The sequence below is a fragment of the Oncorhynchus masou genome, chromosome 16, assembly GCF_036934945.1.
Source record: "Oncorhynchus masou masou isolate Uvic2021 chromosome 16, UVic_Omas_1.1, whole genome shotgun sequence".
Taxonomy (NCBI): domain Eukaryota; kingdom Metazoa; phylum Chordata; class Actinopteri; order Salmoniformes; family Salmonidae; genus Oncorhynchus; species Oncorhynchus masou.
The window spans coordinates 16722920-16784098 of record NC_088227.1 but is presented as its reverse complement, the minus strand read 5'-3'; the positions used below and the strand labels follow the sequence as shown (position 1 = coordinate 16784098).

The 61179-nt window shown below is 42.7% G+C and overlaps 1 protein-coding gene and 2 pseudogenes across 3 annotated transcripts; 2 read left to right on the top strand and 1 right to left on the bottom strand.

Annotated features, from left to right (window-relative positions):
* Positions 1 to 4113: 4113 nt before the first annotated feature.
* On the bottom strand, positions 4114 to 4815 carry LOC135557273 (gap junction Cx32.2 protein-like; annotated as a pseudogene).
* Positions 4816 to 10663: 5848 nt separating this feature from the next.
* On the top strand, positions 10664 to 11446 carry LOC135557271 (gap junction Cx32.2 protein-like; annotated as a pseudogene).
* A 1004-nt stretch (positions 11447 to 12450) lies between these two features.
* On the top strand, positions 12451 to 17737 carry LOC135557564 (gap junction alpha-1 protein-like). Of its 3 annotated transcripts, none has more exons than XM_064990951.1 (3): positions 12451 to 12595; positions 14735 to 14775; positions 14931 to 17737. In XM_064990951.1, exon 3 carries the CDS (start codon positions 14944 to 14946, stop codon positions 16093 to 16095), a length of 1152 nt encoding a protein of 383 aa, XP_064847023.1. In that variant the 5' UTR covers positions 12451 to 12595; positions 14735 to 14775; positions 14931 to 14943; the 3' UTR covers positions 16096 to 17737. The 3 variants fall into 3 exon arrangements, with proteins under 3 accessions (XP_064847023.1, XP_064847022.1, XP_064847024.1); XM_064990952.1 differs by lacking the exon at positions 12451 to 12595 and adding an exon at positions 13506 to 13918; XM_064990950.1 differs by lacking the exon at positions 14735 to 14775 and having other exon boundaries at positions 12452 to 12595.
* Positions 17738 to 61179: the final 43442 nt, after the last annotated feature.

The window sequence follows — 61179 nt, the reverse complement described above, 5'->3', positions numbered from 1 at the left end:
TAACATTAAACACTTAGAAATATTACATTTTCAACAACTTCAATATTTTACATTTGAGAAACCTGGACGAACGTTTAATTCTAACGTGAGACTGTGAAAGCTAGTTGCATAAAGCACAATGAACTCCAGATTAATATTTTACACCTGACATGTTGCATGGGTAAATCTACTCAAACTCTGAATTACAAAATCATTCATAATTGTTAACAAAAAGAACGAGCGATACAAAGACAGGGCACATAGTGTTGAACTTGAGGGTGCTACTAGGATATAAGACTATGATGCAAATAAGCTACTGGGTCATACCACGATACAGGAATAGATCTCAATAAATACTGGGAATAAATTAAAACTGTGATAGGATCTGAGGCTCTGAATGCACACTTTAAATAAACCCGCCGGCCTGTACATGAGGCTGCCTCTCAACAAACCTCCCGCTCAAGCTCAGTAGCTTAATGTGACGCACACAAATATGTATGGTCATATTGTTGATGTTTTACTTAGTTTGTTATTTTATTTTTTGCTCCTCTCTATCGTGTACCTGGGCCCCTAGTCCCGTGTCGCAGGCATCCGGGGGAAAAAAGCAGTTTTGTAGTTTGAATGCACGTTTGAATCATTAGTTTAAATGCACGTCTCCCTGATAATCTTCTGCTCTAACAGCAGTTTGATGTGAGCCTTGACCTTCTTCTACTGACTTGGTGGAAAACATCTGTACCTCTGACATACAGGAACATCATCCATGTGAGGAATCTCATGTTCTATCAGATCAGTGTATCTTACATCTCCATCCATCCCCTTTAGCAAAAACATCCGAGTACTTTATGCAGTAAACCCCTGGCCTGTTCTTCCTGTGATGGACTCAATTTGTGAAACTGTAGTTCACCTGTTGTGAAATGGATGGTTTATCTGGTTTTGAACACAACTGAATATGTTCTATGAATACAGTAGACCTACTCTCATCAGGAATATCTGTAAACATAACCTCTGTTTCTGAACTGCTAAACACCACCTCTGCTGACCAGGTGGAAGCTAAATGCATACCTGGTTCCAGATACACATTCTCTACCCCCACATTCATAACTGGCATTATTAACTGGCCTGTTTCTTGAGCTATAAAGGCACTGGTGATTAAGATACCCGCTGGTAAGTCATCTTCCTCTAGTGTCAAAGGTTCTAATAATACTGGTGCCCCTGGGCTCAGCCCAACCTGGCAGCCAGTGGCTGAGACCAACTTCATAGTGGGATTAAAATGTGTGCAGGGGAGAGAAGATTTACAAACGTGTTGTCCTGTTTGTCCTAGGCTCAACATACCTCTAAGGCCTGCCTAAATGTGGCTTTACACTGGTATCTGGCAGTACTTTGGACCATGATGCTGCTTGAGAATGCTGAAATAATTTTGAATTACATTCATTCCCACTAGTCCTGGAACCTCCCATTTTCTCTCCCTGGTATCTGGGTCCATGGAGTCCTTGACCACTAGAATTCTATAAGGACCAACGCTGGAGTCGAGAAGCAGGTACGGGAGGACAACATTTAATTAGGAACAGACATGGAACAAGACAGGAACAGGATCAGCACATGGATATACAAAGACAGACGACAATCAATGCAGCAGAGGGGAACAGAGCTGGGGAACTGACAAATATAGGGGAGGTAATAAACAGGTGATTGAGTCCAGGTGAATCCAATAAATCGCTGATGCTCGTGACGAGGGAAGCAGGTGTGCGTAATGATGGTGGCAGGAGTGCGTAATGCCAGGGAGCCCGGCGCCCTCGTGCACCCGGGGGGGAGGGGGAAGAGTGGGAGCAGGCATGACAGAATTCCCTGTTTCGGCCTCCCGAATTGGGTAGCAGTATAAGGCATTGTATTGCAGTGTTTGAGGCGTCACTACAGACCCGGGTTTGATGTTGCAGCCGGCCGCGACCGGGAGACCTATAATGCGGAGCACAATTGGCCCCACTTCGTCCGGTTTAGGGGAGGGGTTGGCCGCCTGGGATGTCCTTGTCCCATTCACCTCTCCAGAGTCCATACGGGACAAGACTGTATCTACCAATTGGGGATATCACGAAATTGGGGAGAAAATATATAAATAAAATATATTTTTGTTTTGAAAGGGTTTTACCCATTACCACTACATCCAACTCTAGGTTGACTACATAAGGGATGTCTAGACCCTTTTCTGCTTCAGCACAAGCCAACCACTATCTGACAGCAGACCAACACCGTCAGCTTCAAGGTGTAGGTTTCTTTAAAGAAACTCTCTGTGACCATGCACCCCATGGAACCTGTATCAATCAAACAGTTTGTATCTTAAACTGTGTCGGTTTTCCACAGTCGAGCTGGCATGGTTTGACTCCTGCCCCCTTGCTAGGTTGGGGTTCACATTCTGGTCTGTCTGATTCATAACCAATGTGGCTTCACAATCAACTGGATCCTGCACCTCATGATGTGATTTAGGATTTTCCCTGAGAAGTTCCCTTATCAACCCAGTGAAGGGCTGTACATCTAGGGAAGATGGGTTAGGACTTGGTCTAATCATTTTCTTTAAGTCTCTACATAGTGCTTTATCTTTAACATTTTCAGGAAATACATTTCTGAGTGTATTATCCTCATCTGCAAAGGTCTTGGGATCACAGCCAGCTAACCTCCAACCTACTCTCTGGGTTTGAACAAACACTAGAAGGTCTGTATTTTATCTCTTGTTTATTTAACTAGGCAAGCCAGTTAAGAACAAATTCTTATTTCACAAAGACGGCCTACCGGGGAACAGTGTGTTAACAGCCTTGTTCAGGGGCAGAATGACATATTTTTTACCTTGTCAGCTCAGGGATTCGATCCAGCAACCTTTTAGTTACTGGCCCAATGCTCTAACCACTAGGCTACCTGTCACCCTTCCAAAAAAAAAGAAAGAAATCCACCGACTGGGTAGCTGTGATATAACGCAAACACCTTTTACATCCTCAACCCACTCATGAGTTATTACATTGCTGGAGGGTGGCCCACTAAAGATCTTCCAACATTTGATTTTGTACGGTAGATCCCTTTTACCTTTGCTGTGGCGTCAGTTGCTGCCAGGGCCGTAGCTACATATGAGGACACCGATGTCTGGATCTCTGCAATCCCCCTCCAGCAAAAATCAATCGCGGTCTCAACTTGCTGTTGAGAGTTAAAACAGTAGAACACCGGTGCAATGTCTAAACTTGGTAGTGCATCAACAGTTTTCCCATTGTTATACGTCACTCCCTGAGAGTCAGTCAATTAGCCCATGTTAACATATACTTGATCGGTAGATTGGGCTCTGAATGCACACTTTCAATAGCCCCGCTGCCCTGGATATCTCGACCTCCTCTCAACAAACCTGCTGCTCACTCCCTCCGAGAACCATATCTCTCTGTTGCGTGCAGGCTCAAGTTTGGCATCATGCGCAGCCATCTTAGTACATGCGAGGGTACCTGTAACCCCTCCCCTTGTGCACTGCCACACATGGGTCCAGAGAAGTTGGTAGATGTATTTGTTGAGAAGGCACATTTTTATTATAAAATGCACAGCACTATTTCATGATTCACATAGCAATCAATAAACGCACAACAACAAAAAATGAATTCAGTCACATTTTAATAATTTAGCAGACGGTCTTATCCAAAGCAAATTAAAGGAGCATTTAGGGTTAAGTGCCTTGCTCAAATGCACAAAGGCAGATTTTTCACCTAGTCGACTAAGGGATTCAAACCAGTGACCTTTCAGTTACTTGCCCAACGCTATTAACCACTAGGCTACCTGCCGCTGTTCACCCAGATGTCGGTAGCCTATGCATCGAATCTCCTCTAACATTTCTAGACATATGAGATATTTAAGTCACAACTCAGCAATTTCTCATTATTCATTACAACATCCCAGTGTTGCCTGCATACGCATAAAAGGGTGTAACACAAATGGAACATAAAAATCTATGCAATACATTCAATCAGTGTTACACAACCGAGTCAGAGATCACTGTTATAGTTGTGAGGTCTACACTGCATGGCTTTCATCAGCATGGATATCTAAACATGAGAAAGCAAATTACGAAGACAGACAGTGATTCAACCGGACATCTAGCAAAATGCATCTTTATCAAACTGTGTTTGTCATACGCTCCTGCCTAACCTTTGACCCAATCAGCTGGAACATCTCGGCCACATTGAGGAGCAAAGAGACACAAGCCATCACCTGCAGGAAGATGATAAAGATAGTCTTCTCAGTGGACCGTGACATGAAGCATTCTACACGGTCTCCCTTACATGGGTATCCACTGTATTTAATCTTACTGGGCGACACAAAGCCATACAGGGAACACTGACCCACTATGAATCCAACCTTAAATAGAATCTTTATTAAAAAACACATGGGACATGTTACTGACAAGCAAGGTCCCCTTTATGTGAACTTTCCCCTTGTCGTTAGTGTAATTCGTGGTGACTTCACACTTCATTTATTTCCTTTTGATTGTTGGTATCTTAGTTTGTCTCCATGCGGATGCCGTGTCTGACATGAGCCAGGTAAACCCGAGTGGTGGTGGAGATGAAGACGATCTGAAGGACCCAGAAGCAGATGTGGGAGATGGGGAAAGCCCGGTCTTAGCACAAACACTTACAGCCCGATGAAAGTGTTTTGAAGACCATATAGGATTGTTCATTTCCCCATACTTTGTCGATCCCTGCCACCCGTACCAGCAGTCTAAACACAAACAGGACAGTCAGTCAAACTTTCCAGACAACCGTAAGAGTGGGATTGTACTTTGTCCAACAGGGAGGCAAGAAAGGACCAGTCCTCCATGATTGACATTTGGCTAAATGGTCAAAAGGAAGATACAAAACACATGAAAACGTGATAATAATTGTGTTATTACAAATGTAGATAAAGTAGTCAGCCGATGTTCTATGTAACATGTTTTGCTGCCGCGTAAACTAAAGGATACAGTACCTGCTGAATACAACTGTTAAACCAAAGCAGCTTTCTCACCTCAGAGGTGAGCACCGTCTCCTCACACCAGTAATTTTCTACTGAACTCTCTAGATGTATTGGATTCCCTCCTCTTACAGTTTGACATCTGTTTGTATCATTATGATGTCAACACCGTCCACCCCCATACTCACTGACACCTTGCACGACTTTCATTCCTCTTTACAAATGTTTAAACCAAGGAAGGCGGAACTCATGCTCTTCCTCAGAACTGCCTTTTCAACTAAATATGTCATCATTGGCCAGTCAACACCCAATGTGTCACGCCCTGGTCAAAATATATCATGTTTATCTTCATTTATTGGGTCAGGCCAGGGTGTGACATGGGTTATTTGTGGTGTGTTTCGTCTTGGGGTTTTGTGGGGTGTATAGCATAGTCTATGGCTGCCTGAGGCGGTTCTCAATCAGTCAGGTGATTATCGTTGTCTCTGATTGGGAACCATATTTAGGCAGCCATATTCTTTGAGTGTTTCGTGGGTGATTGTTCCTGTCTCTGTGTTTAGTTTCACTAGATAGGCTGTATAGTTTTTTCACGTTTCCGTCTGTTGTTTTTGTACATTCCAGTATTTTCATGTCAAGTCATTTTCCATCATTAAACATGAGTAATCACCACGCTGCATTTTGGTCCACTCCTCCTTCAACAGAAGAACGGCGTTACACAATGTCTCATCCCTGTGAAGTAATCAAATGTCTGTAAATCCAAAAGGCCAAGGTGGATTCATGGATGTTATCAAACATGATCCATGGTATTTGGTTCTTACCTACTGTAGAGAGTAGGCAACTGTACTTTTCAAAGATGCCTAACATCAACAGATGCGTTTGCTCATGGAGGATCTCAGCTCTGTACAGTCATTTCAAGTACTGACACAAACATTCAGATAAGACAAACATCCGGTAAGAATCATTAACTTTCTGCAGACAGCACAGTCAGAGAGGGTTGAATGACTCCACAGAGTGTGTTTGGATCTCACATGTTTAGATCTTCTTTGTGCTGAAGTTAACATGAGGTGAGGGTGGAGCATCCTCCACTTTCCAAGGTGTCCATTGTTGCATGGGTCAAATCCATAAGTGAAGTCTGATTGGTGTAAAAGTGTGTCAAGGTGTGGGTGTAGCTGGTGCATTGGAAGTCAGGCGTAGGAGAGCAGAGATGAGTGGACAAGGCACTTTACTGAGGCAATATATTAATAGAACGCAACCGCGTCACAAAAACAAAAGCCCTCAGAACAGGTGAGGCATCACTGAGTACAAAAATAACAAGGCACAAAGTACAGGCTGTCAAAAAGCAAGACAAAACAAATGGGAAACGAAAGGTGGGTGAGCCGCCGAAAGCCTCCTGAACAAGAAGAGGGACCGACAACAGCAGAAGTCATACCGGCCCCGGGGACGACCCGGAGGGCGAGGTGCAGGGCGATCCGGACGGAGACGGTGGAACTCCCGCAGCATTGAAGGGTCCAACACGTCCTCCACCGGAACCCAGCATCTCTCCTCCGGACCGTACCCCTCCCAGTCCATGAGGTACTGAAGGCCCCTCGCCCGAAGCCTCGAATCCAGTATGGAACGAACGGAGTACGCTGGGGCCCCCTCAATGTCCAGAGGGCTGTAACTCACCTCGTTCAGTCTCCTCAGGACTTTAAATGGCCCCACAAACCGCGGACCCAGCTTCCAGCAGGGCAGGCGGAGGGGCAGGTTTCAGGTCGAGAGCCAGACCCAGTGCCCCAGTGCGAAACCGGGGCCTAACTTCGGTGACGGTCTGTGCTGTCACTGAAGGATCGTGGTGTTACCCTGTGAGTGAGGAAGATCTGTAAGGAAATCCACCAACTGGTGCGACCAAGGCCGTTGTGGAACGGATAAGGGGTGTAGCTTGGGCAGGTAACTAGGAGCCTTACACTGGGTGCACACCGAGCAGGGGGAAACAGAAACCCTCACGTCCTTAGCCAAAGTGGGCCACCAGTACTTCCCACTCAGACAGCGCAACGTCCGACCGATGCCTGGATGACCAGAGGAGGGTGACGTGTGGGCCCAATAGATCAGCCAGTCACGGACAGCGGACGGAACGTACAGATGCCCAGCGGGACACTGGAGGGGAGTGGGCTCTGTAGGTAACGCCTGCTCAATGTCCGTGTCCAGCTCCCACACTACCGGCGCCACCAGGCAGGAGGCCGGGATTATGGGGGTGGGATCCATGGGCCGCCCCTCTGTGTCATACAGCCGGGACAGTGAGTCTGCCTTCACGTTCTGGGGACCTGGTCTGTAAGAAAGGTGAAAACAAAATGGGTGAAAAACATGGCCCACAGATTGCAGTGGTCAGTCCAGATGAGAAAAGGGTGTTTAGCCCCCTCAAGTCAATGTCTCCACACCTTTAAAGCTTTGACAGCCAACAGCTCCCGGTCCCCCACGTCATAGTTTCGCTCCGCCGGGCTGAGCTTGCTCGAGAAGAAGGCACAGGGGCGGAGCTTCGGTGGTGTACACGATCCGCTGAGAGAGCACGGCTCCTATCCCAGCCTCGGACTCGTTCACCTCCACTATGAATGCAAAAGAGGGATCCGGATGTGCCAGCACGGGAGCCGAGGTAAACAGAGCCCTCAGGTGACCATTTCCATCCCTGAGGTGGAAATGCGGTACCCTAGGAAGGAGACAGACTGTTGGAAGAACAGGCATTTCTCAGCCTTGACATACAGGTCATGCTCCAACAGTTGATCCAGCACCCTGCGTACCAGGGACACATGCTAGGCGCGTGTAGCGGAGTATATCAGAATGTCATCGATATACACCACTACACCCTGCCCGTGCTGGTCCCTGAAAATCTTGTCTACAAAGGCTTGGAAGACTGATGGAGCCTTCTTCAACCCGTATGGCATGACGAGGTACTCATAGTGCCCTGAGGTGGTACTGAACGCCGTCTTCCTCCCGTCTCCCTCCCGGATATGCACCAGGTTGTAAGCGCTCCTGAGATCTAGTTTGGTGAAGAAGCGCACCCCATGCATTGACTCAATCGCAGTGGAGATAAGAGGTAGCGGGTAACTGTACCTCACCGTGATCTGATTTAGGCCTCGATAGTCAATACACGGGCGCAGACCTCCCTCCTTCTTCACAAAAAACGAAACTCGAGGAGGCTAGTGAAGTGGGGGCCCGAATGTACCCCTGATGCAGGGATTCGGAGACATATGTTTCCATAACCACCATCTCCGCTTGTGACAGGGGATACACGTGACTCCTGGGAAGTGCAGCGTCTACCAGGAGATTTATTGCACAATACCCCCGTCGATGGGGTGATAATTGAGTCGCCTTCTTTTTTGAGAAGGCGAGAGCCAAATCGGCTTATTCGGGGGGAATGCGCACGGTGGAGACCTGGTCTGGACTTTCCACCGTAGTAGCACCAACGGAGACCCCTAAACCATCCCCGAGCACGCTTGCGACCACCCCGTGAGAGCCCCCCGTTGCCATGAAACAGTGGGGTCATGACAAGCTAACCAGGGTAGGCCTAGCACCACGGGAAAGGAGAGTCAATGAGGAGAGTCAATGAGAAAGAGGCTGATTCTTTCCGAGTGACCCCCCCGCGTCACCATGCCCAGAGGAGCAGTGGCCTCCCTAATCAACCCTGACCCTAATGGTCGACTGTCTAAGGCGTGAACTGGGAAGGGCATATCTACAGGAACAATGGGGATCCCTAAACTATGGGCAAATGATCTGTCTATAAAATTCCCTGCAGCGCCTGAATCAACGAGCGCCTTATGCTGGGAATGCGGGGAGAACTCAGGAAAAGTAACAAACAAAAACATGTGTGCAACAGAGGGCTCTGGGTGAGAATGGTGCCTTCTCACCTGGGGTGACTCCAGAGTGCCCTGTCTGCTGCCTCGACCCCCAGAGGAACCAACCCGACACAGACCGGCAGTGTGACCTCTTCGGCCACAGATGGTGCACGAGACAGTACCCCCTCCGGTCTCCCTGAGCGCAGCACCTCCCAGCTCCATGGGCATCGGAGCGGTGGTGCTGGGGGATGGAACCGACAGACCCCTGTCTGAACGTCCGCAGGTAGCCAGCAGGTTATCCAGCCGAATGGACAGGTCCACTAGCTGGTCGAAGATGAGGGTGGTGTCCCTGCAGGCCAACTCCCGACGGACGTCCTTGCGCAAACTGCAGCGATAGTGGTCGATCAGGGACCTGTCGTTCCATCCCGCGCCGTAGGCCAGGGTCCGAAAGTCCATAGCGAACTCCGGTGCGCTCCTCGTCTCCTGCCCCAGATGACAAAGACGTTCACCCTCGGACGGGTGGTCGAAGACAGCCCGGAAGTGGCGGGTGAAATCCTCAAAATAGTCCAACGCCATATCTCCTTCTCCCCACACGGCGTTGGCCCACTCCAGGGCCTTCCCCGAGAGGCATGAGACGAGGGCGGACACTTTCTCACGGCCCGAAGGATCCGAGTGGATGGTTGCCAGGTAAAGGTCCAGCTTTAACAGGAAACCCTGGCAGCGTGCAGCCGTTCCATCCATATTCCCTGGGAAGAGGGAGACAAATCCCACTGGACCGGGGTGTGGAGGGGGTGAGTAGTGGAGACCCCAGTGGTGCTGGGGAGGGCGCTGGGGGGACTCTCTGTCTCTCCCAGTGGTCCATCGTCTCAACAACGCGGTCGATGGCGGCGCCGATGCGGTGAATAATCGCTGTGTGCTCCCGGACGTGCTCCTCGACCCCTATACCAGAAGCACCTGCTCCTGCTGACTCCATCTTAAGGGTGTGTAATTCTGTCACGGTGTGGGTGTAGCTGGTGCATTGGAAGTCAGGCGCAGGAGAGCAGAGATGAGTGGACAAGGCACTTTACTGAGGCAATATATGAATAGAACGCAACCGTGTCACAAAAACAAATGCCCTCAGAACAGGTGAGGCATCACTAAGTACAAAAATAACAAGGTACAAAGTACAGGCTTTCAAAAGCACAGGTTTAAAATAGAACCCGGCGCAAACCAGCCGGAAGAGTGCCAACCTGACAATAAACAATTACACACACAGACATGGGGGGAACAGAGGGTTAAATACACGACATGTAATGAGGGAATAAATACCAGGTGTGTGGGAAAACAAGACAAAACAAAAGGAAAATTAAAGGTGGATTGGCTATGGCTAGAAGACCGGTGACGTCGACCACCGAACGCCGCCCGAACAAGGAGAGGGACCGACTTCGGCGGAAGTTGTGACAAAGTGTGACAACAAGCATGCAGTGTGACTGTGAGTCAGGCTGACCAAACCCATCAGGTTTATAAGAATGGACTACCCTTTCAGTCTTTCAATATCCTAATCCATGGGCACAAACATTATTCCTCGCCTCCGGCTTGTTGATGAAAATGTATTTCTGACCTGAGCAACAAAACTGGTAGGTAAATCAGTTTTGTACAAACTGAGGATAATACAGTATCTCATGTAAATGTAGATATCAATATAAATATACAGTAAACTATCATAGATTTTGATTAGAAATTATTTTAATTTAATTTTAAAATAGTCCTATGAAACTAATGTACTTCTCCAGTCGGGTTGACAGCTCACTAGTCTACTATCAAAGTTGAAGTATAATCTTAGTAGGATTTCACTATTTCTCTATGAAGGGATTCCTGAATAAAATGTAATTAGACTACTCCTTTTCTTGTTCCATAGATACCAATATGCCGCAATGGGGGACTGGTCATATCTTTTAAATTACTGGACAAGGTGCAGTCCCACTCAACAGTGATTGGGAAAATATGGATAAGTGTCCTGTTTAGCTTCAGGATCCTGGTTCTGGGTGCTGGAGCCGACAGCGTGTGGGGCGACGAACAGTCTGATTACTACTGCAACCACGAAGAACCTGGTTATGAAAATGTCTGCTACGACTGGATCTTCCCCATATCACACATCCGTTTCTGGGTCATGCAGATCATCTTCATCTCCACTCCAACTCTTCTGTACCTGGGCCATGCCATGCATGTCATCAGCCAGGAGAACAAGCTGAGAGCCATACTGCACAGCCAAGAAGATAATGGCACGTTGAAGAAGCCCAAATACACAGATGACAGGGGGGAAATCAAAATCAAGGGAATACTGCTGCGTAGCTACATGACCCAATTGCTCTTTAAGATAGTGTTAGAGCTCGCTTTTATTGCGGGACAGTACTACTTATACGGGTTTGTCATGAAATCCTTCTTCCAATGTCAACAAGAGCCCTGTTCCAAACTGGATGCTGAATGCTTCATGTGCCGTCCTACAGAGAAGACCATTTTCATAATATTCATGCTTGTTGTGGTTTTATTTGATTTTCACCAGAGTAAAATGTTGAGCCAAGAAACAGTGCCCACTGCATATCAACTCATCTGAGAACACAACCACCCTCTACAATCCAGAATCAGCATGGCACGGTAACATGGATGGACATAAAGACCACTCACTCATTACTACACAGAGTCCAGAGCGAAGCTGAACTGTTGGAGGAAGAGAAAAACACTTGTTCGGCTTCCAATAGATTTCACTTGATGGCGTTCTGCTCTGTGAAGTGGCATACTGTAATGAGTGGCCTACAAGAAATATAAAACGTGTAAAGTTACATTCCAGTGAATTGAGTATGTGTTTGTGTTTATTGCAGTTAATTTCTATGCTGACAGTGTGATGACAAATGTTTGGCAAGCTATGTATACTGTAAACGGGAATGAGAAAAACACCACACAGCCACTCATTCCCAGAGCATACACTAGATGGCAGCATAAACTTGGTGATTGAGATGACGTGAACAGCACTGCTGATCTGCAGTACAGGCTATATGTTATAGTCTTATCTATAGGTCTAGATCTTTGTATATAAGCAAACGCAACACAAGTTACCTTTCATGACACTTTCGGTCCGTCATTTTTATTGAACCTTTATTTAACAAGGCAAGTCAGTTAAGAACAAATTATTATTTACAATTAAGGCCTACCAAAAGGCCTCCTGCCAGAATGGGGGGGCTGGGATTAGAAATACATTAAATATAAATATAGGACAAAACGCAAGAGAGACAACACAACACTACGTAAAGGGAGACCTAGGACAACAACATATCATGGCTTAAGAAATTATGAAAAACAAGATTATCAAACATGTTTTGATCTACATGCGATTAATATGAATTATTTTAACCCATTAAAACATAGCCTATTCCACAACTAGGCTACTCGTTTACAGGTTTGCCCACAGGATCTAATATAGAACGCTTTAGTATAGGCTGTAACCTTGATCTTGGTAAACTCATACTGGTCTGAAAAAGGTGCTCTTAATCTTTGTTTAAAAAAAAGGTTCATTTTTCTATTGCACAATTACATTTCAGTAGAAGAAAAGTACAGAAACCGAGCGTAGGGATGTCTAAGTCTTGACGTAGGGGTCAGGTGACTGACTCCAAACTTTTCTCTCCATCGTTTATTTTTTTTCTCTCTCCCCCAGCCCGTATGTGGACTGTTATAAGCAAGGAAAGTTTGACAAGTCAGTCTCAGATTCTCCGTGGTCCCAAACTTGGATTTCAAGATAGCGGTGACTGTTTTCAAGAAGTGACGGAGAAAGTCCCTAAGGGCTCTCTTCTGACTTCTCAGTAACTTTCCAGGTAAGCTTTGCGCTATATCAACTGCTATTATTGACATGAAGAGGTAAAAATTCGTATCTATATATATTTTTGTCACTGTCAGAAGTTATGCGGATAAACTAATTTGCGCTCAGAATCCAGACACACTGTGCCAATTCAGACGCATTGTAATTTCTATAGGTTATCTGCTATAGTATGGTCCATAATATATCCTTTGTAAAACATTTCATTTTTTCTGTGTTTAACAATGAAAAGTTTAAATGTTTCTTTTGCTCTTTTATTTTTGCCAATTTCGTCTGTTTAGTGCTTTTAAGATAAACGAGTAACCCGAAGCAAATTACTCAAAGCAGCATGGAATGATTTTTTTTTTACAAGCTTTATAGAGGACTTTAGCTGAGCAACTTATAAACTGTAAAATGGGGATTAATTTGTTTTAAAACCAGCTACATCGTAACCAAGCATATTGACATGCTTCATTGATATTTCCCCCTTGGCCTTATAGAATATCCTCGTGAAGTGTGATCAAGTTGGGCGACTCAGATCTTTAAAGATCTTCCTTGCATCTCGAGAGCACAGTTCCAATCTAAGGGAATCTTGAAGTTGAACTGATGTGCTTACAACCTTACACATTTCTTTACTCGCCCAACTTCTCGTTACATTGCCATAATAACATCAATTCAAGATCAGAGATCTCAGGGGGATGATGGCATCAGTGGGTTTCTTACTGTAGACCAGCAATGTCTACATTGACCTGTTTTTTATTATTATTCAAGTTTCCAAATGGTACTGTGATATTAAATAGGCCTATAAACGACTCAGTGAAACATTTTTTTAATGTTTCTTTTTATTTTTTATCATATTACCATCATTGTTGAGTAAGAAGCAGTCATTGGTTATTTTCCACTATACTGTAGGCATCCTGCACAGTATGCAGTACAGTATTAGCTAAGTGAAGCCATGCTGTTGGTACACCCTTCAACAGACGGCTTCTCCTCATCCATGGTTGTTTATTGTGCAGTCATTCCAAGGGACTTCATTCGTTTACTGACATCTTTCAGAATCTTTATCGGATGGTATTCATGTTATCGAACTTGATTCCCATCTGACGTGCAGTGTCATTAGTATCATTAAGAATTGGGTCTTTGTAGCCGAGCTAGGCAGGTCACTCATATGCATACAATGAACTGGGGCCCTGTGCTCTAGACTCCGAGGCTCAGAGAGAGCGTGTGCCAGACACTCCCCAGCAGAAGAGCTGTTGGTCCCCAGTCTTAGGCTTGCACTGAGAGCAGAGAGCTACAGTATCGTGCCTTAGTCCACTGTCCACTTCCTGCATAGGCGGCACAGGTAGAGTTTCTACCAGATTTTGGGAATGATATCTACTGAGGATGATAGTTAATGAGGATAAAAAATGACACATCTATTATGAAGATCGTGTAGTTATTTTCTCCGCTGACTAGTAAATGCATGCGGAACAGTAACTGTGTCTAAAACTGCCATACAATTCTTTGAGACTGGGGGGTATTTGCATAGCAATCCTTAGATTACATAGTACCGCACAATTTAACATGGACAAAATGCTGACATACACGCTATTTGACATCTTTTAATTTGGCCGGCGTCTCTTATTTCGACGTTGTTTCATGTTTATTACAGTTGTTAACAAACGATGGTTTGCTGAGAAACAGGTCCCCAGCGCATGTTTTCATACCCTGCGGATGAAGGGGAAACAAATGTCTGCGCTTGTGTTTCACCAATCTGGGCCCTATCATCTACGATTACACTGTTCACTTACTCAGTATTTTAAGAAGTTCCATCAACACTGGTAGGACCACACAATGTGATTCTCCTCTCATTACCTCCAATAGGAAGACAATAGCCTTTAAATTGGCTTTCTGGATTGACGATTCATTAAGCATATTGAAAGGTGGTCATTGACATTGGTCTTGTTCAGGTCTTTTCCGGCAATTGGATTTGTTCTGTGCGTCACTACAGCCATCGCAAGACTCCTAGTTGTTACACATTTTCCTGAAACATTGAGATTTATTTGACACATTGACTCTGTACCGGTACCCCCTGTATATAGCCCCGCTGTTGTTATTTACTGCTGCTTTTTAATTATTTGTTTTTCTTATCTCTTACTTTAAAAACTTTTTTTTTTAGGTATTTTCTTAAAACTGCATCATTGGTTCAGGGCTTGTAAAGTAAGTATTTCACTGTATTAGGCGCATGTGACAAACACAATTTGATTTGATTTGATCCGATTCACAAATGTAACTTGCTATATAACCTTGTTTACTGTATATAGGAATTTGTTTGAACACTTACAATATATTCATTATTTTCTGTCTAATTGCAGCTAAAACTCCATCATGGGTGACTGGAGTGCTTTGGGGAGGCTACTGGACAAGGTTCAGGCTTACTCCACGGCTGGAGGGAAGGTGTGGCTCTCTGTCCTCTTCATCTTCAGGATCCTGGTGCTGGGAACCGCTGTGGAGTCTGCCTGGGGGGACGAGCAGTCCGCCTTCAAGTGCAACACCCAGCAACCTGGTTGTGAGAATGTGTGTTACGACAAATCCTTTCCTATATCACATGTACGGTTCTGGGTGCTACAGATTATCTTTGTCTCGACGCCGACTCTTCTCTACCTTGCCCATGTGTTCTACCTGTTGCGAATAGAGCAGAAGATTAACCGCAAAGAGGAAGGGCTGAAAACCATCCAGAACGACGGAGGCGACGTGGACGTACCTCTGAAGAAGATTGAGTTAAAAAAGCTCAAGCATGGGCTGGAGGAGCATGGGAAGGTTAAGATGAAGGGAGCCCTCTTGAGAACCTACATCGTCAGCATTTTCTTTAAGTCCATCTTTGAGGTGGGCTTCCTGGTCATACAGTGGTACATTTACGGCTTCAGCTTGGCCGCTGTCTACACCTGTGAGAGGTCCCCCTGCCCCCACAGAGTAGACTGTTTCCTCTCCAGACCCACTGAGAAAACCGTCTTCATCATCTTCATGCTGGTGGTCTCTCTGGTCTCCCTGGTTCTGAATGTCATTGAGCTCTTCTACGTGACGTTCAAGAGGATCAAAGACCGCGTGAAGGGGAAACAACCGCCCGTCCACTACCCTGGCACTGGGACATTAAGCCCCACTCCCAAGGATCTGTCCACCACTAAGTATGCCTACTATAATGGCTGTTCCTCTCCCACTGCCCCCTTGTCACCCATGTCACCCCCGGGGTACAAGCTGGCCACTGGGGAGAGAACCAACTCTGTTCGCAACTACAACAAGCAAGCCAACGAGCAAAACTGGGCCAACTACAGCACAGAGCAGAACCGCCTGGGCCATAATGGCAGCACCATCTCCAACTCCCATGCACAAGCCTTTGACTTCCCTGACGACACCCAGGAGAGTAAGAAACTGACCCCAGGGCACGAGCTGCAGCCGTTGGCCCTGATGGACCCCAGGCCCTGCAGTCGAGCCAGCAGTCGCATGAGCAGTCGGCCAAGGCCAGACGATCTAGATGTCTAGCCCCTCCCCAGCCCCCCCTGTCGGTGGCCTTGGTGCCAGAGAACAGAGAGTACAAGGGGGGCGGGGCGGGGCAGGGCAGGGCATAGCCCATTCACTGTCCTAACTAGAGAGTCAATAAAGAGACATTAAAATACTTACACTGTTGGAGGTACTATACATTTATTGATGACTTTGAAACTAGTGGAGCTAACAAGCTGTAACAACAAAAACATCTAGCGGGCATGTGACCCTATTCCGATAACTGTGCCCACGTTTCACTTTAGAAGAATATGCCTTGGCGATGTATTAGTTATCACGTTTTTACCTGTAGGTTTCATTATATGGCCTCACACAGTTACATTCCATTTAGAAAGATTGCACTTCAATATAATAGCAATGTGTCTTTTTCCATGCTTTGCAAGTAGTTTGAAAACATTTGGCTTGTATGTCTCCGTCACACTCATCTTCTGTATGACTTCCAAGTCGGTCTTGTGAAACAGGATTGTAAGAAGGATGCTCAGTTTCATGAATTAATATTTATTTATTAGTAACAGTACATCCACCACTAGATAAAATGTACTACTATCCAAGGTCATATCCATATAAATGATATAAAGTCACTACACCCACCTGCATATTTATTGATAATAATAAAAAATGATTAATAGAAAACAATTTTCTCAACAAATAAGAGGTTGCTTTTATTATCGTGGACTGTCATTTCCTGATAAACTTTGAATTTATGTGGTGTCGGTTGTTTTATTTGATACTTGTTGTTTTGGGTTTTGTGGGTAAGTGGTTGCTTTTAGACTGTGGACTCAAGTTGTTGTAAGAGAAATACAGAGCAACAGTTTCTTATTGCTACATTTGGGTCTCGAAGCATCTTTGAAAGAAAGCCTTTATTTTTGTTCTCATTTTAAAGTGTACATCTGCTTTTTCTTTTCTTTCCTGTAGGATGGTAGAGGAGGGCAGTAGAATGATTATTTGTCTTTTACCTTTAAAAAAAAACTCAATGTAATCATTGCTGCTTGAGAGATAGATTTTTAGTACTGTAATTCAAGCTAACTGTTTCACCAAATGTGAGTTTTTAGAAGACTGCTTATAGAGCTAGACTAATATTTAGTCAAATATATTAAAAGGTATATGCCAATGTAGCTCCACAACTACCAAACACTTGTAGATGGGATTTCAATTGGACATTTTCATGTTTTCTGTGTTTTTTTCTTCTCTCCCAATTCTGCATCATGGTATTTCGGTACGTCAACAGAGAGTTTCATGGGTTATTCAGCTACGATGAAGTTTGCACTGAGATCTTGACTACGGTGTAATATGAGGCAAAAAAAGGGGCAAGTGTTTTCTGATATGTAAGTTACTAATTCATGTTACTACACCAGGCAGAAATCACTACAGTACATACATTCAGACAGGGCTTGTTTTTTGTGACCGCTGGTTTCAATGATCTCAAAAGGCTAAAGCAAAGGGCCTCCATTCAGAATACAAGACACACTTTGGTGTACATTTGTTTAATAATGGGGTCAGATAATGTCATTCCATGGAAATCCACTGTTGTACAGTGTGTAAGTGCATGAGAGCAAGAAACAAAAAACTAATTATATCTGTGAAAGGCAATTTTAACCAATAAAGATTTTTTCTTTCTTTACAAGTCTGTCATCATATGCACCTCATTCTGCCTTTCTTCTTCTTGATTCAGTCTACGTCTATAGTCCAGACTCATTGGGCCACCAGAACCTAAGTGCCTTAAAAATAGGTATTAAATAGATATCATGGTTAAAAGATACATTTGTCATGTGTTGAGACAACAGTAGCCTTTCTTCTATCATAGGTAACAACCCCCCCCCCCCAAATGATCATATATGATCCCCTGCGCGTGGATATTAAGAGAATGATAAGTACTATATAGTATGTAGAGAAAATGCCTTGGAGACTTTGAAAACTTCATAATATGCAAAGACTCAGCACTTTTTTTCTGTTATCCAAGTTTCCTATTTAACCTTTCCACAAAGCTAAATAAAACCACATGTTTGGATCCAGTCTGTAGACCACATGTGGCTGGAGCCGAATAGAAAAGCTCGACTTTGATCCAATGCTAATTAATCTACATTTTTAATTTAACAATGACTTTCTATCAGGACTTTTAAACAAGATTTCACTGTAAGACACAAAAACAGTTGAAACACACAATTTAAAAGAAAAATATTTATTACATAACGTATTTACATAACAGTAGATACCAATTAAGAACTGTTGCCAGAGTTTGAAAAGTAACAGAGCAGCAGTTTACTCAATTAAGATAAAGATAATCTTAAATGTGTTTCAACCATCTGTATTCTCTGTTTAAAAGCAAATGCATTACTGTTGAGTACTAAATGGCAGAAATAGTTCAAACGAAAAACCAAATTAGCAAAACTAAACCACAGCATTTTCACATTTCAAACAGTAGTCCGAGCACATTTGAAAGCATTCAGAAAGGTGATGGAAAGCTATAGTACGACAACCTCTGACGCTCTGGTGCAGATGCTAACCACATGCACACTTGATAAATGTCAAATAAAGTCCTGGGATTGTAACTGCACAACATTTGACTGTGTTTATGTATGTTTCATTGCTTCTTTTTAGACAACAAGGATTCAAATGAGAACAGCTTTACAGCGCTTTACAGCGCTTTAAGCTTTATTTTCTTCACAGACTACTGTAAACCTCAATGTCTGAGTTACATTTCCACCGCCTGTTCAACCGTTCAGACCACAAGGCCAGGGCGGTGCTACCAATACATACTTGTAGTAAAGCTAGTAGAAACAGCTGGTGCCTGGTGTAGACCTCACGTGATATTTCACGTCACAAAATCAGCTTTAAAAAGTTATTTGTTCCTTTTATCATGTCAGTAGGGTGGAAATGAGTTTTATTAGGCATCTTTGACAGATTAGCCATTCCCTTGTCCTCTAAAGGAAAGACAGCTTGCAAAACTACAGATGAATGGGTAGCACAACACATCAAAAGTGAGATAAACTATCTACTGTACTGTATATGGTAGATATAGCCAGGTCTATAATTATTGGCAACCTTTGATAAAAATGTCCAAAAAAACCTATATGAAATATATAATACAAATACTGAGCTATGTTGCATATTGCAAGCAAAATATTCCCATAACATCAAAGATCCACCACCATTTTCTACCCTGGGTATGAGGTACTTTCTGCATATGCTTCTGTTTTTCTATGCCAAATCCACCACTTAGATCGGAACCTGTGCTATGATCAGATGACATGAAAATAGAGCTCTTTGGCCACGCACACCAGTGGCGTTAAAAAACAGAAGCATATGTAGAAAAGTACCCCATACCTACGGTACAATACAGTGATGCATTTTTGACGTTATGGGGATATTTTGCTTCCACTGGACCTGGGGCCCTTGTTAAGGTCAAGGGCATCATGAACTCTACCCAGTGCTAGGACAACCTGGTTGCCTCTGCCTTAGTCTGTGCCTTAGTGCCTTAGTCTGTGTCATTAAAGGGGGGCATAACTAAAGCAGTGTTTGCGAGATAAGGACGTATCCCAAAGGGGCCTGTGGCAGGGTCTTTTTACAAAATCATCTGTAGAGTTTGAATGGTTTGAGCTACAAACTATTAAAAGCTATCTATGAAAAGCTGAGAATCCCACGAATACACGTACTGTATGTTTTCCTCTGTTTCCAAGCTACACAAGAGTCATTAGAAGATAAATGATTCTTCTACATCAAAGATCGTCATAGGAAATCCCTATAATACTGTATTAATCTCACATAGTTGTTGTCACAAACTCCAAACTCCACACAGTTGTCATTGACTAGTTGTATATTAATTTACCCACTGATCAAACCATTTCTGTACTTACAGCATACATAGAAAATCCTTTTTATCAGGTTTTTGCTTTGGCGGATATAATTTTATTGTTTATGTCAAGTTGTTTCATATTCTACTTGTAGCCCTGGTTGTCCTGAAAATAAAATGGGAAAACACTTAATTGTGAGGCTAAATAGAAGAGCTGGACATGCAGATAAATGAAAGTCAGATAAATGAAAATACCATTTTTGCTGGGATCTCGGGACTGATACTGTAGGGTTATGGTTTTAAGATCCCTTGCAACGCATTATCCAATCTCATAAAACATTTTCGAAAAAGGCAAAGGAGAGGGTTCTGGAGTATAGAAAACGGGGTGCCAATAATTGTGACCCCTTTCTTTTTTAAGATGTTGCATTATTTGTTCAACAAAATCTCTTTCTCTGAGCAATTGTATTAGTGTAAAATAATTGAAAAAAAATGTTGTATACAATACAGCTCATTATTTGTATAAATATTTTTGCTCATCTTTATCAATGGTGCCAATAATTATGGACCCGACTAGACAGTATAGCATTCATTTTTTAGCTGACCTATGTTTGTTTTTTGTTTTTTTACATGCCTTCAGTTTCCCATCTCTTGTTAGGACAAAGCTGTGGACACAACACAGACTTGACCCTATTTACTTTACAGTCACCATTATTGGGTCAGCTAACAAACTTCGACATGCAGCTCTTTCAAAATCACAGCGTGGAAACATCCCACCTGCTGCTGACTGGCGGTTGCAGGGATTATAGGTGAAACAGAACATCATGTTTCATCCCTTCAAGCAGGTCTTTCATCAGACTCAAACCGAGCACGGAGAGCATAAACCCAGGCTGGATAAAACCCAACCATTCCACATGTATGTGAGAAAATGTGGGAGATATCATAGTCACTATATGTGCTACCTGTGTACTGTAATCGCAGATCTTCTTTAATTGGTCGATCCACAGTGAGTGATGTTTCCTGAGCTGTCTACAAACTCCTAACTGTTTATATAAGCATAAGGAAAGGAAAACAATAGGATGCTTCCAATTTTAAATGGCAAGAGTAGCAGATCTCAAATGGTCTCAGCTTTCTTTGTGGTTACAAATTGGATTCATACCCAATACATTTTCTTCAAATCTTTCCTCTGCCGGACAGAGGCCCCCAAACAGAGCACTGTGGTTTTATTAAACACGGGAAAGCTGCTCCAAACATGTCTAATGAACACGAGGAAATGCACTGAGACAAAGTAGGTTTGTGCTCATGCACGTTTACTGTCAGTTAGACAAGCACACAACACCATGCCCATTCTATTGGGGATCTGCCCTGGAAGTGTCCACCATAAGTGGAGCCATAGCAGGATGTATGTGCTGAAATGTGGTGTCCCAGAGCATAGGAGCATGTGCCCCCAGGGTTTCCTCTCACGGAAAAGGACACAAAAAGTTAAACAGTTCTGTATCTGAACTATGTGTTTTTATTAGTTCATTTTTTTATGAATTGACTTAAATAGAAGAGTTGAATAATTGTTGAAAAGTTACCAGACACTGAAAGCTAAAAGCACACACACACACACACACACACACAGAGAGGGAGAGAGAGCAACACATTCATATTTTTATTATGCCTTTATTTCAAGGCACATAAACCACAGATTGCAGAAAGCTAAGCTGTGTCCCAGACATTTTTGCTTTTGAAGTCTGTGAGCAGCATATGAGGTATATGGTTAATGAGCTTCCTTGTCCCACACAACTTGAGCCTAAGGCAGAGAGAGATGCAGACAAGAAGCACTGAGCACAAAAACAGGGTCTCTCAGGTAGCTGGAATCAAATCAAAATCAAATCTAATCTAATTTTATTTGTCACATGCTTAGTATACAAGAAGTGTGGACTATCTGTGAAATGCTTACAGGCCCTTCCAAGCAATGCATAGAGAAGAAAAGAAAAGTAATAACATGAGAAATAAATACACAATGAGTAACGATAACTTAGTTATATACACAGGGTACCAGTACCAAGTCGATGTGCAGGGGTACAAGGTAATTGAGATAGACATGTACATATAAGTAGGGGTAAAATTACTAGACAACAGGATAGATAATAAACAGTAACAGCAGCTTATGTGAAAAAGTCAAAAGTGTCACGCCTGCTCCCGCTCCCTGGCGCTCGAGGGCGCCAGGAGGCCCATCATTACGCATACTTGTCACCATCGCATCAGCGCTTCATGGGACTCACCTGGACTCTATTACTTTATTGATTGCCTCCCCTATATCTGTCACTTCCTCAGTTTCTTCCCGTGTCTGCATTAATGTTGTTTTGTTTCCCCTGTCCAGACACTGTCCGTGTTCTGTTTCATGTCCTTTGTTTATAAAATGTTCAGTCCCTGTACTTGCTTCTCATCTCCTAGCGTCTGTCCTTACACAAAAGTGTGCAAAAAGGGTCAATGCAGATGGTCCAGGTAGCTATTTGGTTAACTGTTTCGCAGTCTTATGGTTTGGGTGTAGAAGCTGGTCAGGGTCCTGTTGGTTACAGACTTAGTGCATCGGTACCGCTCGCAGTGTGGTAGCTGAGAGAACAGTCTATAATTTGGGTGGCTGTTGTCTTTGACAGTTTTTAAGGCCTTCCTCTGACACCGCCTGGTATAGAGGTCCAGGATGGCAAGAAGCTTGGCTCCAGTGACGTACTGGGCCGTTCGCACTACCCTCTGTAGCGCCTTGCAGTCGGAGGCCAAGCAGTTGCCATACCAAGTGGTGATGCAGCCAGCCAGGATCCTCTCAATGGTGCAGCTGTAGAACATTTTGAGGATCTGAGGGTCCATTCCAAATCTGTTCAGCCTCCTGAGGGGGAAGCAATATTGTTGTGCCTTCACAACTGTGTTGGTGTGTGTGGACCATGTTCATTCCTTAGTGATGTAGAACCCGAGGAACTTGAAACTCTCTACCCACTCCACTGCAGCCCTGTTGATGTGGATGGGGCATGCTCCGCTATCCTGTTCCTGTAGTCCACGATCAGCTTTCTCTTGCTGACGTTGAGGGAGAAGGGTGTTGTCCTGGCACCACGCTGCCTGGTCACTGACATATTGCCTTTAGTCTGTCTCATCGTCGTCGGTGATCAGGTCTACCACCGTTGTGTTATCGGCAAACTTAACGATGGTGTTGGAGTCGTGCACGGCCACGCAGTCGTGGGTGAACAGGGAGTACAGGAGGGGACAAAGTGTTGAGGGTCAGTGTGGCAGATGTGTTGTTGCCTACCCTTACCACCTGGGGGTGGCCCGTCAGGAAGGGTGAGAGCAAGCCTTGTATGAATCATTGATCACGAAAAGCGCCGCCTCTGGACGTGCGTGTTCCTGTTTGCTTATGGCCCTATGCAGCTCATTAAGTGCAGTCTTAGTGCCAGCATCAGTTTGTGATAGACAGCTATGGAAAATATAGAGGAAAACTCTCTTGGTAAATAGTATGGTCTGCATCGTATCATGAGGTATTCTAACTCAGGCAAGCAAAAACTTGAGACTTAACATTATAGATCGCGCACCAGCTTTTTTTTAACAGAGAGACCCACCTCTCCCCACTCCATCTTACCAAAGGCTACTGACCCGTAATGTTCACCTAAAAGGTTTTCTGGCACTGAGAACATTTCAGGTCTGCTGAGCGCAAACTTCTGTGCAACTTCCAGCGTGCGTTATCATTTTTTATTTTGTGTTTTAACTGTGGCCAAGAAGGCTACTGTGGCTATTTGATCATAATGTAGGCCTACCATGTGTGGTGTTCAATGCAAGTCGAATTACTTGAGATTTATTTTTTAAAACATGCAGGTCTTGACATGAACTTGTTTATCCACTTGTCCTTCCGACAATGAGGTGACTGAACATTTTGTTGTGTTGTTTGATGCAAGAAATCACTTTACAAAATACAATTCATTATTATTCCAATACCATTATTACAGAAAATCGGACAAATTATGCTACCCTCTGCCTATTTGCTACTTAGCTTATTCAAACCTGTCTCAAAATACACCACTGCCCTTTTAAGAAAAAAAATCATCTCTACCTGACTCGCTTTAAAAAGATGGCTAGAAATGTACGTTTTGTGGTTTTGTAGGAAGCAATCATTCCCACATTGCTGACTACAAATTCGCTATAACTGGGCTTATAACTCACTAACTAGCAAAGGATATGAACAAATGTGCACATGTGGCTACATGTAGCTCTCCTTTGATCTCAACACAAATGCATCTAATCACAACAGGTCATGCTGTAAAACAGTCCAGGTCAAAGTGAATGGCACAAATCCATATATGGCAATGGTCTATTTGCATATCCGGCTCTGATTGGTTCGAGGGCACCGGTCTGTGTAGACTAAAGGCCGAGTAGTGCCTGTCAATGCAATAGAATCCTATTCCGATGAGCTCGGCCTTCTACAAAATCTCTTGCATAGTTAGTTTGCATACTAAGTGTTGCAGAGTTCATTTTGTTTCAGTATGATCCATTGAAAGTGGCTAATATTGTGTTGATTTGATCACAATTCCCACAGTAAAGGGAAATGTTGATAATGTTAGCTAAAGGGGAAAACTATACATTTGAGTGAAGTTCTATCTCGTGCTTCCCTGCGCTGGCTTATATTTCTTCTGCATGGCAGTCCTGGGGGAGCTGTGCGCCCGTGTGCAGTTTAGAGGGAACATTGCCAACTGGTCTCGACGATGCATGGACAAACCAGCGAGATGTATATTATCCATGTCCTTGTTCAGCCACGACTCTGAGAAACATCGAATATTACAGTTCTTCAGGTTCCGTTGATAGGATAGTCTTGAACGGAGCTCGTCCATTTTGTTCTCTAGTGACTGTACGTTTGCCAATAGAACGGAGGGTAGAAGCGTCTTCTTTGCTCACCAGCGTAGTCAAGTCAGGATCCCGGCTCGCCTGCCTCTCTTCCGCTGTCGCTTTCTCTTTCAGGTCCCGGGGATTAGGGCCTGGTCCAGAGTTAGCAGATCGTCCAGAGCTGATGACTTGTTGAAGTAGAAACTGTAATCCAAATTGAGGTTAGAGATCGCTGTTCTGATGTCCAGAAGCTGTTTTCGGTTGTAGGAATTTATGGAGGAGACATTATGTACAAAAAAAGTTAAGGTCAGCGTAAAAAAAACACATGTAAAACAACTGCTATCCACCGCGGCGCCAGTACAGTGGCTAAGGGTAACATGAAAGGTGTCCAAGTTAACCTAAGTATTAGAAGCCAGTTCAAGCCACTGCCCATGAATCAAGATACTGTATTTGGATTTAGATGGATGAGATATCGTAAAACTTTTACCATTTGACAGCTTTTTGTTCTTTGAAAGGTCATGATAAAGTACAGTATGTAGCATGCATAAAAAGATCATAGCTAATTTTCCTGGCACACACAAAGTATTTCCACATCTCACTGAATACTGATCTGCACATTTTCTTAACACTTCCACATCAGCAGTCGCTAACAATGTAGCCTAGTTGGTACATAGGCAATGCTGGTTAGTCTATATTTAGCCAGTTGGGTCCTGGTTTTCCATGGAAAGATCCAAATCTCCAAAATCAAGCCAGGAATGGCGAGTTCTACATTATATTTCACATACCTAATATGCTTGAGATTGAATCACTTTCACATTGAAGCACAAGATTCTTTTGGCAATGCTGTACATATTCGCCATAGCAATAATTTCACCGGGAGAGGTCTGTAAGCAGTTATACGCTTGCTCTCGCTGAGGGAACAGAGTGAAATAACCAGAGGTAATGTGTGATTAATGGCTTGGAGAGTCACTGGGTCAGGCCCAAAGTCAACCTCTCACTTGCGTAACAAAATAAAGACCCTACAGTACATACTGTATACCACCTGGCCTCTCATGCAAATGAAATTAAACAAGACCAGTTGGTAGTAACATATAATTCTTAATCCCAAAGCAAGAGAGATGGCTTTAGACAGTAGGAGGAGTACAGAGCAGAACAGACTGCCCAGTGGAAACTGTTACTCACTGTAAACTGATCCAAATTTCCTTTAGGAAAAAAAAAACGTTCTGATTATCATTCTGTTATGATTGATAATCAGAACCAGTTAAGTCCGGTGTTTAAGCTAAATCTGGATTTGCACTAGCGCTTAGCAATAGCTAAAGCTTACCTTCACTCAAATGACTACAGTCCTTAGTTTGCCCAAGTATTCATCGCCACAGTAGCCTATATCACAAGATACAGTTCATAAACACTTTGCAATCACACCAAGAATGCAAACCCTTAAACCCTCTGACATGTATATTTGTTTTTATATTACTCTTTGGAGTTTTCCATAACATGGTAGATCAACCTGGTCTCAGGGCAAATTTGTATGATTTGGTTTGTAAATTTGCTACCTCCAGTTAGTATGTAATACTGTATTATATTACGTTAAGTTACATTATGAAGGTAATAGCGGTCCTGTAATATCACAATAATTAGAGGACGTATATTATCATACGTCTTACCCGTTCGAGAATAGCATATGAATTGGATCACGCGGGGCGGCAGGGTAGCCTAGTGGTTAGAGCGTTGGACTAGTAACCAAAAGGTTGCAAGTTCAAATCCCCAAGCTGACAAGGTACAAATCTGTTGTTCTGCCCCTGAACAGGCAGTTAACCCACTGTTCCTAGGCCATCATTGACAATAAGAATTTGTTCTTAACTGACTTGCCTAGTTAAATAAAGATAAAAAGGAGAATTAGGTTAAAAAAAATACTTAGGTAACATTAGGTAAAATCTACTTTGTAATAAAAGTATACACCACACACACATGGTTAAGGGCTTTAGAAAAAGAAGACACCTGTACAATGTCAGATATAGACTTGAAATGTATTACATTTTGAGTTTGCATCCCAATATTACACTTTATATACATCACTGAAGACTGAAATATAACAAAACTATAGAAACACTGGATTTTTGTCTAACATTTTTTTAAATGATGTATTAACCATGAAATTAATTAAAAATATGAATAACATTCCATCCATGAGGCCACATATAGTGCTTTTGGTCATTGACTGCAGGAAAGGGCTAACTAGATTCAGTAGATTAGTAAGGACTGTAGGCTACAAATGACTTTCAGAGGCCAATACAACATGCTGAGTATAACATAGCACCACTTTAAAGTTGTGGATGAAATCAACAAACAAAATGAAGAACACATCCACCAATGTCAAAACTGAACTTGTTTTCATTGGCAAGCTATTACACAATATAAGGCTATGTACATGAGGTGTTGGTTATGTTGAAGATGTAATGAAGATGAAATGTAAAGATGAGAGGCTACTGTCTTGCCTCTCAAGCGATTGTAGTTGTAGTAGATTTACCGGGGCAATATCTTTGCTACTGATAATGAGTCACGCAGAGCATACTGCTTTTCTATCAGCATACAAGCCTGCACACTGGGGACGTGGGTATTTAGCTGGATGAAGTAGAATGAAAAGAGAGGGAAAGAGTGTAAGCAACTCATGTAGAAAAGGAGGAGACAGGCCACTGTGGAAATTGAACAGGAAGTGGAGGGTACGTGTGCTTCCAACAATGGGGACTGGACAGGTTTTGCAAAGCAACATGAAAGAAGACTGAGGATGTTGATCCTGCTAGTTCCTGCATACCATCCAGACAGTTTTTTGGGAACCCTCAACATCCTTTGTTCAATAAAAAAAGAGACTCTCAAAATATTCACGCTCTGATAGAAAGAAGCCAATCCCAAGTGTTTTTGGACAGAACACAAAAGGCCCAAATGTGGAACAAACTATTATGTTCAAGAGGGAAGGAAGGAGGACGCAGCACAAATGAACAGGATTAAATGGCATTGAAAACAGAGGACCTACAAATGTAAGATGCTAGTGCCACTACCTTGGGGCAGTTCTAGTGATAAGATCTCCAAACATCAGAGATACTGACATATTCCCTCTCCATCATCCTAGACAAATGGTAATTGTACTCAGGACTAATGTGATAATGCGTTTGATTTCTGTTCTTAGATGAACTCATAGCTATTTTCCAAAACACTGCACATACAATGACCCTATGGCATGTTTTGTGTACTAAAACATCAACAAATATCAAATGTTTTATGAAGAATTGTGAGACAATAACTTGTCATGTTTTCCACAGCATCTTGCAGTGGAATTACTAAATGGAAGTACAACAAAAAACTTGCCACATGGTACAAGCTGGTTGAATCAACGTTGTTTCCATGTAATATCAGTGAAATTACGTTGGACCAAAGTGGAATAGACGTTGAATTGACGTCTGTGCCAAGTGGGTTGGGTCGAGAGATATGGAAAGAGAGTTCTAGAAATGTATGAAGGTACTGTATGAACAAGAGCTAAACACCTACTGCACGATGAGAAGGCCAAGCAAGGCAAATGCCTTCAGCAACCGAGCCAGGCACAAACAACAACAAAAACAGCAAACATGTTAAACCGGGAACCAACAAGACGCTAATTAGTAATCAACTCACAGAGAACCCTTTGAAGAGGCTTGGAAATGGCACAACCTCTTGCAGAATGGACTTTGCCACCCTATTACTACCCATGGTAGCCTGGTAGCCATATCCAAGACATTGCTTTTTCTTGGCCAGCCATCTTCCCAAATCTAATCTCAATCAGGTCAATCACACAGTGAAAATAATTGAGGATTTGTGTCCTGCCATAACAATAAAATAAGTTTAGATACATTACAGGTCAAAAGTTTTAGAACACCTAGTCCTTCAAGGGTTTTTCTTTATTTTTTACTATTTTCGACATCGTAGAATAATAATGAAGACATAAAAACTATGAAATAACACATATGGAATCATGTAGTAACCAAAAAAGTGTTAAACAAATCAAAATATATTTTATATTTGAGATTCGTCATAGTAGCCACCCTTTGCCTTGATGACAGCTTTGTACACGCTTGGCATTCTCTCAACCAGCTTCATGAGGTAGTCACCTGCAATGCATTTCAATTAACAGGTGTACCTTCTTAAAAGTTAATTTGTGGATTTTTTTTCCATCTTAATGCGTTTGAGCCAATCAGTTGTATTGTGACAAGGTAGGGGGGTATACAGAAGATTTTGGTTAAAGGCCATGTCCATATTATGGCAAGAACAGCTCAAATAAGCAAAGAAAAACAACAGTCCACCATTACTTTAAGACATGAAGGTCAGTCAATACGGAAAATGTAAAGAACTTTGAAAGTTTCTTCAAGTGCAGTCGCAATAACCATCGCTATGATGAAATTGGCTCTCATGAGGACTGCCACAGGAATGAAAGACCTAGAATTACCTCTTCTGCAGAGGATAAGTTCATTAGAGTTACCAGCCTCAAAAATTGCAGCCCAAACAAATGCTTTACAGAGTTCAAGTAACAGACACATCTCAACGTCAACTGTTCAGAGGAGACTGTGTGAACCAGGCCTTCATGGTCAAATTACTTTTTTGGTTACTACATTATTCCATCTGTGTTATTTCATAGTTTTGCTGTCTTCACTATTATTCTACAATGTAGAAAATACTAAAAATAAAGAAAAACAATTGAATGAGGAGGTGTTCTAAAACTTTTGACCGGTAGTGTAGGTCTAATCTGTTAACTATTCTGTTATTTTGAAGTGAAGCTAATGAGGTGTTACCTTGGCGACCCCCATTATCTCCAAGCATATGCACTGGATTAGACCTGGATGTAATGGCTAATATGCACAGGGATTGGGGACAGAGGAGTAGGTACCACTGCAAGCAATGCACCTAGCTCCAGGATTCAGCAGAGACTTCAAATCCTTCACTTTGACTGAGTACAGCCAGAGAGAGAGAGATCCTTCCTCACCCAAAGTATATTGGCAAATGTCTAACGTTCCAACCCAATCCCACTGCCAGAACTAATCAGCTGAAAATGCTGATTCAAAATGATGCTGACAAATAAAACCAAGCCCTTACTCAAGGGAAGGCCCATTCAAAGTCTATTCACTAACAAGGGAGCTGTGTACCCAGGCACACATTCAGGATTTATACTTCACGGACATGAGCTCTCATTGCCCTTGACAGTAGCATGTAAAGTGACAGACCTAAGGAATGCAAGTATTTAGTCTCAATGTGTTTGATGGAAAGACAAAATGGCGCACAACTGCAGAGACACCCTCCCACATGCGCAACTAAATGTGTTTTGCTTTTCAAATTTTCCCCGCATGAGCCCAAATCAGGAATTCTTTCCTACGCAACCCCACCTCTGCTTCGCACGCCTCCGAATGCCTTGCTGTCAGTCTTTGGGATGTTGGCAACAAAGAGTTGGACACATACTTAAATGCACTGCCAAGCTCTGTATGCTTTTATGAAGGTTTTAAAAGAAACACCTTAGAGTCCAAAAGTACCGTATGTATTTATACAGCAATTATCATTTCTATGGGTTGATTTAAAAAATCCACAGCAGAAGCAATGAGCTCATCTCATCTAGAGAAGTGGATATAAATTAGGGCATGACCACATCTTTATGCTTCAGTCATTGTTGTGGTCAACAATTACTTCAGCTGTAGTACATACCTGCATGTATACTTTGAAATCGTTTCTCAGATGGAAAATGATTTATGGTAGTAATGTGAGGAGTAAGATTAAGTACCATTTAACTAAGCTAATGGACAGGAAGTGCACTCCAAGTGCACTCCAGCAGACTGAGTTCATCCCTTCTCGTACTAGAGGTGAGTGCACTAAGCTCTTGATGTCTGCGCCCCTTTGTACCAATATAGTCCACAGGCAATAGAAAAGTGTGAAGAACGGTAACCATAGCAAATCAGACAAGTGTTTCATTTGGCTCGCTGTCCCTTTCATCAAATGTTATATCCTTCCTTCCTGTATGCGCAAACACTCTTCTCACAATGTTCTGATGGCCTTTAGGTCTAGTCTAGAGGAAAGACCTGCACATCTTTTCATGATTAACTTCAGATTTTTACTTCCTAGATTTTACGTCGTCTGTGTTGTCTGTTGTAGATATTACTTGTGACGTATGTCTGTATTTATGACCCTGTTGGTGATGCTGTGCTGTTGTTTGTTGAGATGCAAGACAACTTTCCCGAAAGTGACACACAATAAATAATAATAATAATTATTAGAAGAGAGCATTATGATAATTAATTACCATAGCAATACAGCAAAAATGAGTACATAGACTGATCTGGACTTAATCAGAACAGAAACACTATGTGTGTGGAAAATAGGATGACACCACCAACCACGTACACTTCTCTTAAAGACCTGAAATTCAAATCTCACACGAAACCTTGAAATGTGGCGTTCTATTGATTTTCAAGACGACTAAGCCCATTCTTTGCCCACAACATTAGTTTTCAATAAAATGATGTTATGTTCATGAACTTGAACCCAGACACAGTTTACTCCATGGTTCTGAAATCATATGTTATGCTGCCAAAGCATCATGTCATTCTATGTATTGGGTTTGTTTTGCCTAAACATAATTATTGAGGAAATTATTATTTTCACCTTTTCAGTTTGAACGTTCCCACCATTATGTTCCCACGGTATTTCAGAGGAAGTCAGTCAGGCGGGCTTGGCCTCTCTTCCAAACAAATTCTTTCATGTTTTTTTGGGGGGCAACAGTGTCACCCAGTCACAGTATCCTGGTTCAGTACCATTCATTATTGGTTTGGAAAACCTTATTTAACCTCTAGAAATCTCCCACATTGGAACTGTATCAGACAGTCAGTTGAGTCAATATAGATGGAGGACAGCCATTCAGTAATTTACATACTAGGTATGTTTGTCCAACAATATTTATTTTTTGCTGGGCTCAGCAATAAGTAATGAAAATGAAAGCAGTTGAACATTTATATGCTGTAATTACTGAACCGTTTGGCCTGGGTCTCTCAGACATAGACAGGGCTTAATAACCCTCTTCTTGAGTTTTACTGCCCACAAAACAGCTTCATAAACAGTAGCTACCAGTATCACCTGCTGGGTGTGCTTGGCCCAGTGTGGCTATGCCACAAGAGGATACCCTCCAGCACCCCTGTCTCCCTCGCCACAGGCCCTAGCTGAGTTTCACATTTCAAGGTAGAGTAAGGTAGAGCATACACCAATCCCCAACCTTTTCGCTTTCTCAGGTAAGTCAACATTTTAGGAGGGTGGAGTGGAAATTTTATCAGGGTGTAATGTGTAAAGACATTTTCACCATACCAAAAAGGGCTCGGGCCCATCCAAAACATGACTGTGTGTACAAAACACTAAGGACACCATGCCTAATATTCAGTTGCAGCCCGTTTTGCGTTCAGAACAGTCTAAATTCGCCATGGAAAGAGCAGGTGCTCCTAATGTTTTGTACCCTCCGTATAGACCCATCTGCTGTAGGAATGGTGACATAGTGCTGTGTCGGACTGGTTCACCTCCCGTCTGCTACTGAGTAGTGTGTAAGTGAGCTCAGTTTATTAAGTCTGGTGGAAAGTTTATGTGGCTTTAAATTAGTGGCCAGCCTATGTGAAGGCATGTCGGCTCCTCGTCAATTGAGTTACCAAGTCTCCGTGAGAGGAAGAAAACCCAGCAAGAGTGTCTGAGATTGCATCATCCATCACCAGAAGAATAGAGCTCTAAACGAGTTTTAAAATGGCCCCTGCATAGCACTGCCTACTGTAAGTAACAGCTCTTGCGCTGTTTGTATTCTTCATCGTGGGTATATTTTAGACATTTTATATTGGAAAAAAACACGAAGTTGGTTCTCTGAAGGCATCCTTTTCTATCGGTAGGTCTTTCTCTGAGACAGAAGAATGGAGCCTGTAAACACAAAGCATCTCAGAAAATGTCCTCGGAATCCTGATTTTTTTTGTTTAGGAACAAAAATACTCCTAGCTCAGAGTAGGTTTTAGGAAGATGTAAAAGGAAAATTTCAGAATGTTTCATCTTCATATTTATCATCTCCAGCACCCCCCCAAAATCAACATACACTATCTTTACAAAAGTATGTGGACAACTGTTCAAATGAGTGGATTCGGCTATTTTAGCCACACCCGTTGCTGGCAGGTGTATAAAATGACGAACACAGCCATGAAATCTCCATAGACAAACATTGGCAGTAGAATGGCCTCACAGAAGAGCTCAATGTCTTTCAACGTGGCACTGTCATAGGATGTCCCCTTTCCAACAACTCAGTTCATCAAATTTCTGCCCTGCTAGAGCTCAACCGCAAGTGATGTTATTGTGAAGCGGAAATATCTAGGAGCAATAACGGCTCAGCCGTGAATTGGTAAGCCACACAAGCTCCCAGAACGAGACTGCCGAGTGCTGAAGCGCGTAATGTGTAAAAATCAACGGTCCTCGGTTGCAACACTCACTACCAAGTTCCAAAATGCCTCTGGAACCAAATCGCCTCTAATACAACCCTAAGTAGTGATAGACTGCCTATTTTACCTCAGCTGGCAGCTCTTTCATGACACAAAGTGCATCCAAAGTTGTGAACTTGTCTTGGCCCAGGTCGAGGTGCATCTGGATGCAGATTTCTGTCCTCTCCGCCTCCCTGTCCTCTCTTCTCCCCCTGAAGCCTCAGCTGAGGGCCTGGGCCTGCAGGCTGGCTGGTGTTAAGTTCTTAGTGGGTCACATGGATCCAAGCCCAGGCTCAATGTGCAGGCTTGGGGATTGGGGCTCCAGAGGACAGCTGTTGTGTTTAGCAGGGCTGAAGCTGAAGAGCAGCTAGAACTGTTGCAGCATCACACAGCAGAAAAAAAGGTATCTTCATTTCACTATGATGAAGGCTGTCAAACTGATGTGTCCTTTTCAGAAGATTACAGTGGGAAAATAAGAGCTTAATGGAGTTTAGTAAAGGGCAATTGTCTGGCTTTTACCAAACTTGTCACGCCCTGGTCGAAGTATATTGTGTTTGTCTGCATTTATTTGGTCAGGCCAGGGTGTGACATGGTTTTTTTGTGGTGTGTTTTGTCTTGGGGTTTTAGTAGGTATCGGGATTGTGGCTTAGTAGGGTTGTCAGAAAAGTCTAATTCTCAATCAGAGGCAGGTGATTATTGTTGTCTCTGATTGGGAACCATATTTCATTTCTTTGAGTGTTTCAGGTGGGTGATTGATGAAGGCTGTCAATTGTTCGTGGTGATGTGCCGTTTCGTGAAGTATCCATTTGATTTGATCTCCCACAGTATGGTGGAGATAGATGGTTGGTGATTAACTGGGAAAAAATATATAGAATGGATCCCCATTAGGAAAGGAAAGGGATTGGAGATTCATTAGCCAAAGCCAATGGCAACAGCAAGTCTTACCGGAGTCTGACACAATGAAAAAGGCATTACAGGCCAAAGACTTTACAATTTACACACATTTAAGAACATGAACATGTAGTGTGTGTATCTATCAGTTACACATACATGTCAGTAAATACGCACAAAAAGTAGGTGTGTTTGTGTTGCTTTATTAGTTTTTTAAAACCAGGTTTGCTGTTCACTAGTGCTATATGAGATGGAAGGGAGTTACATGCAATCACAGCTCTCTATAATACTGTACGTTTCCTTGAATTTGTTCTGGACCTGGGGACTGTGAAAAGACGTCTGGTGGCGCGTGTGTCAGTGCTGTGTGTAAGTTGATTATGCAAATGAAACACATGAGTGTTTCTTATTAAAAAAAAGTGATGCAGTCAGTCTTTCCTCAACTCTCAGCCAAGAGAGCCTGGATTGTGAGCTTTGTTTGATTGAAATCCCTTTTTTTAGGAACAGTTGTGACAGTAATCTGTTGAGAATAACTACTTTATGTCATTTACAGGACAATTTTCCCTGACTGAAAATATTCAAGCAGCTGTTTCTATCATCAAATTATTTTTTACCATGTAATTCCAACAGGAGGGTATTTGTTTCCACCTGTTCAAAAGTCTGGAGTGTTGTGTTTGTGGCTGTGTGCCGGTGAACGTAATTTTCTAGCCAAATTCATTTCTTCCGAGCCAATGCCCCCGTGCACAAAGTAAGGTCGATACAGAAATGCTTCGTCGAGACTGGTGGGGAAGAACTTGACTGGCCTGCACAGAGCCCTGACCTCAACACCATCCAATACCTTTGGGATTAACTGGAACGCCGACTGCGAGCCAGGCCTAAACGGCCAACATACAGACAAACACAGGAACTGAAAAAGAATCAATTACGCCTGAAGAAAGAACCAAAGGGAGTGACATATTTAGGGGAGGTAATCAGGAAGGTGATTGAGTCCAGGTGAGTCTCATGAGGAGCAGGTGCGCATAACGATGGTGATAGGTGTGCGTAATAATGAGAAAAGTCGCGAAAATGAGCACCAGAGAGGGGGAGCAGGAGTAGGCGTGACAGTACCCCCTCCCTGACATGCTGCCCAAGCCGCAGGACGCCGACCAGAGGGATGGTCCTGGGGACCAGGAGCGGGCGGGAACCTATTGAGCCGGCAGAGGCACGGGAGCCTGACGAGCCGACTGAGGCTTGAGAACCTGACTAATCGGCTGAGACATCCCTAGGAGCTTCACCAATGGAAGCCTGATGAGCCAACCGAGGCTTTAGAACCTGACTAATCGGCTGAGACATCCCTAGGAGCTTCACCAATGGAAGCCTGATGAGCCAACCGAGGCTTGAGAACCTGACTAATCGGCTGAGACATCCCTAGGAGCTTCACCAATGGAAGCCTGATGAGCCAACCGAGGCTTGAGAACCTGACTAATCGGCTGAGACATCCCTAGGAGCTTCACCAATGGAAGCCTGATGAGCCAACAGAGGTCTCGTACAGCGCTGTGTGCTACTCCCTTCACAGAACAGCGCAAACTGGCTCTAACCAGAATAGAAAGAGGAGTGGGATTCCCCGGTGCACAACTGAGCAAGAGGACAAGTACATTAGAGTGTCTAGTTTGAGAAACAGATGCCTCACAAGTCCTCAACTAGCAGCTTTATTAAATAGTACACGCAAAACACCAGTCTCAATGTCAACAGTGAAGAGTCGACTCCGGGATGCTGGGAGAGTATTCAGACCCCTTCATGTTCCCATATTTTGTTACTTTAAAGCCTTATTCTAAAATTGCTTAAGTTTTTTTTTTGCAACTGTATAAAAAAACAAAAAATGGAAATTTCACATTTACATAAGTATTCAGACCCTTACTCAGTACTTTGTTGAAGCACCTTTCTCAGCGATTACAGCCTCTAGTCTTCTTGGGGATGACGCTACAAGTTTGTCACACCTGTATTTGGGGAGTTTCTCCCATTATTCTCTGCAGATACTCAATAACTCTGTCAGGTTGGATGGGGAACGTCGCTGCACAGCTTCTTTCAGGTCTCTCCAGAGATGTTCGATCGGGTTCAAGTCCGGGCTCTGGCTGGGCCACTCAAGGACATTCAGAGACTTGTCCCGAAGCCACTCCTGCGTTGTCAAGGCTGTGTGCTTAGGGTTGTTGTCCTGTTGGGAAATTAACGTTCACCCCAGTCTGAGGTCCTGAGCACTTTGGAGCAGATTTTCATCATGGATCTAGCTGTACATTGCTCTGTTCATCTTTCCCTCAATCCTGACAAGTCTCCCAGTTCCAGTTGCTGAAAAACATCCTCATAGCATGAGGCTGCCACCAACATGCTTTACCGTAGGGATGGTGCCAGGTTTCTTCAGGCCGTGACGCTTAGCATTCAGGCTAAAGAGTTTAATCTTGGCTTCATCAGACCAGAGAATCAGGCCGTAACGTAACAAAATGTGAAAAAAGTGAAGAGGTCTGAATACTTTCTGAATGCACTGTATATACGTATACATGTAATATATATATATACAGTACCAGTCTCAAGTTTGGACACACCTACTCATTCCAGGGTTTTTCTTTATTTTTAAAAATATTTTCTACAATGTAGAATAATAGTGAAGACATTCATACTGTGAAATAACACATATGGAATCATGTAGTAACCAAAAAAGTGTTAAACAAATTTAAATATATTTTATATTTGAGATTCTTCAAATAGACACCCTTGAATGAGTAGGTGTCCAAACTTTTAACTGGTACTGTATTTTTTTAAATATTTTTTTTACATGTATGTAACACCTTATTTTTGTTTGTCACAAAATGACCTCCATACTTCCATTGGTTTGTATGGGCCAGCATATGTGAGCAGAGAGGAGCGAGGAGCTTATCGTGCTCAATTTGACTGGAGCGTGGAGCTAGATTCCCAAAGGCTGGCGCGTCTGCCTTCTTGCCCGCTCCAGTTTTGCTCCAGTAGTGCTCACTTCACGAGCTCAGGGCATGCCCGGCCCTGCATGAATTTGTAGTCTATTTGTGTGCTGCTAATAGTCCCTTGCTTTAGCTACTGTCATGGTGTTCGCTAAATATTTTCATTAAGAAACTGATAATACACACAGGTGCAAAATCAAGGTAACTTACAAAGATGTGGACCAAGAGCAAGAGAGGGAGTGCGATGATGTTGTGTCCACCACTAAAGAATCATTGTGGAATCTGAAAAGACGCACGTCCCAAAAGCATTATGGTGTACTTATTACTACACTAAACAAAAATATGAACACAACATGTAAAGTGTTGGTCCCATGTTTCATGAGATCCCAGAAATTTTCCGTACGCACTAAACGCTTATTTATCTCGAAGTTTGTGCATAAATTTGTTAACATCCCTGTTAATGACCAGTTTTTTCTTTGCCAAGAAAACCTGACAGGTGTGGCATATCAAGAAGCTGATTAAACAGTATGATCATTACACAGGTGCACCTTGTACTGGGGAGAATTAAAGGACATTCTAAAATGTGTAGTTTTGTCACACACAATGCCACAGACTGCAATAATGTCCACCAGAGCTGTTACCAATTAGCATTCAATTTATTTACCAAAACATTGTTTTAGAGAACTTGTCAGTAGGTACAACGGGGCTCACAATCTCAGGCCATGTGTAACCATGCCAGCCCAGGACCTCCACATCCAACTTCTTCACCTGTTGGATCGTCTGAAACCAACCACCTGGACAGCTGATGAAACTCTGGGTTTGCTCAACCAAATATATTCTGCGCAAGCTGTCAGAAACCAACTCAGGGAGGCTCATCTGCACGCTCATCGATCTCACCAGGGTCTTGACCTGACTCCAGTTTGGCGTCGTAACCGATTTCAGTGGGTAAATGCTCACCTTCCATGGCCAACTGGCACACTGAAGAAGTGTGTTCTTCACGGATTAATCCCGCTTTCAACTGTACAGGGCAGATAGCAGACAACGTGTATGCCGTTGTGTGAGTGACATGCCTGCTGTATGAAAGTGTGTTGCAGTTCCCGCCAATATCCAGCAACTTTTTTAAGGTATCGATGACCAACAGATGCATATCTGTATTCCCAGTTATGTGAAATCCATAGATTAGGGCGGAATGAATATATTCAATTGACTGATTTCCTTATATGAACTGTAACTCAATAAAATCTTTGAAATTGTTGCATGTTGCATTTATATTTTTGTTCATTGTACATGCACATGCTAAAAGAAAGGAATGAGGTGGGTAGCTAATTAAGTGTGTCATTGTTGCAAGGTATTTATAAACAAAAAATCCTATCTCTTAAATGTTTCCTTCATTTATGTTATATTATCTATATAATGATTGATTTTGCCCCAATAGTCATGGCATATTCCAACATTCAAGGAGCTTTCCGTTGTGATTGGGTTATTTTGTCTAAAAACCTTTAGGCCTCCCGACATATATAAAACCAAATACAACTCTGCATCCCTGCCCAGCCTGGCAAGAGTGGCCAAAAGGGTGCTCTCCAGGCATCATCTCATGAGCCTTCAGTCACCATCTCATGAGCCTTCAGCCACAGACTGGCCAAACTCGTGTTTCTAAAAATGAATTCAAAGACACTATAGACTGAGCCTAAAAAGCATTTTTTTGTTTAATTTTAATTTAATTCTAAGTAAGTCACAGCCAATATGCACAATTTATAGACTACAATAATTTAATACAACGAAATGTTGTTTAAATGTTGAGCGTTTAATGCTCCTGACTCCCTACCAGCCTTGTGTGTCACACTTGCAAATGCTTCACAATGTCTTTCTTTGTAGAATACAGCCTTGAAATAATTTAAATAATACAGCCTAAATAATTAATTTGAGTTTCTTCTTAGGCTCCCTGTTTGGCTCCTGACCTATTTAGTGTCACGTCCTGACCATAGAAAGACTTTATTTTCTATGGTAGAGTAGGTCAGTACGTGACTAGGGGTTATATTCATATTTAAGTAGCTGTTTTTCTCACCTGTGTTTATGGGATATTGTTTTGAGTTAGTGCACGTAGCATCTCTGTTGGCACGGGTCGTTGTTTGTTTCTTTATTTGTTTTGTTCTAAATTTTCACTTTAACAAATTATGTGCAAACCATATCACGCTGGAGCTTGGTCCAATATTTATTCTAACTAACGTGACATTTAGAGTGTTTATATGCTGTTTAATATGACATGTCGCCTATTTGAAATGATGAGCACTTATGTTCACCTTTTCATGTTTATTAAAATACGTTTCATTCAAATGATATAGTTTGGTTTCAATACTTCAAAACCAAATGGTTGGTCCAGGTCGTGACAAAAATAGACGGGTGTTGTGATATTAATGAATGGAGTGAATTTGGAGCTGCAGTTTTTTTTTGTGAGCGAGGATGCGTTTTTTAGCAAGTGAGGAGCGCAGGAGCGGTGCGCAAGCACTCAACTTTACTCACTTACTCTGGGATGGGCTACCTTTAGACGAGTCCCATGACACTTGCTCAAACGGGTCGGATGCTAGAAACAGAAGTTGGCACATCTGCGTTACTGACTTCAGGCGAGTCCCGTGACACTTGTGGGGGCTGTGGAGCAGAACGGCGAACACCATGGTGTTTGAGTCTCCCCTTTCCAGAGAGTGGTTATAGTTTGGATGCTACAGACATTTTTGTGAGAAGACCTATTTTTGGGATGTCACATGTTGTAACAAACACCGTAGCTCGGCCACCTTCCACTGCAGATGCAAAAGACCAACATAGACATATGTGATGGATGGAGACTCAGCCCATGCAAAAGACCAACATAGACATGTGATGGATTGAGACTCAGCCCATGCAAAACAGATTATATCAGATTACTATATTGAGCTTAAATTGACAGATTTTGATGTTTTTTTAAAATTATGTTACTTAGATTGACTTATGGGTGCATCAATAGACTCGTAAAGATTTTAACCAGGGGCAGTATCGAAAATTGGCCATAAATCCTGAGAATAGAGACATTTTACACCTACTCTTATGTGAAAAATTAAAAGCTATGCATGAAGCCTCTTTACTCATAAGAGTCACACCTAGTCACCAGATATTTTGGACACCTCATGTCTCGCTAATAGAAAAATGCAACGAGTCAGAGGTTCCCTCATAATAGACAGGCAATTGCTTTTGAATTGTTGAAAAAATATTTTGATATTTCTGTATGATTCATTTATAAATAATTTAGACCCACATGCAACAGTATCTTTTGTACTTTTGACAATTATTTTACGTGAAGGCTACTTCACATGATATGCCTAATTAAGTGATAATGCCCGAGAAGCCGGTGGAGGATATTTTGGTATGGGTGTTGTTAGGCCCATGACGAAGTCTCACTGTGCCAATATATCCGCCAAATACCGGCTCCGAGGGCATTATCACTTTTATACAACGTTCGTTCTGTCGGTTCGGTTGCCAGAGACGCGACCGAGTCGTTCAGTCTTTTTGTTCTGTATCTATGGACGCTCTTATCCCTTGCTTGCTAGCTAGCCAACTGTGGCTAACTTACAATCACGTCAAATAGTGCAGCCAGAATAACAACAGTAGCTGCGTTTGTTTAAGCTGTTTTCTAGTGAGATTTATTTGGGCACATGCATAACAATGAGCTAATGAGGTGCGATTTCGCTTGGATAGAACATGTGCTCTCTTCGGGACACTGTTGTTCAGAGTTGCTAGCCAACAGCACAGCTAACACAATCACCTCAAACTGAAGCTGGATAGACTGCTAACGATCTGCACTTAGTTTCCTTTTAATTTACATTTCTTTGTATATAGCCATAAAAATGATGCCAGGTGATTCATGATTTAGAGTGACTGAGAAACGCTGCCTGCCTGTCTGTCTTGTCCCGACTCCCAACACATTTATTACTATGGGACAGCTGGAGATAGAATTAGAATATTGAAAAATATTGCAAATGTAGGAGAGACAGACAGCAATACGGTACCTCAAACTGCCGTGATTACCAGCTGAGATAAACATTTAGGAGTTGATTTTACTCCTGGCTCAGAGTTTGTCAGAGCAGTGACATCCTGAAACTTCTCTGAGCTGTTTTTTGGTGGTGTTGTCTTAAAACAAGTTTTATCAGGATTTCTAGGACCTTTTCTGAGACACTTTGTGGATACGGGCCCAGATGTCTGTTTCCAGTCACATTGTCTTCATTGAATCCATAGCACTTTGTGTGGCAGTGCGTTTTGGCTGTGTTCCTCTGGTGTTTTTCTGTTGCGGACAGAAACCCACAGCTTTATAATGTGACACTTTTAATTAGCTGGTTGGAGTTGAGAATCTGCATATCTCATACATTACTTCCACAAGCGATGGCTTAAACATTCTAAACTATTTGCTGACTGAATTCTGTAAAAAAAAAAAAAGGTGTTCGGCCAGATCCCAAAAACACTACAGAGGTCTTAAATAACTCTGTAATTCAACCTGTATGCCTTGTGAGATATTTATCTTTTGTTCTTACATATAATTTGTCCGAGCCACTTATGCATCAGCTGATTTTGGGACTACTGCATCAGTTGAACATTGTTTAACACCACTATCATGAGAAGGCAGGCTTTTTGGTCAGCACATCAAACAGTACAGTAACTCTCATGAATGGTCAAAGCAATCAGGCCCTGATTGCCTAAGCCATCCAAGCTCTTATTATGTGTAATCTTTGGTAATGTTGCACACAACCAATAGATCTGACGTCCTCATTTTGTCCCTGCCAACCTGGTATTAAGAAGGGTGAGGTAAAGACCCATTAATGCAAACTACAATACTGCCTAGCCAAGTATAATGTGGTCATACCGTTTCTACACTAAAGATATTCTTGTTATAAGGCGTCTGTTGTATTTGAGCTCATTTGAATACTTGAGCGTGGTGCTGGGACTCTAAAAATGGGAATGCTTCTGAGAAATCAGACTCAGCCTGCCAACTGCACGGCTGTGAGAGAATAACACTTACCGTGGCAGTGTGTTCCTTTCACCGGGGTGATGCTTATCTCTGTCCCACAATACCTCATGCTCGCTGGTTATGTGAGGTACACATCTTAAGTCTCTCTTAAGAGTTCAGAATCATGTTTAAAATAGTTGTTTTTTGTTTCCACTGGGTGCAGTCAGCATGAAGCAGAAACAAAGAAATGATCCCGTCAACACTAATTGCTCTTGGCTATAGTGTCCATGAAGCTCTCTCCCAATGTTGCTGGTTTTTCAAAGAGCTTCCTCTAAAGACATACAAGCTATCTATCAGTCTGTCAGATGGGTTTATTTCCACACGTAAAAAAGGAGACACCATCTGAAGAGTGCTACATTAGCAACGTTGCATTGCTCAGAATAGAGGGGCATACAACTTTTTTGATGGGAAAACACGTTTTGAAGACACTGTAAATGGATGCTCATTGCAATTTCTGATCAAGTTTGGCCAAGACAGATCTGTCTGATTTCAGATTCATGCGAATGATTAGCTAACAGATGTAACCCTTCATTGTCATTCATGATGACTCAAATGAACATGCTGGAACGCCAGACTGTAATTGCAGCCTGGAAAAACACGTGGAGGCATTCTGTCATATTTGTATTGTGGACTAATAAGAACAGATCATAAAATAATAACTGTTCTAAAGAGGAGAAAACTGAAATATCTCCTGCATGGAACTAACGTGTTCACCTTAGCCTGGAGGCTGGCCAAGTATGGCCAAGTATGGCCAAGTATGGAACTTCCATCTCCCTTACTTGGTAGGTGCATACTGTACTGTGGAGCTCTACCACACCACCTGCATTCCTACTGAAAGAGATCTCTAATCTACCATTAAGTCCAAAAGTTTATTTTCAAGGATGACCTTGAGTGTTTTCCATTTTTAATAGTAATATTTAGACTGGCATCACACTTGCCAGTGCAAAGAGATATTTTATAATTAGTTAAAAGGTCATTTGGAAACAGACCACAGGCATTATGGAACCTTTCGTAATTGATGCTGGAAAGATTTTGAAAGCTAAAATACACAGGGAGCACTTCTACGTGCAACGACACAACAGGTCCTATTTGGATAGTGTTCACTGAGAAGCATTATGGAATAACATGCAAATGAAGATTTGAAGAGAGTATATGACTTAACTTCGCCAAACATCATGACTTGAAGTTTTTAGAAAAGCAGAAAAGAGGATTAAGGTCATTTTTTTTCAAGTCAGGAGCAGAGAGCCCACTTGACATAAGTATGTCCCTGTATGGCTCCAAGAGAGCCCCACCTAGTACACTCTATCGCCCTTTGCCTCACACAGACCTTAAACAAGTCGTCCCAGGGTCTTGTAAAATGTTATGTCGCAACCATTAAAAGAGCTTGAACCAGAAGGTGTTATCCTAATTATGTCAAATCTTCCTTGTGGAGGGAAAAAAAGAGTCTGAGGTTGAAGAAGAAGCAAATCAGGGAAGATAACTCATCCCTCCATCCCGCCAACTTGTAATTATAGCATGGAACTAGGCTTTCTCCACAGCTGACCACCTGACCACACTCCCATGCAATTTTAGCTAAGATAACAACAGACCTCTGTGACCTCTCTGAGAGAGAAAGTGAATGGTTTACGTTCAAAATATGTTATTATCACCTAGCTTTCGAACTTACAGAGGATTTGTGTAGAATACGTTAACAGTAAACTAGATAATGCAATGGATTCATCTCAGAAAACGTTTGTATATTTCTAAAAAATTATCTTATCTGCTACACATTGAAACGTGTAGCCAGCGGTGTAAAGTACTTAAGTAAAAATACTTTAAAGTACTACTCAAGCAGTTTTTTTGGTATCTGTTCTTTACTTCACTATTTATATTTTTGCCAACTATTACTTTCACTTCACTGCATTCCCAAAGAAAATAATGTACTTTTTACTCCATACATTTTCCCTGACACCCAAAAGTACTCGTTACATACTGACAGGAAAATGGTCAAAATCACACACTTATCAAGAGAACATCCGAGGTCATTTCTACTGCCTCTGATCTGGCGGACTCACTAAACACAAATGCTTCCTTTGTAAATGCCTGAGTGTTGGACTGTGCCCCTGGCTCTCTGTCAATAAAAAAAAACAAGAAAATGGTCCCGTCTGGTTTGCTTTATATAAGGAATTTGAAATGGTTAATACTTTTACTTTTACTTTTGATACTTATTAAGTACACTTTAGAAGTTTCATTTACTTTTGATACTTAAGTACATTTAAAACCAAATACTTTTAGACTTTTACTCAAGTAGTATTTTACTGGGTGACTTTCACTTTTACTAAAGTATGACAATTGAGTACTTTTTCCACCACTGCATGTAGCCTAGGTTATAATTCTGAAATGATATTGTCATTATTACTGACAATACCCCTTTAAGACTTTTATTGTGAAGCACTTAATTATTCCCAGAAGGCACCTGCGCCTGTCCAGGGGGAAAGAGAAAAGCTTTGATGTTGATGGGATTCCAACTTGGCTGCGTTCTTGTGATTCTGAGAATTAATACAAGATAAAGTACTTTACCCGTTGTAACCTTAAGTTATTTTATTCTAAGGCCCACAAGTCCTCTGGAGGAGATTTAATGTAATATCCACAATCAAGAAATTAAGGTTATATGTAGTATTAAGTTTGGCTCTCTCTGGCTTCATTTTATATCAGGGCATTGTTTGGCCTAAAAAAAAGCCAAGAAAAAAAAGAAGTTATTGATGCTGGTTTAAAAGCCTTAAACAGAGGAAAGAAAAGGCAGAGACCACATCAGACAAAATAAACTATTCCTGCAACTTGTAATTATGTTTGAAATGTGGTAACTAGAAATTGAGATTTCCAATTACTTGCAAGGTCTTTTGAGATATAAGTCTGCTTCACATGGTTCCACTTTACAAGCTTGAAGAGTAACAAACAAATTGCACCTCATTTGGTTCACTGGGGTATTTTTAACTACCTTCGGCTAGCGTGGCTGCAGGACAATCAATAACGTGCTGAGACAAAAACGGACACTGCAGAGAACTTGATAGGGCGTACACACTGCCGTTGTTTTACGTGAGAAATATAGAGGCACAGCTTATGTAGGGCCTTGCTGAGCATCATAAACGTCATGCAGCTAATCACTCCGGGAGAATGGAGGGACAACACAGGCTTACGCTGACATGCCAAACGAAGATGTTGTCACCCATGACATAGAGAAAGGAAGGATTCGTCTTTGAGATGATAAGAACAGCTATAGTTTAATCCCTCTGAGAGAACAAGTATGGCTCAAGTGGGTACTGTTAATTGTTTTACTTCATAAGTGTCCTGCTGCAGCAGCTAAGGTGTTTTTCAACTCCACATGACGCTGTTCTCGTTTTGGCATGGACTTCAGAAGATGTGTAGGATTTCAGAAAGCAAAGCACCTTGTTCTTTTTATTGCTTAGAAGCGCCGTCCAATAGTGCAGCTTTTATAACGCTACATAGTGGGGTGTTTGTTCGATTGCTCCTCACAAGCAGGGCCAAGCTGGCGGCCTGAAGAGAGGAACCCATAAAAGTCTGCTAGCCTGAGTATAGACAGCATGGTGTTAGCTCTCCTCTGTAATTGGTCACTTTAATAGGAGGCTCCGGTTCAAACCCGAGTGATTCGGAGAGCTGCAGAGACCACGCTCACCACCCCCCTTCTCTCTCTCTGCTGGGAGCTGAGAGGTGGATAGCACACACATGCACGCACCTGCTCTCATTGACTCACACAAACACACACACACACACTGGAGAAAGAGACACACTGGAGAACAAGAGGTTCTCGATAAGAATACATTTACCACATGAATTAACAATAAATGATTTGTCATCAGGATGTAAAAAGTGTCATCCTTGAAGATATTTGTCATACTTCTATGAGAGGCTAGCTGGCAGACACTATGTTTATATATGTCTCAGGACAAGCCACTGATTCAGTTATGTATCAGAAACTATACAGCATTCCAAACAGATACCAGGAGTCAAAAAATTAGCAACAGAACACAATAGAGCTCAGTGACTGCATTATTAACCAGAGGATATAACTCACAACACTGAGATTACACATTGTTATTTCACTCCCATAAAACTTTATTAGTTTAACACAATAAATGGCCCAGTCATGCTGAAGTTTTTCATGAAAACAAAAGAGGCCTCTGCCGCTCTTTTAAAAGAAACAGCTTGGTAGACACTAAGCAATTCTGAAAGCGAGTGGTGGGAGGAAGAGGGGGGATATGGGTAGTGAGGGTGAAGGAGCTTCATCCCTCTTTAAAACAAACTGGCATAACTCTCCTGTGTTATAATAGACGCTTCCTGAGCTGCTGACTGCATTAATGTCTTTTTAAAAGCTTCTTTGTAAAGAGGAGAAATGGTTCACTTCACACCGAAAAGTGTCACATCCATTTTAATTGGAGAAAAAAGTCCCTCGTCCGACAAGGCAATTCTGAGGAGTCAAATGTCCTTTGGGAAAATATTTGATAGTAGAAAGAAGATAGAAAGTTAAACATAGACCTGTGCTGCATGTAAATAAGTTAAGATGTTTGTCTGTTGAGTTGTAAATCCTATTCAGGACTGTTGAAGTGATGTACTACTGTTTGTGGCTATTCATCAATCAAATACAGGTAGGAATGGTTACGGAAACTCAGAGTAAACTATACAGTGATAGGAAGTTGAAAACTAGGACAAATTCAAACCAACTGAGCTCCATCTCTACAAGCATACTATCCTAGAGCGCTTGAATTGGGATTCTTCTTGACAAAGTTGGCTCTGTTGACATTGTGTGGTCACCACATGCAGCAGCAGCAACAGCTGACTGGTCTGATAAAGAAGAAAGGGAGAAGAGAGGGAGAAGAGAGTCGGAAGAGTGGATAGATCAGTGGGAACTGCTGTATTTTCCACAGGGGTCTCAGGGCTAAGCCCTCTCATAACCACGCTTCTTGCTGGATCGTGGCCTTCAACAGTTATTACCACAAAGGCCTTTCTGCTGATGGCTCGGGCACATTGTTCCCATACTGGTGGCGTCCTGTCTAATTTGAAAGGGAATGTATGGTTACAGATGCTGAGTGCTGACCAAGTGCAGTGAAGGAGGAACAGGGCCGGCAGCAGACAGTAGCTGTACAGTCCCCTTGCTTGACCAGTCAGAGGAAATTAGGTACAGTACCCAATCCCCCTCCAACTCCCCACCACACCTATCCATGTTCCTTTGACTGTGACCTTAATTAGAAAAACAACACACTGTCAACAAACGAGACGCTGAATGGAAATAGTTGAAGAAAAGATCTTCTGCAAACGTGCTGAGCCTTGACCAATAAACACGAGTCTGCTGTTTGCTTGTCTTTTTGCTTGTCTTTTTGTGGAAGGTAACATTCTTTTGGGAGGAACAAATAGTTACGTTGGAGGTGACTACAACTATTTGAGTACAGATCTCAGAAAGTAACTACTTTTTAAAACTGTTTGAATACAGATCTGAGAAAGCAACTACTCAAAAGAATATTTGAATACCAATCTCAGGAAGTGACTACTTTTCTGAAACTAATGGCAGGGCTGTATCTGGAACTGCATTTTGAAGATAGAAATATAATGAATAGAGCACACACAATCTCCTATAATATTCCAATCTATCTGACAGCCACATTGGATCTCCACAATACATTTCTATCTGAACATTTTTTAAATGTCCATTCTCCTGAATATCCATTGTGCAGGGGTACATAATCAAGTCAAACCAATTAACCAACACTTACCATTAAACTGTTCTTGTTCCTGTGTAATAAAACTGTAATTACTTTTGGAGCAACATTTTATTAGCATGTTGTTACATAATACCTTGACAATTTCATTTTAATTGCATAGCAATGAGCTGTGTTTTTTTGTAACTACTATACACAAGAGGAATAGTGACTGTTCCTATTCCACTTATGTAATAACTCTATTATTATGCAATTCGATAAAAAAATACAAAATCCTATGTAACAACAATGTTGCTGTTGTAATAATGTTGTAATAATCAAAGTTACTACACATGATGCCAGCTGTTACTGGATTACCTTATGTCTCACTCATTATGAAAATATATTTGTTAGTAATTTTGAAGCTGCAACAGTGGTCTATTGGAATTTTTTACAGACTTTTTCTCCCCAATTGGTAGTTACAGTCTTGTCTCATTGCTGCAACTCCCGTATGGATTCGGGAGAGGCGAAGGTCGAGAGCCATGCATCCTCCAAAAAACAAAACCCAACCCAACCCAACCCAACCCAACCCAAGCCAACCAAAGCCGCACTGCTTATTGACACAATGCCCACTTAACCCAGAAGCACCAATGTGTCAGAGGAAACACCGTACACATGGTGACAGTCTCAGTGTGCACTGCACCCAGCACACCACAGCAGTTGCTCGTGCGTGATGTGTTATGGACATCCCTGCAGGCCAAGCCCTCCCCTAAGCCGGACCAGTTGTGCACCACCCCATGGGTCTCCCATTTGCGGCCAACTGCGACAGAGCTTGGACTCGAACCCAGAATCTCTAGTGGCACAGCTAGCAATGTGAGGCAGTACCTTAGAACACTGCGCCACTTGGGAGGCCCTAAGGTCTATTCTAATTTTGAGGTGATTCCATGTCCCTCATGTATTTAATTATAGACTAAAATCTATATTAACATTCATATCTAAGATAACCTGCTCAGGGACTGCGGTTGAAAATTAGCCGGCTGGCTAAAACCGGCACTTTTACTGAAACGTTGATTAATGTGCACTGTCCCTGTAAAAAATAAAATAAACTCAAGAGCCCTCCAAACCATGTGCTTATGATCATATATTTAGACTAATTCAACTAACTGTTGTAGTTTCTGGTTCTTCATTAAATGTTTGGCAGCAATCAAATACATTTTTTTTTCTTCAAGAAAGCATATATTCAAATACCGTCAAACAGTATTTGGTTTATCTGAGGTATTCAAATTAGTTGCCTTTTAGTTGAAATAGTTGCCTTTTAGTTGAAACTATATAAACTATATTCGACTACCTCAAGTATTTTGAAAAATTGGTATTTTCAAAGAAACAACTATTTCGTTCCCAGGTCTAATCAGTTCCTGTCTTGAGATCATCATCCGCACCATTAAGAGTTTCATACGTACTGCCGAGACACTACATCTGCAGAGCTGAGAGAAAACAAGTCAGCCACCATAAACTAATGAAGTACAAGCCTGTTAATCTTGGCAAGTCTGGGAGAAATATTTAATTGCTTCGGAGAAAGTCTAATGCCTGCCGAACCATAACTGTTTAGGTTCCAACACTGTTATTTAAAACACTGTTGGATGATTGTGCAATGTGGTAACTGTGAAGCTTTGATAGGGTTTATGATTACCAGGATGTTGCCTGTTTTCCAAACACTGTTAGATCATCTATTCCATGATGCATTTCATGGAGGTATGAAAATAACTCCAATGGTGCCATGTATTGCATATGATTCTCAAATATGGCATACATGCAATACTATTCAATGAGTCATTCAATTTTGTCATAGTGAATCAACTGCTTTACAATTCAGGTACTAGAAGCCATGTGTATTTTTATGAGTTGAAGTTATGTGATTATATACATCCAGATTCCACACCCCAGTCTGCAATAACGCTCCATATAATGCATAGAGCTACATTACTAGAGAGTAAACCTGGTCAGCAATGTCAGAAGTGTTATTGGAATCAGTTCCCGTCTTTTTTTGTGACCACGTCACAGACAAGCAATAATATTAAAAAAGTACATGTATATAAAGTAAAGAAAAACAGTAAAAAAAAAAGGAAATTAAATGCAAAAAAATGTATTTCTCCTCTCTGTCCTATCTCCCCTTCCCCTCCCCTTCTCAGTAGGTGAAACCCATTCCTATTCCCCCCTCTGTCGCTCCCCACCTCTCCCAATCCCCCACCCCCCTTATGTTTGTTAAATTGTTTGTGGGACCGAGGCACACATGAATAGAATCAGCCTGCATACATCAATATTCAATACAGATATTTAAAATACAATTGATGAATTCAAACATGATTACATTAGAATAACTCACAATAAGCGTTCAATCTTTTCGACTGCTCTATGCATCTAATGTTGTTTCCTTGGCACTGTTCACATGAGCTATGGGCTCTAGTGAAAGAACAACAAGGACGTTTTGTAGCCATTGAGTAATGCTAAGCTTATGTGGAGGCTTCCATCTGGTCACTGACATTTGTTTTACCGAAGTCAGTCCAGGCAACTACACTCATTTCGGAGATACTGTGAGTCAGTGAAGAGTCATCGTTCAACAATAATATTGGGGCGGTAGGAAATGGCAGCACCAACTGTGCTTGACACAGACCTGGCAACCTGTGACAAAAAGGTCAGTCCCACATCATGTGACCAGGAGGTCTTCACACTGGGGCAGTCCCACATCATGTGACCAGGAGGTCTTCACACTGGGGCAGTCCCACATCATGTGACCAGGAGGTCTTCACACTGGGGCAGTCCCACATCATGTGACCAGGAGGTCTTCACACTGGGGCAGTCCCACATCATGTGACCAGGAGGTCTTCACACTGGGGCAGTTCCACATCATGTGACCAGGAGGTCTTCACACTGGGGCAGTCCCACATCATGTGACCAGGAGGTCTTCACACTGGGGCAGTCCCACATCATGTGACCAAGAGGTCTTCACACTGGGGCAGTCCCACATCATGTGACCAGGAGGTCTTCACACTGGGGCAGTCCCACATCATGTGACCAGGAGGTCTTCACACTGGGGCAGTCCTACATCATGTGACCAGGAGGTCTTCACACTGGGGCAGTCCCACATCATGTGACCAGGAGGTCTTCACACTGGGGCAGTCCCACATCATGTGACCAGGAGGTCTTCACACTGGGGCAGTCACACATCATGTGACCAGGAGTCTTCACACTGGGGCAGTCCCACATCATGTGACCAGGAGGTCTTCACACTGGGGCAGTCCTACATCATGTGACCAGGAGGTCCCACTGGGGCATCATCATGTGACCAGGAGGTCTTCACACTGGGGCAGTCTCACATCATGTGACCAGGAGGTCTTCACACTGGGGCAGTCCCACATCATGTGACCAGGAGGTCTTCACACTGGGGCAGTCTCACATAATGTGAATGAAGCTTCCAATATTTCCTTGAGAACACAACAAACAATTTGGAATAGAAGCTAGTTTAAATTGGAAGCGTTTCCACACATTTGTAGTGTACATTTGATTCAGTGTATTAATTTGATGATTCAGACTTTTTTTGGAGGACATTGGGACAGTGTTTGAGACTCTTTTCCAATCAGTATTTTGTTTGTAGTCTTTAAGATGGGCTTCTAGTAGTTTTTGACATAGATTGGATACAACGCCTCCACTTGTGTTCTGGCTCCTTAAAAACTCAATGACTGAATGGAATGGGAGTGGTTGGCTCCATGGGACTCAATTTCTGGACAGAGTGGTTCTTAACTTAATTTAAAAAAAATAAATGATGAACCAGGTGAATTATACATATTGTTTAAGGTCATGAAAGGATAATAAACCTTCATCATTCATTATGTCAGAAAGTTGATGAATTCCTTGTTCATTGTTTAAAATCATTTTATTTGGGTTTCCAAATGTCTGACTCCAATCTCTGTTGGACAAAGCCTGTTTGATGAGGATGAACTAGTTTGGGTAAAATGGTTTCAAGACGTTCGGCTTGAACCTTGGCGTACAATTTCATGTCACTGTTAATGAGGGACAGAGGCCTATGACTTGATGTAAGTGTCCATTGTTGTTCGGCGCTTCCACACAGGATGTCATGTGGGCCTTGTGTATTTGTGTCAACGTGGGAAGCAGAGGGTTCGGCGAGCGCAGCAGCGCATCAACAGGAAGAGGAGCAGGGACCGGGGCTCACCCTGATGTGTGGCTGTGACCCCGTACTGTAGCAGCATGTACTGTATGTCCCCATTCCCACTGGTGGAGATGGGGTCGGGCTCACCAATATGTGGCTGTGACTGTAAGTCATTGTTCGTTCCCATCGGACACTAAAGTAGCTGTTGCTACACAACAAGACCTAGCCATGTTGCATGCATAGTGAGTGACTCTGCAACTCTATTGCTCAGTCTGATTAGCTGCCGCCTCCGGCAGTAATGGGTGGCAGTTTAATAAAACCGCTGTCACAGAACTTAAGTGGAATGTTAATAAAGCCAGTCACACTGAGACAGAGTTTGAGTCTGACTGGACCTGGAAAGGGAGAATGATTTCAGTTTACAGCTTGTCAACACATACTGTACGTAAGAGCCCATTTCACAACCATTATAAAATTCAGCCAGGCACTGGAAGGGAGACTACTACACACATCCCTTCAATGCACTAACACTTGACTGTTGGCTGAGGGTACTGGCCTCTCCCCTGCCTGGCCCTGCTTGGCTTCAGCTTGTGACATTCCCGCTGTGACGTCTTTGAGCATAGCAGAGGCCACCTCTAGCGAGATCATAGGGGTAACACATGATTTACATTAAGGTGTTGACAACAGTTACTAAGGGGTATGATTGTGAATGGATGCAGCAATAAGTTGGTAGAACTAACGTATTAGTTGGATTTAATAAGAGATATTGTGAGGAAAAGAAAAGCTATGGCAGCCTGTTGTCGTTGTGTCTGAAAAGTGATGTTCCCCTCTCCCTAGCGTGTTTTCGTTTTGTTCTGGCCCCATTCAGTGTGGTTTCCATGTACTTACGTTGCAGAAAACCAGTCATTAAATATTTTGTGCTGAACTGCCCATTCACCCACACAGTTAAATGTAGTTGTTTATAAACTGACTCACCCTAACCAAATGTTGTGCGATCCTACAGTATGACTGGGTTGTTGTGGGACGTACAAACGTCACGAAACAAAAGATTTAAGTGCCTTTGGACTCAATATTAGGAAGGTGTTCTTAATGTTTTGTACGCTCAGTATATATTATTATTATTATAGTATTAGTATTCTTACGCTTTCTTCAGTTGATCAAATCATGAACATGTATGATAAAGTAACACCTCTGTTACTTGGTAACTGATCTGTGTGACATAGAAGGAAACAGACTACTGAGGACATGTACAGTAGGCCTGTATTTTTGTTTTCAAGAACTCAACAAGTAATTAGTCATGACTCCCAAACTTTATGGTGAGAAAAAGTTGTCATAAAAAACACTGGTCGCTTTCATTTAAATCTGGAGCGGCCAAACAAATATTTTAATTACATTTCCACGACTTATTAAAAGAAGCCAAAAACAGAAACCTTTTCGGGTGGGGAAACAGAATGTGTAAAAAGTGCTTTGCTTGGCCTTGATGGCTTTAAAACTGTAAACAATTTTTTTTCTCCCCCCCAGAAAAAGCTGTCCTGACCTCTCCAATTCCTCAATGACAGGGAGCTTATCACATGGCCTTAGCTAGGCCCACGGTTATTTTTCTTCCCACAGCCATGTCACTGGGGGAGGTGGGGCTACTTGAATAAAACGCTGAATGCTGAGGCACATTGGGGACAAAGGAGCAACGTGCAGAGATTCAGGGAGTTACACACACACACGCAGACATGCAGAAGCGCTCACACACACACACAGACACACACACACCAAAGCTCTGTCTTAGTACTCAAGGCTCTGTGAGGGAGACAGATCATTCCGATTCCAAACGTCCACTTGGAATTTAAACTTGCAAAAGGGAAGAAGACGGTGCTGAAGCACACAGCCGTAAGGCTGCTGACGGACTCTGCACACTCCCTAGAGGCTTTCACAGACATATGTCACGTACGTCACCACTCAGTCACGACCAAAGCTGCAGGAAATAGACAAATGACTGTCATGTCTAGTATGTTTACAGGCTGCGGAGCTACCACCTCACTTTGCTCTTTTCATAGCTACCACCTCACTTTGCTCTTTTCAGAGCTACTGCCTCACTTTGCTCTTTTCAGAGCTACTGCCTCACTTTGCTCTTTTCAGAGCTTGCTTTGCTCTTTTCAGAACTACCACCCCACTTTTCTCTTTTCAGAGCTACCACCTCACTTTGCTCTTTCAGAGCTACTGCTTCACTTTGCTCTTTCAGAGCTACTGCCTCACTTTGCTCTTTTCATAGCTACCACCTCACTTTGCTCTTTTCAGAGCTACTGCCTCAGTTTGCTCTTTTCAGAGCTACTGCCTCACTTTGCTCTTTTCATAGCTACCACCTCACTTTGCTCTTTTCAGAGCTACTGCCTCACTTTGCTCTTTTCAGAGCTACTGCCTCACTTTGCTCTTTTCAGAGCTACCACCTCACTTTGCTCTTTTCAGAGCTACTGCCTCACTTTGCTCTTTTCAGAGCTACTGCCTCACTTTGCTCACTTTGCTCTTTTCAGAGCTACTGCCTCACTTTGCTCTTTTCAGAGCTACTGCCTCACTTTGCTCTTTTCAGAGCTACTGCCTCACTTTGCTCTTTTCAGAGCTACTGCCTCACTTTGCTCTTTTCAGAGCTACTGCCTCACTTTGCTCTTTTCATAGCTACTGCCTCACTTTGCTCTTTTCATAGCTACCACCTCACTTTGCTCTTTTCATAGCTACCACCTCACTTTGCTCTTTTCATAGCTACCACCTCACTTTGCTCTTTTCAGAGCTACTGCCTCACTTTGCTCTTTTCAGAGCTACTGCCTCACTTTGCTCTTTTCAGAACTACCACCCCACTTTGCTCTTTTCATAGCTACCACCTCAGTTTGCTCTTTCAGAGCTACTGCTTCACTTTGCTCTTTTCATAGCTACCACCTCACATTGCTCTTTTCAGAGCTACTGCCTCACTTTGCTCTTTCAGAGCTACTGCCTCACTTTGCTCTTTTCATAGCTACCACCTCACTTTGCTCTTTTCAGAGCTACTGCCTCACTTTGCTCTTTTCAGAGCTCCTGCCTCACTTTGCTCTTTTCAGAACTACCACCCCACTTTGCTCTTTTCATAGCTACCACCTCACTTTGCTCTTTTCAGAGCTACTGCCTCACTTTGCTCTTTCAGAGCTACTGCCTCACTTTGCTCTTTTCATAGCTACCACCCCACTTTGCTCTTTTCATAGCTACCACCTCAGTTTGCTCTTTCAGAGCTACTGCTTCACTTTGCTCTTTTCATAGCTACCACCTCACATTGCTCTTTTCAGAGCTACTGCCTCACTTTGCTCTTTCAGAGCTACTGCCTCACTTTGCTCTTTTCATAGCTACCACCTCACTTTGCTCTTTTCAGAGCTACTGCCTCACTTTGCTCTTTTCAGAGCTACTGCCTCACTTTGCTCTTTTCATAGCTACCACCTCACTTTGCTCTTTTCAGAGCTACTGCCTCACTTTGCTCTTTTCAGAGCTACTGCCTCACTTTGCTCTTTTCAGAGCTACTGCCTCACTTTGCTCTTTTCAGAGCTACCACCTCACTTTGCTCTTTTCAGAGCTACTGCCTCACTTTGCTCTTTTCAGAGCTACTGCCTCACTTTGCTCTTTTCAGAGCTACCACCTCACTTTGCTCTTTTCAGAGCTACTGCCTCACTTTGCTCTTTTCAGAGCTACCACCTCACTTTGCTCTTTTCAGAGCTACTGCCTCACTTTGCTCTTTCAGAGCTACTGCTTCACTTTGCTCTTTTCAGAGCTACTGCCTCATTTTGCTCTTTTCAGAGCTACTGCCTCACTTTGCTCTTTTCAGAGCTACTGCCTCACTTTGCTCTTTTCATAGCTACCACCTCACTTTGCTCTTTTCAGAGCTACTGCCTCACTTTGCTCTTTTCAGAGCTACTGCCTCACTTTGCTCTTTTCAGAGCTACTGCCTCACTTTGCTCTTTTCATAGCTACTGCCTCACTTTGCTCTTTTCAGAGCTACTGCCTCACTTTGCTCTTTTCAGAGCTACTGCCTCACTTTGCTCTTTTCAGAGCTACCACCTCACTTTGCTCTTTTCAGAGCTACCACCTCACTTGGCTCTTTTCAGAGCTACCACCTCACTTTGCTCTTTTCAGAGCTACTGCCTCACTTTGCTCTTTTCAGAGCTACCACCTCACTTGGCTCTTTTCAGAGCTACCACCTCACTTGGCTCTTTTCAGAACTACCACCTCACTTTGCTCTTTTCAGAGCTACCACCTCACTTGGCTCTTTTCAGAGCTACCACCTCACTTGGCTCTTTTCAGAGCTACCACCTCACTTTGCTCTTTTCAGAGCTACCACCTCACTTTGCTCTTTTCAGAGCTACTGCCTCACTTTGCTCTTTTCAGAGCTCCTGCCTCACTTTGCTCTTTTCAGAGCTACTGCCTCACTTTGCTCTTTTCAGAGCTACCACCTCACTTTGCTCTTTTCAGAGCTACTGCTACTTTGCTCTTTCAGAGCTACCACCTCACTTGGCTCTTTTCAGAGCTACCACCTCACTTTGCTCTTTTCAGAGCTACCACCCCACTTTGCTCTTTTCAGAACTACCACCTCACTTTGCTCTTTTCAGAACTACCACCCCACTTTGCTATTTTCATAGCTACCACTCTTCTCTTTCTTTTCTTGGACAGAAAAAATATGAAATCTGGCAAAGGATTTCATGAGATGATATATTGTATAAGTACATCCACAGTCTGTGTATCAGACAGGAATAGTCTCTGTGCGCTACTGTAACCACTTCAGAGTCCTAAGCATCAGCTCTGGACTATGTTGACCCACAGTGGAACCATGAAACATCCCAAATCCCATTAATATTTCATTTGTTTTAAATAAACATCCGTATGCTGTAACAGTGGTCATATTCCATAGAGGTATCCTTGTGAATGGCCTCCCAGGGATGTATGTAATAGCCAGGAATGTTGGAAGAGTTGTGACCCAGAGAGAGCAACATTGCTCTTCCCTCCTGATAATATCTAAAGGAAATTAGTTACTATTAGTGTTCACTTTCAACAGAAAAATGACATTGTCCAATTTAGTAATGGACAGAATGTCTCATCCCTCACAGAGTTACTGCAATGGTGGTGACATGTATTGTGCTAGATAGTAATGCAATTACCTAAAAGCACAATGTTGTCACCAGTCTACACAATTACGCATAAAGTCCAATTGTTTTCGCAATCATAAGATGACATTAAGTGAGAAAATTGCTACAAAACACATCGCTGGCTGCCAAAAGTGGTTTTACAGGCCTAGTAAACACATCTGAAGTGATTTTATCTGGTTATGCTACATTGTTAGGTTGGATAACCGGTTGATTTACAGCCCAAATAAGCTATTAGTGCATTTCATCTCATTCTGAGCTGCTTTGGACTGATAGAGACTGATGGAGAGACGTAACACTCAAAGTAACAGGGTGCAATATCCGTCTATGTTTATTAAACAGACCGGGCAGCGGTAGGATACCTGTTTTCACAGTGATAAAACAGCAGACGGGCGGATCCCACCCTACCAGGTCGTATCAGAATGACTGAGGTCAGTGTTAATCATGTTGATTCACCTTTCTCCCTGTTATCTCATATCCTTGATGCCTGTTGGCCACATCACCGGGGGGGGGGGGGGGGGGGATACCGAGGAAAGGAACAGATCTGCCATTCCCAGTAATATGAAACGACATTACGCAACCACATACTTATTTTGAACACCATCTATTGTTCTATCATGAGTAGGGACAGGAGTTTGGCCTGTCCACAAAACATGTAACCTGAGCACATAGCCAATAGCTTAGGCCCATCCTGGTCAGCTCATATAGTCATGAAGAACTCCAGAACGTCTGTCCCTAATCATGAGAGATAATTTTTGACCTCTTTGAAAGTGCCTTTCACTTCTTGATGCTATAAAGTGACAATTAGTGGGATTGGCTGAACGTGTTCTTTTCTAATTGTCGTTGATCTTCTGTGAGGTTTTTGCTTTACTATGTCCACTTCTGCGTTCGAATGAGAATACGGCACCTTATAATCTGCCCCCCCCCCTTCTCTTAATGTCTCCTGGTCTATTATTTGTGGCATTTATATCTTCTGCAGCATAATTGTATCTTTATGATAGGCAACTTTGCAACACATTATTATTTTAAGGCCCAAGATTGTCCATATGCTTTAGATTAGCTATTTATACGATTTGTGAACTGGGTTTTGTCTCAGTGATTTGGTAAATACCATACACTTTGCCTTCCTGACTCTCAGACCTTACTTAGAGGGCCAGAGAATAATGATCCTCATCATGACAGTAATAAGTGTTTTATACTAACATTTCAAATGACGTGTCATGTGCAGGTATTGTGGTAATTGTCGGTTTGAGTCTGAGGAGGGTGATTCACATCAAACTAGTTCTCTGGAGAGTATCATGGCCACCCACAGCTGATTTCACTGTGTTATTACTGACAGCTAGCAGACACAAACAGAGTCACAGAGCTCAGCTTAAACATACCCTGAGGATGGGAGATGTCAACAAGTGCTCTCAACATCCTTCTGAATGGCAATTTTCAGTGACTTGTGTTGTGACAATTTACAGGAAAAGGTTGGCGTTATCCTAATCAAATGGTCACATACATATATTTAGCAGACGTTATTGCGGGTGTAGCGAAATGCTTGTGTTCCTAGCGCCAACAGTGCAGTAATATCTAACAATTCATCTAAAGTAAAAGAAGGGAGTTAAGAAATATATAAATATTAGGATGAGTAATGTCGGAGTGGCATTGACTAAAATACAGTCGAATAGAACCCAGTATATACATATGAAGTTAGTAAAGCACTATGTAAACATTATTAAAGTCACTAGTGTTCCATTATTAAAGTGACCAGTGATTCCATGTCTATATACATAGGGCAGCAGCCTCTAAGGTGCAGGGATGTGTAACCGGGTGGTAGCTGGCTAGTGATGGCTATTTAACAGTCTGGCCATGAGACAGAAGCTGTTTTTCAGTCTCTCGGTCCCAACTTTGATGCACCTGTACTGACCTCGCCTCCTGGATGGTAGCGGGGTGAACAGGCAGTGGCTCGGGTGATTGATGTCCTTGATGATATTTTTGGCTTTCCTGTGACATCGGGTGCTGTCCTGGATGGCAGGCAGTGTGCCCCCGGTGATGCATTGGGAAGACCACACCACCTCCTGGAGAGCCCTGCGGTTGCGGGCAGTGCTCTCAATTATACATCTGTAAAGGTTTTTGAGGGTCTTAGGGACCAATCTGGATTTCTTCAGCCTCCTTAGGGACCAAGCTGGATTTCTTCAGCCTCCTTAGGGACCAAGCTGGATTTCTTCAGCCTCCTTAGGGACCAAGCTGGATTTCTTCAGCCTCCTTAGGGTCCAAGCTGGATTTCTTCAGCCTCCTTAGGGACCAAGCTGGATTTCTTCAGCCTCCTTAGGGACCAAGCTGGATTTCTTCAGCCTCCTTAGGGACCAAGCTGGATTTCTTCAGCCTCCTTAGGGACCAATCTGGATTTCTTCAGCCTCCTTAGGGACCAAGCTGGATTTCTTCAGCCTCCTTAGGGACCAAGCTGGATTTCTTCAGCCTCCTTAGGGACCAAGCTGGATTTCTTCAGCCTCCTTAGGGTCCAAGCTGGATTTCTTCAGCCTCCTTAGGGACCAAGCTGGATTTCTTCAGCCAGCCTTTCTTCAGCCTTCTTCACCACACTGTCTGTGTGGGTGGACCATTTCAGATTGTTGTTGATGTGTATGGCGAGGAACTTGAAGCATTTCACTGTCTTCACTGGGGTCCCATGTATGTGGATAGGGGCATGCTCTCTCTGCTATTTCCTGAAGTCCACGATCAGCTCCTTCGTTTTGTTGACGTTGAGGGAGAGGTTATTTTCCTGGCACCACTCCGCCAGGGCCCTCACCTCCTCCCTGTAGGCGGTCTCGTCATTGTTGGTAATGAGGCCTACAACTGTTGTGTTGTTTGCAAACTTGATGATTGAGTTGGAGGCATGCGTGGCCACACAGACATGGGTGAACAAGGAGTACAGGAGGGGGCTGAGCATGCACCCCTGTGGGGACCCTGTGTTGAGGATCAGCGAAGTGGAGGTGTTATTTGCTACCTTCACCACCTGGGAGCGGCACGTCAGGAAGTCCAGGACACAGTTGCACAGGGCGGGGTTCAGACTCGAGCCTAATGATGATCTTGGAGGGTACTATGGTGTTGAAGGCTGAACTATAGTCAATGAACAACATTCTTACATACTATAGGTATTCCTCTTGTCCAGATGGGATAGGGCATAGGGCAGATGGCGATTGCATCGTCTGTGGATCTATTGGGGCGCTATGCAAATTGAAGTGGGTCTAGGGTGTCAGGTAAGGTAAGGTAGAGGTGATATGATCCTTAAATAGCCTCTCAAAGCACCTAATGATACAGAAGTGAGTGCTACGGAGCGATAGTCATTTAGTTCAGTTACCTTTGCTTTCTTGTTTAGCTTGTCCGGGAGCAAGGCGGCCCAGCATCGTCCGGGTTAGGGTTTGGCCGGGGTAGGCCATCATTGTAAATAAGAATTTGTTCTTAACTGACTTGCCTAAAGGTTATATACAAAAAAATAAAAAATAAAAAATCCCCTACTACAATAAATGTGGCTTCAGGATATGTTGTTTCCAGTTTGCAGTCACAATTACACCACGAATAGTTAATCATGAAACATACACCCCCGCCTTTCTTCTTCCCGGAGAGGTCTTTATTCCTGTCTGCGCGATGTACTGAGAACCCAGCTGGCTGTATGGACGGGGGCAGTATATGGGACTGAACTAATTGTCATGTCTATTTTGCTTTTTAACGTTCTTAGCTGGGTATTTTCTAACTGAAGTGGGAAAATGTTGGGAAAATGTTGCCTGTCTCTTTGGAGTTTGGCTGTATTTTCATTTGACCACTCACTCACTTACTGTGTTTGTTTGCATGACCTTTGACTTGAGATTTTCTGAGCATCAACACACTAAGTATAGCATGTCATTAATCAAATCAAATCACGCTTTATTTATACAGCACATTTCAGACATGGAATGCAATGCAATGCAATTTTAAAAAAAAGCTGAAATAACACAACAATCATAAGATAAAAAACAAAAGAATGACACAAACAGAACAACTAAAATGCACTCTAAGGAAAATAACATCTAAAAATATGTTTCTTAAATAT

Excerpts from the sequence above, each read along its gene's own strand:
- LOC135557564 (XM_064990951.1), top strand. The coding sequence starts at position 14,944 with ATGGGTGACTGGAGTGCTTTGGGGAGGCTACTGGACAAGGTTCAGGCT.